This window comes from Hibiscus syriacus, unplaced genomic scaffold (assembly GCF_006381635.1).
Source record: "Hibiscus syriacus cultivar Baekdansim isolate YM2019G1 unplaced genomic scaffold, ASM638163v2 tig00002237_pilon, whole genome shotgun sequence".
Lineage (NCBI taxonomy): Eukaryota > Viridiplantae > Streptophyta > Magnoliopsida > Malvales > Malvaceae > Hibiscus > Hibiscus syriacus.
Window position 1 is genome coordinate 17,912,153 of NW_024061918.1, and position 72,089 is coordinate 17,984,241.

Sequence of the window (72,089 nt, forward strand, 5' to 3'; positions counted from 1 at the left end):
TTGTCTGAGATGCACGTAAAATTCCTCTGACCACATCATTAGGCCTATCTAATGTTTGTTTATGTACTTTCGCATATTCATGACTTTACGCACAGGCATGTTCATGTAATGAATGCATATAGTATTGCATAGTTATTTTCGTGGCACTGAGCTTGTGAGCTCAGTGTATGGAATGTGTTTCCATGCGCAGGTCAGTATAACATTTTTCGAGGAGCCTATCATGCAAATACATTAGACTAGACGATTGTAGAGTATGTCTTGAGTATATTTAGAGGACATGTATTTATGTAGACCTTGTACCTATTCAAGTCATAACTCTGTTTTGATTTAAAACTTCATGATTGTATTTTTTACATATTTGTGAGACTCTCGTATTTTTGTAAACTTTGATTATGATTCCCTTTATGTTATGATGAATGTTTTAGATGTTATAAATATTTTGAAAAGAAATTTTTGGGTTGTCCATTTTTGTGGCTTCGTGTGGCATCATAATCCATGGATCTTTGGGTTGGATTGGATTAGGGAGTTAAATTTAGTGGTATCAGAGGGTCTAGATTTAGTTGTTCCTAGGGCCTGCGGGTTAGAGTCAGTAAGCATCTGTATGAGTAAATGCCCTTAGAGTGTCAATGATACTTAAGTTTTTGGAATGACGATAGTGACGTCTCTTTTTCTTTCTAATTGTAGACTTAGATCAAGGTCGATGACACTGTTCCTAGTCACGAGGGTTAGGAGGAGAGTCGTGCCTCCTTGGTTGGAGATTTTTGTGATGATTTTTCCTTAGACTAAAAGCACGAGATACCTACGGACCTATGAGTCGACGAGGTGAAATTCTTCCGCGATCTAACTTCGACTCTTAGGCAGATTGTGTGCTATATTCCGAACTGATTCGATATGCCATCTCCTCCACCCGTACCTCTAGTCCAGCCTGTTGTAGCACCTCAGGAGTCCTCGATCGAGAGGCTCCGTAGGTATAAGACTACCTACTTTTTTGGATATAGGGTCAACGACCCCATATTTGCAAGCCAATGGCTTTGGTGCTACGTAATATGCTATAGCATTTATTACAAGTATATGTATCACTCAAGTAATAAAGTGGTAGCAATTAATGCTACGGATGTCTAACCTAGAGGGACCATAGCGTTTTCATTAGAGTTTTCAATAGTAATATATACCAAAGATTCGAGATGCTAAAAAGAAAAGAATGAAATCAATAACAAAAGATACCAATTTATGCTACAACATTTCAGAAAGTAATTGTCAACTATCGAATCAAAGGATTTAATATTATGACTTCCAAGTTTTATGCAAATAGTGCATACTTATTCTATGTGATCAACATTGATTAAAACCATTTGAATTAGTTTAATAATTTTCATTAACTAAAGGTTCAAACTATTAACAATATTAATCAATTGGTTGCACACTTTTCAGTATACCTATGCTACTCATCAACACCATTGCTCACAAATGTATATAGAAATTCAAATAAAACTATTTCTAGATTAAAATGAAAATATTATATATCTAATTGCAAATATTTTTACTCATAATCATGAAGTTCAAAGCTCATAAACTAAGTTCCCAAGTAAACAAAAAATAAGGAAATTCATAATAAACATCCAACAAAAGTTTAAACATTCAAATCACTCCTTCTCTCAATAGAAGGCATTAAATGGTGATTCGTTGATTGCTGAAGCTTTTAAGCAAGCTTCCCTTATGTCATAGTAATCATTGGAAGAGGACTTAGGCTTTCATGGCTTGTAAAGAATTAATGTGGAAATTGGTACTTTGGATCTCTCACTATCGTCACACTTTCTACACCCAAATACTCCCCTTTTATAGCTTGGATGAAAATCTCATCGCCCAATAGGAAATGTCCATATTTCAGGTGTTATCTAGCCACATGAAAGCTACTCGAGCAAACTGTCCCAATAAAGAAGATTCTCCCAACCGTATGGAGTTTAGATGATCGCTACAACATCCGATCAACATTTCCTGTAGTGTTATGGCATCAATACAATATTTTTCAGTAGTAAAAATCAATTTTAGCCCTTAGCAACCCACGATGCTCCTACCATGTAAAATATTTAAAATTAAGTAATTTTAATCATAAAATATTCCTAAACATTCTTAAGTTCAAGCTAAACCTGGGTGGAAAAGGCTACTAAAGATAACTCTTTTGGAGAGTTATCACTCAAAGATACACTCTGTACCTTACGTTAGTTGCACCTCACTCCAGAGGGCAATCCAGAGTGCGTCATGCCCATTGAAGTGTGACATAATCGAATGGTAGAAAGCCATGAAGATGGAGATGGAGCCAGAGAGACCAACCTGGGAGTGTTTCCTATCATAGTTTAGAGAAAAGTACATAGAAGAGGCCCATATCGATGATTTGCATGACCAGTTTCTGCAGTTGACCCAAGGTGACAAGACCGTACTAGAGTACAAGAAAGAGGTCCTCAGATTGAGTAGATATGCGCTAGAGCTCATTTCGATCGAGGCTCACCATTTTAAGAGGCTCAAGGAGGGCCTCCACTTGGATATCCCCACTCATTTGGTAGTTGACGCACATCTCGTCTTTGTAGAGCTGGCCCACCAAGCAAAAACAGTTGAGATAATTTTGTGCAAGAAGGATCAAGTAATGAGAGATTCAGTGGGTCAGAGCTGGAGGGCTCTAGAGACAACTAGGCTATCATAGTCGTCAGTGAAGTAGGTCATGGGCCCCTAAAGTTCACAGAGACCATTATCAGGGCTGTCTAGATAGGCAGCTCAGAGTTCAGACCGTGGAGGTAGGTCTGGCTCTCGTAGGAGACCCTTATCATTAGCTTTTGTATCGAGCGCCAGCATATTAAAGTGGGCACTAGTTCACCCACTGTGCTTGACTTGTGGGTGGAGATACCCTACAGAGTGTAATCGAGTAACATGAGGTTGCTTCAGCTGTGGGTCCTTGAACCATTTTATCAGAGACTGTCGTAGAGCTTAGAGTTTGGGCCCTACATCACTGCAGAGATCTGCTCCATCTGTTTAGCATGGTCGAGGGTCCTCGATGGGTGGTGGAGCCATTTTAGGGTAGTACAGTAGGGGTACCGTCAGATTAGAGATTGACTAGCCTCGCGCCAGTATGTCGTGCGAGTCGAGGAGGAGTGTGATGCTGCTGATGTGATTTCAGGTATATTTATAGTCTTCTCAACTCCTGTTACTACATTAGTTTTAGAGTATGCCCAAAGACCAATCATATGATGATTGTAATGATACATTTTATTTACTGATTTTATTGAATAAAGGTATTACCACTATTATTTTCAGTTATATGTTTGTGTTTAACATAAAATGAAAGATAATAAAATCCATATAATAACATTATCATTATTATTAATAGATTCCTAGTCAAGTATTATTATGGGCATGGACAATAATAATACGTTTAAGACTAACATGTTATTGATTGATGACAACGGGTTGTCATTGGCATAAAGATGTTAGAATTGATACATGATTATATTATTAGAGAACAATGTATTGGATTGACCCACCATGATCATATGTCTTGGATTATTATGTGGCAGTCATAATATTGCTCATGGTGATGACTATATGTATGATCCTTAGACTTGAGATCAATGTTATCCCAACATATATTGTTGTATGTTTTGATACAGTTAAACTTGCTTCGTAATTTGTTTCACTATAAAGACTGTTATTGAATATATCTCGATATATGTAGTGGGGTGTGTATGGTTAAGATAGGATTTGTCCATCCTACATAATACGAAATATATCACAGGCCACTTGATTGAGTGAGATTAGAAATGCATGGCCATGCTCGAATAAGTTGATATGAGATATCACAAATTATTCATTAATTATAGTCTACTATATATATCAAGAAACAATAGATGGGATATACAAGTGTGACTATTCCAAGACTGTTGCCTATTGTAGATATAAAGGACAAAAGGATGTAATACATAAAAGAGTTAATCACGAAGATGATATGTCGAATCATAATTTCTTGTAACTTAGGTGACAATGATATATTACTAGATGTCACTCTTTATATGTAATATTAGAATTGTTCTAATAATTACTACTAACATTGCAAGAACCTACAAGGTCACACCCTAGGATTGAAATGAACAAAGATGTGCATTTAGTTGTACGTTACTAAAATATATCTAGAGTTAATAAATGTATATTTGATATATATATGATTTTAATTATATCGAATATAGTAAGTAAACATTAAAAGAATGTAATTCTGATTACAACTCTTTTAATGGATATTTAATTCGGAATAATTAAATAAGAGTTTAAATAAACGTTAAAGAGTGTAATTTGGATTATAAGTCTTTAATGGATATTTAATTTGAATTAATTAAATAAGAATTTAATTAATTAAAAATAATAAAAAATCTCTAATATGTTAGGGTAACTCGGATATTTAAAGTTGTGTAAGGTCTAGCAGCCGTTTTCTCAAAACTGTTTTTGAGAAAAGTACATTTTTTCTCTCAATCGGGTGAATTGAGTAGAGGCCGAGACGGAATTTTGTGGAGGCTTACGGTTCAAACTGTTCGTGATCACCATTATCCGTTGTTGTTTTCCAAGGAACCCATTGTAAGTATTCATATCATTTTTTCCCGATTTTAGTTTTTTGTACTTGGATCGTTGGTAAGACCGTCAAGTTTTGTTTTCGTTATGCCATGTGGTGTGCTGATGGTCCCAAAAATTAGTAGATTTGGGTTCCACCCACTTCTAGGTTTGCTATGACCTTGCCCGAGAGAGAAATATTCCAGTCGAAAAATAGGGGTCAGAGTGTCTAGTCCCCTAGGGTTAGACGTCTTGGGGACAATGTTCACCTTCGTTACCCCATACAGCTTCAAGGTGAGGTATTCTTAGCCAATTTTATGGAGCTATAATTTTGAGAGTTCAATGTAATATTATGCATGGATTGACTTACAGAGCATGACGCAAGTTTGAGGTGCAAGGCGATACAATTTAAACTTGGAAACGATGATGGGACCAAGGTATTGATGACCAGTGAGAGATCGGGTTGCACTACCAAGGTTGTTTCCGTAGTTAGGGCATAAAGATTGTTGAATCAAGGGTGTGAAGCCTTCTAGGCTCATGTGGTGGATACACAAGCTTTTTTTCTGACGCTTGAGTATATCAGTACCGTGCGAGAGTTTTTTGATGTATTCCCAAAGGAGTTACCGAGGTTACCACCTGAATGTGAGGTTGAGTTTAGTATAGAGGTGTTAACAGGTTCAACTCCGGTGTCCATTACACCCTATTGCATGGCACTAATGGAGTTGAAGGAACGAATTCAAGAGTTTTTGGAAAGTGTGTTCCCTATGTGACATGTAATTGTTTTACCTATTTTAAAAAGTGATTTTATGAAATTGCAGATTTGTTGATGTTTTGATTTACTGTTAAGGAACTATGGCTACATGATATGTGTTCTCTGATTTCCTATTTTCAATGGAAAATATAATCGTTCCTAATTTATGGATCATGGGATCTACTGGTTACTACTTGAACTATTTTATTGGGACATTATCTGGGTAGGCTGGGGTATGGAGGTTCAGCTCTGATCAAGCTGGTAATTCCCTACGGACCTAAGGTTACCTTCGGTAGGCTTTAAGGCCCCAAGGAACTCCCATGGGTAAATCATGGGACTGCATATGGTGTATGGGTGGAGGACAATTATGTGATATAAATAAATTCATTGTCACTCTTACGATATTCTACTGGATCATGATTTTGATATTAAAGTCACTACTCAATCTGATTTTTACTGGATACTATATGGGTAGGATTCTTGAGTATGAAGTTTCAACTCCGACCAAGCTGGTAATTCCTTACTGATCTAAGGAGACCCTTGGGTAGGCCCATAGGCCCCAAGGTATTCCCTTAGGGTGACTCCTTTGTTGTGTGCTTATGGTAAGTCCTTATGGATGCAATTTTGAGGAAAACTGCATAAAGGTATTCGGTTGGAGGGTATTATCACAGTTTTAAATTATGTTTTAAACTATTAACATTTTTAAAGGATCTGTATACATTACTCTGTTTTGTTGGAACACACTAGACATCTTATTCCGATCTCCTGAACTTGGTCCTCTGAATGTTTCCTATGAACTGAAATCTTCATGTCTTTTACTCGAAGAAATATCACTGGAATCTCAGCTCTTCTCGAAAACATGTAGACGTCTGAATCAATAAGGAAATTTATTCTTTTTCATTTATCTGCATGTCTTTCAGTATCACTTGGTAGTTCTATATTAATGAGCTTTCAAAACTCACCCTTTTACTCTCCATTTCATGTATTTGTTCTCATTTCAATATACACAAACATAATTTTCTCTAAAGTTTTGAAGTTATATGTTTCTTCAAATTTCGAGAAGAGTAATATTGTCGATCTTCATTTTAGATTTTGGGTGAATGAATTCTGAAAAATTTGACTAGATAGGTACTGCCATGTTAGCATATTAAACATCAATAAAAAGAAGTCATCTCACTACATAACACCCATTAAGTATAATTTTATTTAATTTAGAAAGTTTAATTGATGATAAATATCGACTGGTTGCTCTTTTTTCTTGACCCTAAAATCTTAGCGCTACTTGCTCTCTTTTATATTCTTTGTTTCGCGATATCAATTTTGATGGTGTTGGCCAGCGATCAATATTCATTACTTTTTATTTTTTATTATATTATATTTTTTAATTTTAAGTTTTAATAATTCTATCTTTATGGCATATTTCTTTTTGTCTTTTAGCATATTTTTGATTTTTTATATATCGTTTGGTCATTCTTTTTGTTTAAATGTCTCATGGTTGAATTTGACGTCGTCTCGATTGATCACGATAGTACTTATTTATTATCCTAGTGATCTTCCCTGCTTTGAATCCTTGTATTAAAGTTGGATACGTTGTTTGCATTGATATATAGTTTTCTCGCAACGCTCGATTCTGATTTGCGACTGTAAGTGGTATTTCAATAATTTCACACATGTTGTGATTCGTTTGTCGATATAATCAGATCTATTTTTTGTATGAGTTTTAAAATTTTTTGTATGGTCTTTATATAATCTTAAGTTACTAGTTTTTTGTGCCAACCGAAAATATTATGAAGAAGGTGTCCAGCCGAAAAATGTTAAGAAAAAGTTAACATTTTAAGTTTTGCTCAACTAAAAATGTTGTGTTTTTATAACATTTTTTGTTGCTCCCATTCTCTTTCATTTCTTCACCTTAAATTAGGTTTTCAAACCTTAGACATTCCTTTTTCTTAACCCTAAAATCTTTGTGTGACTTGCTCTCTTTTATATTCTTGGTTTGGCTGACGCGATATTAGTTTTGGTGTTGTTCGCCAACAACCAATGTTTCTTATTTTTATATTATATTTTACTTTTTTTGATTTTTAAGTTTTTAATAACTATATCTTTATGGCACATTTTTTGTCTTTTAGTATGTTTTCAGTCTTTTAGTATGTTTTCAGTATTTGTTATCAATTGTTTGGTCGTTCTTTTCGTTTAATTTTCTCAATGTTTAATTTAACGTCGTCTCAAATGATCAAGATGATGCTTATTTATTATCCTAGTGATCTTCTATGCTTTGGATCCTCGGATTGGATTTGGATACGTTATTTGTGTTTAGAGATAGTTTTCTCATGATGCTCGACTCTGATTTGTGATAGTCGGTAGTCTTTCAATAGTTTCACCCCTGTTGTTGTTCATTTGCCAACATAGTCAAATATATTCCTATCTATCTTTTGTCTGAGTTTTTTAGATGAATCTTTAATATTTTCTTGTAAGATCTTTATATAATCTCAAATTGCTAGTTTTATGTATCAATGGTTATAGGAATATGTCCTAATTATGTGATTAGCTTACGCTTATGGTTGTAAACCTTCATTGCAATTTTGGGTATTTCCTCTATTTTAATAAAATTAGTCGTCTCTATTTACATAAAAAATTATAATAAATTTTAAAATAAAAATTAACGGATCTATGGTTAAGGGATTTGTGGTTATCTATTGAGGTCTCAGATTCAAGCAGTGCATATGCAGGGGTATGAGCATTCATTATCAAATGGTGGAGTCTTTAAAAAGATACTACCTTATCTTCATATTAGATTTATTAAAAAAAAGCTGAAGTAAATTTATAAAGTTACCCCATATAAAAAGCTCCTTGATCCCGTCAATTATTTTTAAAATATTAATTAATTTTAAAAAATATATAGATTTTTAAAAATAAATAAAAAAATTATTAGGCCACTCTCAATTTAAAGTGCCCTCTATAATGAAATCTTAGTTCTAACCCTGTCACACATCAATTAAAGTGGTGCTAATTGATGTATGTTTTCATTCAAAATTTTAAATATTACCCTGGTATTTTGTCAATTCCCTTTGATAAAAGAACAAATTAATTAAAAGTGGAAGATACTTTTGAAACCCGTCCTTTATGTTGTATTTATACTGTTTGTATCGTTCTCTTTACTAGGGGTGTTCAAAATTCGGTTTTAACCAAATTAATCGATCGCACTAAATTAGTTCGGTTAATTCGGTCGGTCACTGAATTAGTTCTGGTGGGGAATGATTAAGGATTTTTTTTGAAATTCGATTAACGGTTAATTCGGTTCGAAATTAGTTAATTAACCGAATTAACCTTTAAATATAATTATATTAAGAGGTCCAATCCATTTAAAACCCATTTAAAACTCAAATCAATATTAATTAATTAAAATAATCTCAATACTAAATGCAAAATGTTTGAATCAAATTAATTAGATATTATTTGTAATTAGATATTATTTAAATTAATTGTAAATTGTTTTTTAATTAAAAAATATTAAATTCTAAAATTCTAAAAAAAATTCGGTTAATTCGAAAATTAACCGAATTAACCGAAATTTATTAGGTTCTGTTAATACTTTCAAAAAAAGTTTGGTTCGATTAACGGTTAAAGAAAAAAGTTTGATTAATTCGATTAAGGGTATTTCAGTTCGGTCGACCACCGTTTCAACCAAATGAACACCGTACTCTTTACCATTTTTTACGACGACAGATTAATTAAAGATGTAGCTAAAACCCAACCCATTCTCATTAAAAAAAACAGCAGACAACAACTGTAACAAAAACAAACCTAATATTTTAATTGCAAGTTATGTTTTTTTAATCATATAATTACATATACATCATTCACTTCGATTTAAAGCATGAAACAAAGTAATTACTTCATAGAAAGTCTTGTTTTGTTTGGATATGATTAACCTTTTTTCCCCTTTGTAGTTAAGATTCTCTATTATTTTATTTTATACTTTAATTTGTTTATGGCTCACTACTAGAAAAAAACCCCTTTAATGGCGCTCATTGCGTGTCATCTATGGGTGCAGATGACACACAAATGCGAGTCATTGAAGCCACTGACATAAATCTCAGATGACACACAATTGTGTGCTATAAACCTATGACGCACATTTATGACACGTATTTATGACACACATTTATGACGCTCATTTATGACGCGCATTGAGCGTCATTGAAACATCCGTCATAAATGAAGATGACACACATTTGTGTGTCATAAATTTATGACACGCATGTATGACTTACATTGCGTGTCATTGAAGCACACGTCATTAAAAAAGATGACACACATTCGTATGTCGTGATTGTATTTCGTAAATTATATATATATATATATATATATATATATATATTGTAGATTGACAAATAATCAAATTAAATCACATTTAATGCCTCATAATACTAAATATATATATCAGATCATATATAAGCAATCCATTTGCATACAATATATTCACATTAAGTTATCAAAAATATTGTAATCATATGTTGATACAAAATATCACGGCAAAATAAAGTTCTATTGATATGCCCTCGCCATGCGGGCGTGTACACAAGAAATCATCATCAAGTTCTACTAAAGGGGAGTCTTGTGAAAAATCAAAAGTAGCATGGTATTCCAACATATCATCAGTTTCACCATTTGCTCCATACTTGTACATCTTATGTGGTGTGAAGCTGACAACAGACAAATTCACACATTGTCTACCTAGCAAAAAGAACACAACTTGGAAGATTCATTGCATTCTATTAAGTGTGTTAACTAGTTAAGATTCTGCAGAACTTTGATAAGTTAGAGAACTACTAAGTGCAATACAATTCTCCCAAGTTTCAATTCATACCTTCTGCATATCTGATCCAATGGAGTGCGGTAATGATCAAACAGTAGCCAGATACCATATCCAAGCTTTCAGTGCTTCTGCAACTTGTATTTCAGAAGATGCAAAAGAAGGCTGAAATGGTACAATTACGTCAGAAGGAATAATATTAGATTTCTCCTCTTAGAAGACAAGTAACTGGATATCCGCTGCCATTTCCACCTTGTAGCACTGAAAGTCATATTCCACCCGGAATAAGTATATTTCAATTTTGAGTCAGCTTCAACTGAGATCAGAGCAGAATCTCTCTGGTAAATTGTCACTTTAATTGAAAATAATTGTAACAGTTAAAACTAGTTGCAATACATAGAACAAACACATTCCTAATATGCACATTAAACTTCTGAAAACACCTTCCTTGGTCCATTATATTTATGCACAAACATGCACTCATGTTTCAACAAACCAAGTGACAGCTTACTTTTTGAAACTCTATCAGATTTTTCAGCAACTTTGTATTCTCAATTCCAATGGAGTTGAGGCTTCCCGATTCTAGTTGTGTTTCATCAACCATCAAGTGTGAGCCCGCAGGTAGCTGAAGAACTCCAGGAATCAATCTGCAACACAACGTGAAGTTATTTAGAAAAGAAAAAGCTGAAGGTTCCGAACTGTGTTGATATTAAAGCCACAAATGCTTCACAACTGGAAGCAGATGAAACCTTATTAGGGGGCATATGGACCAGTGCATCATCGTAAAAACTATTTGATAACTCATTATTGTCATCCGTCTCAACTGCAAGCTCTGAGTCAAAAGTGAGGACCCCAATAAACTCAAAAACATCATTCAGCTTCAAGTCTGACTATGGAGAATCATATATTTGCAATAAAAAAAATGGAAAATAATCAGCCTTGGTTGAAAAGATAAGAACAAAGGGATTAAGAATCATATATCCCAAGAAGCAATAATCTGATACAAATACACCATATATATGTAAGAATAATCAACTAAAAATAAGACACACAGATCTTGCAAAGAGAAAAAAGGGGGAAGCATGCGGCGTGAACTGATTATCGAGGGGGAAGAAGCGGGAAAGGAAAAAAATAATAGTGGAAATTAAAAGACGACTTTTACAGATGACACACAATATACCATATTGTATGAAAGGAAGCATCTTGTAAAAAAATAGATTCTTGGCCTCACTTTGTTCACTAACTAACTCAATATACCATAACATAAATGACACATCGAATACAACTTGAGAAAATATATAAATATAAGACAAGGCACATTCTGAAAAAATATTTAATAAAAGTCAGTCATACTGTTGTAGCATACAACTCTGCAAACTAGGAGTGAATACACCAAGTCCTCATAGAGATCAAGTGCATCCCATTATTTTAGAAAATTTTTTAAATTTAAATTAATATATTAAGAAAAAATAAAATAATTTTTTTACGTACATATTACTTTTAAAAAAAGAAAATTTTGGATACATATTATCAAATTTCTAGATCCAACCGCTGTTACCAACTTCACTGGCAGACAAGTAGGCAGTTCCTGTGAAGATATCACTGGATCATATGGATACATTGAGTGGATTAGTTATTTGTTAAATGATGAGCATAAGCCAGTTCAGTGTCACGTAATATATAAATGGTGTAATGTCAAAAAAAAATCATAATGATTAAATAGTCACTTTAATTCATTTTTTTGGAGCATTTTAACTCAGCATTTCATTTTAGGATAAGAAATTTAAAGTATGATTAAATACTCACTTTGATCCCTATTCTTTCTTGAAGAACATTTTGGCTTTTACTATTTCATTTTAGGAAAAAGACTCAAATTTTGGAGTATTGATTGTTTGTAGAATAACAATTTCCATCCACGGTGGGGCCTTTTCGTCCTAAAATAAAACGTTACGATTAAAATGCTCCAAAAAAAGAATAGATATCAAAGTAATTATTTTGCTAAATGTTCGATGTATCCTTTTACACTATGCCAATATAAATGTTACAAAGAATTAGGGTCACAATTAAGAGTATTAATAGCAATTTTATAGTATTGGTACTGTATGAATGTAAAATCGATAACCATAATATGAATTTGATACCAACTCCCTATATTGCTTAAACTACCCAACTAGTCGATAAACTTTATATTATTTATGATTGGACCACCAATATTGCTGAAATTACATGAGATTAATAATGATGGCCTCAATTGATGACTTGTTTGTATATTTGTCCATAAAATCATAATTACACTATTTGATTTTTTTGATAATGAATTAGAGTTAATAAAGTTATAGTTACGATTTCAATACGATATTGTAATATAATTGGTTTGATTCTCAACTAGACTGAATTGAGAGTGTTATTGGATTAGTGCATTTTGAAAATTTAGACCCCCATCAAAGGAAGAGAAACCCTTTGAGAGAGAGAGGAAAAAGATACAAAAGGAGAAGAACAAAAAAACTAATATATATATATATTTAAAGCCTCACGAAAATGGTGTCATTTTCGGAACACCCGATCAAGGACTTGCGATCGATCTGGATCCAGAAAAGGATATGTGTATTTTTTTATATTATTGGGTAAATTATTTTTACAGTCCTTTCACTTTTTATATGTAATCTAATTTATTCTTTTTTACAATTTCTTATTATTTTAACCATTTCAATTTTTAATCATGTTTTTTCATATTGGTTATCATTTTTGTCCTTTAACTTTTATTTTTTATAATCTAGTCCTAATTTTGCATGAATTAATTAATATATAATGCTTTAATTGATGTTTCACGAGCTTGCAAGGGTCGCGTCTTATAGTAGAAATGAATAATTATTAATTGACTTACATGTGTACAAACTTATTGTGTACAAAAAAGATATTTAGTTAAAGTTAATATATGTATTTGATACATATACTATTTTAACTAAAACTAAATTTTTATAATAATTGTAATTATAAAATATATGTATGTGTGCGCGCACGTGTGTTTGATACATATGCAATTTTACTAAAACTAAATTATTATAATTATTGTAATTATAAAATATGTGTGCGCGTGTGCGCTCGCTCGCTCGTGTGCGTGTATTTGATACATATCTTTTTTAACTAAAACTAAATTTTTATAATTAATAAATTATAAAATATATGTGTGCGTGTGTGTATGTGTATGTGTATGTGTATGTGTATGTGCGTGTGCATGTGCTTGTGGGTGTGTGTTAGAATCTAATTAGAATTGAAATAGGTTCTTTATATTTAAAGGAGAGATAATTATTGTATTTAGTTTAAAATAATATATATATATATATATATATATATATAATTTTATCTAATTTAAGTTGAATTAGGTTGTTTAAAGGATGTATAAAGGCATAAGGTCCAGTAGTTGAATTATGTATTGTGCATTAAAATCTTTAATAGTTAGAGAATAAAATTGTTCATTTCAATAGGGAGAATTGAATAGAGGTCGAGACACAGTCGTATTAATTTTGGAATCGATATTCTGTGAATAGAATCAAATTCACAACGCAACTATATGGCTTTAGATTAGATATTTTCAGGTTTAAATAGGTAATTTCTCATCTCATTCACGTTGATTCGTTAATCATACTTGGCTCTCTAAAAGATTACACTAAATTAATTTTTTCAGTACACCATGGGATATACGGACAGATCCAACAATTGAGTAACTAACATTGACGAAGTAAAAACTACTAGTTGGTATGTCTCCACATTAGGTGGAGCATCTATTTTGTGAAAGTTTGTGAACCAGACATGTGTTACTCGCTCCACTATAGAGTCAGAGCTTATTTCTCTTGACCTAGTTGAGCAAGAAACCGTGTAGCTCCAAATTTAATCAAATAAAATCTTTTATGTGTAAAATCGCCTCCTTTGGTGTCTATTACGTGATTCACAAGTATCAATTTGTGTAGCTCACAACCAATTATACTATGGTAAGAAAAGATACATTCATATAAGGCATGAGTCCATTAGACATTTAATAAGAAACAAAGTATTCTCTTTAAAGTATGTGAGGTAAAAAAAACCTTGCTGATCCACTTACCAAATGATTAATTAGAAAATTGATTTGAGATTCATGGAGGGAATGAACCTCAAGTATGTTATTTTAGGAATTCATGTGGATAACTTAGTTTTCGAAGTTCCATAAGTTAAACTAAGTTATGGAAAGATCTATGTGTACATTCATGCTTATCTTTGTGACGAATAATATACATGCACCAGGTTAAGTCTTTGCTACTAATAAATTAAAAGCTTGTATTTTGGGCGGTCCTAGTGAGAATGAGTTGATGAATTTAGCGACATAAAGGATAAATAACTACTCTTAATGAATTCATATCCGAAATTATTTGGTTGGTCTTATTGAAAAGGGCTTGATAATTCATTAATTTGAAAATAGAGTTCATACTCCATTGCTGGAGTGGTTATATCGAGAAGGACTTAATGAATTCATGGTTGATTTTTCATTCTCAATGAATTCATATCTCAAAGTTTGAAAGGTTCTTTGTAAAAGAACTTGATGCGTAACATCTTGCTTTATGGGTTAGGAGTTCGGGCCAACCCGAGGGAGGATCTAATAAACCTACTTGACTTGTTTGAAACCCATGTCCATTTATAGAATAGTTGGGCTTAGGATGAACCCATTTAAGTATACCTAGGGGTGTCTTTGAAACAAGGATAATTGAAGAATACCAAATTGGTTATTAAACCCTAAACTATTTTTGAAATCTAAATTCTCATTAAGACGATGATGAATACGAGCAAAGATATATTTTTTTTTCACTATTCCCTTTTCTTATTCTAGCTCTCTTTTCTTATCTTCTTTGGCCGTGATAAGAAGCTTAAAGGTGAAAGTTTTATTGTTCCCCAGCCCTATGTCAAATCTTTTAAGGTAAGAAAGGTAAACTACACATCTAGAGCTTCAATTCAAACCTACTTTTTCATGGTTTGGTTATGGTGGGCAAGGTGGGGGTTTTAGAGGGGTTTGGAAATTCTAGGGCTCTTAGGCATTCTAAATCCATTCCAAAGAGTTTAGAATCATGTTTGTACTCATTATAAACCCCTAAGGAAGTTAATAACCCATTGTTGTGTGTATTTTAGTGAGAGAAGTGCATGCAGGCTCCAAGGACATAGGTAAAGAGAAAAAAGTGATTTGATGAGCCTTGAGTTTTTTTCTTAGTCTCCAGGTGTAAGGTAACACATGACTTTTTTTTACTACTTGTAAGTCAACATATGTAGTTTTAGTGCATGTATGAGTTATGAAGCATTTGGGTGCATTTGGTGGTTTCAAGCAAGAAAATGGGAATTTGTTGTTATTCATTCATGAAAAAAATATGGGTCAATAAGACTGTGCATTGACTATTGATAATTGAACAAATTAACCGTGAAGAACCGATACCCACTTTCAAGGATTGATGATTTATTTGACCAACTTAAGGGAGCTAGAGTATTCTCTAAGATTGATTTAAGGCTATGTTACTACCAGCTAAAGGTTAAAGAGGCCGACATAGCAAAGATTGCATTTAAGACCTGATATGGACATTATAACTTCCTAGTGATGCCATTCGTCCTTACCAATTCCATGGCCACATTCATAAATTTGATGAATATGATATCCCAACATTACCTAGATCAATTCGTAGCCGTATTCATTAGATGACGTCTTGGTGTACTTGCTTTCAGAGGAGGAGCATGATCGTCACCTCTGTATGGTTCTTCAGACCTGGAGGGAGCGCCAATTGTATGCGAAGTTCAATAAGTGTGAGTTTTGGCTATCAGAGGTATCATTCTTGGGGTCATGTAGTGTCCACCGAGGATATCCAATTTGACCCTTAAAAAATCAGAGTCGTAGTTGAATAAGAGCCACCGAGGAATGTGTCCGAGGTGCGTAGTTTTCTAAGACTTCCTAGTTACTACCATCATTTTGTGAAAGGTTTTCCATGATTGTCGCCCCAATGAAAAAGCTACTGCAAAAGGGAGTACCTTATGTTTGGGATGAAAAATGCCAACAAAGTTTCGAAAGGTTAAAGAACATTTTGACTCATGCACTGATGTTGACTCAGTCAGAGTAAGGAAATGATTATATCGTGTTTAGCGATGCTTCGCTAAACAGTTTGGGTTACATACTAATATAGGAAGGTAAAGTGGCTGCATATGCATCCTGACAGTTGAAACTGGATGAATGCAATTACCCCACTCATGACTTAGAGCTAGCACCAATGATTTTTACCTTGAAGATTTGAAGGCACTACCTCCACTACAACAAAATTTTATATTAGTGGCATCTAGATTACTGTCACTAAAACTTCAATTTATATCACTAGATGTATTTTGTGACGTAAAAGTCAATGTCATGACGATCGTCACCCTAAGTGTGTCACTAAATGTCAAAAGTGACGATGTATGTGTTATCGTCATGTATTGTTAAATATATAGTGACGCTAATGGATAACGTCATAGTTTAATTTGCATTCAGTGACAATTACTTTTGTCAGCAAATGATGTATATTTTCGTCATTAATAAATCATATCGTCACCAATAACACAATAATTTCATTGTATACGTGATGAAAAGAAAATTATCACATTGTTAGTAACGTAGTATATCGTCACCTAATAGTAGCATGGATGACATTTATATATAACGTCACTATATAATTAATATTCAATGACAACTAATTATGTCACTAAATTATGTAAAATTTCGTTATTAATGATTTATATCGTCACAGATAATACATTAAAATCAACCTATATGTGACGAAAGAGATATTGTCACATTTTTAGTGACATAATATAAATGTTACCTAATAATATTATGAATGACGTTTATGCATAACATCATTTTATAATTTATATTCTATGACAGTTGGTTACGTCACTAAATTAAATAAGATTTCGTTATTGATAATTTATATTGTCACAAATAATGCATTAAAATCAACTTATATGTGACGAAAGATATATTGTAACAAAACACAAATAATTTATATTCTCTGACATTTTTAATGACAATATATATTAAAATAATTTTTTTTATACAAATCTAAATAAAAAATAAAATAGTTCACTTATTGCAAAATAATAAGATTTAAACAAATATTTCACTAAATACATAATATTTTCATTTCTATAAATATAAAAATGTTTAAATGTTTACAGAAAATAAAAATAATATGATAATAATATGACTTGTAGAATATTTCGTGGTAACAATCTCAATCCAAACCTTGAGTCGGTTGTGGTTCTGTTGATGTTGAGTTTGTGGTATCATTTGAAGCTACAAATTAAAATAACTAACATTAGTTACTACAATTAATAATATATAATAATTTTTATTTTATTAACTATATTGTTTACCTGAAAAGGTGAATCTTTGATGAGATCAAACGGTGAAATTGTTTACCACCTATCATTGATGTCTGGTCCAAGAACTTCACCACCCATGTCTTCTCTATCATTCATAGACGAGGTTGATGAATTTTCAAGTAGTTGTTTCTCAGTTAAATACATCTCAGCCATATCTTCAGCATCATCTAGCAAGTGCTCCAATTCATCCCTTACCTGAGAATAAGTATATACATAAGTTTAGAATTGAAAATGGAAGAAAGAAAAAGAAACAAAAAATGGAAGTTAAAACAAATGCATTGTTCAATTGATTGATGTCAACTCGGCTCAAATGTCACACATGACATTCTGCATGGTTATGTTTAAATACAAAACTGCACCGGAATAAAACAATAACCAAAACATAACGAGTAAAACAGCGTGATGGTAACAAAAAAGTTCACAGACAAACTAAGAGAGAGAGAGTTACTAACTTCATTTTCTAAGCAGCTACAAGCAGCTTCAAGGCATGCCTCCAATGCAACAAACTCAAATGGGAGAATCTTGGAGCCATTTGGGTTCTCAAGACTCTGTTTCTCTTCTGATTTACCTTCATCATCCAGGTTCTGAGGCTGTGAAAACCTTGATGACAAATTTTGAGAACTCGATCGAATTATGTAGTTGGAATCATCAACCGCACCTTCCTAAAGAAGAAAACTAAACGATTTGGCCAATGAATATGAAAAAGAATCAGTTGTAGAGCCTAGTAACAAAATGGAAATTGGTAGAGAACCAAGAATGAACCAGCAGGAGCTGATATTGACTATTTTCATGACTCAATTTTTTTCTGTAAGTACCGGAGACTAACACTTTGAAATATGTACAAGGACATGACCCTCCAAGAACACTCCATATACAAGGAGGAACTTTTTAAAATTTAAGCATTCAGTGTGGGCACATACCCGTACCCATCACACAATTGAATCCGAGTAACCTAGGATATTGAGCTATAGCAACATGACTGACTACTTGCAACTAGAAAGAAGGTAAATGAGCTCGCAAAGCAGCAGCTGGCAGCTACTGAGCTTATCACTGACATTCTGAGAGCTGCCAAGCTGATTATTAGTTACGAAAATAGAGTGTAACCACCAGCTGAGCTAGCAGGTATCTATAAGTTAAGTCAATAAATTGTGACAGGATAACAGTTAACTTATTATCACTAAATTCTAGAAGGCAATCATGTTGTTGAATTCCACTACGTTACTTATACTCGGAGGCGAGTGTTGATTTGAATGCAATTATGAAGGAAAGATATCAATTTCTGTATTTTCTCCCCTAAATTATCAACTCACACATGATTTTACCTAATTGAAATAAGAAAATTTTATCGATGCAAAAATAAAGCAGGAAAACAAATAAGAACCCTAAATCAAAATGCCATGATAGAACATCAACTAAACAAATATATATATAACTAAAGAAATCAAATTAATAAATAACGAACCTGGACTTTGGTTGCTTGAAAATGGCACAAAATTCGGCTCTGAATCTCATCAACAAAGGGGGTAACCGAAGGATCCTTAGAATTCAAAAGCAAAACCTCTTGCGCTGTGATGATTGCCTTAATATTTTCCAAGTTAATCACGATCGCCCTTTCGCGACCCAGAATCGTAGACGGGTACGACAGAAGCGGGTCCAATATCCGAAGATCTCGAGCGGGTAAACCCGTGCGTCTCATGATTGCATGTTTTTCGGCCTCTACCATCTAGTGTGGCACGTCGAGTCCAGAATAAGCCATGCCTGAACACCGGTTCCCTTCTTCCGATGACCAGTGTCACACCCCAATTGGTGGGGTTCGTTTTTAATTGAATATGGGTTTAGAGGACTCTAAAATTCACGTGAATTCTATCCATTATTTAGTGATGTGAATTTGTTTATTATTATTATTTTATAATATGAAAAATGGAGAACCACATGTTTGAAATATATTTTTGGGATGAATTGGTTTTAATAAGAGGATTTGGAAGAAACCTAACCGACTTCAAAAAAAAAAATTATTCATTCCCTATCTTGATCTAGAGCATGAACCAGTGAGTTCACCGGGAATAATAGAGCAAACAAATCGATCAAAAATAGTGTAAACGAGAGCAAAGTTCGACGAAGCTTTTGGGTTTTGGTCCCGATGATCTGGGCCACCGTTGGGAAATTCCAGCAATGAAATTGTTCTTAACAACGAGATGACCATCATACCTCGGAAGCAACACCATCCAACGGTGAAGGCAAAGAACGGAGAGGTTGAAGCTCATCGCATTCGATATTTTTATTGTAGATCTACAATCGTCCATCGTGAGTCTCGATCAATAGAGGCAAGATCCGTGACGAGGAGGGTGAGACGAGTTTGATGGTGTACTTTAGGTCCCGAACGACGATCGATGGCGCTAAGCAACGTGGTTGTCATCGGTATTTTGATTTTCAGTCAACCATTTTCGTCCTATTTTCAGAACACTGGACGAAGAGTGTTAAGGAAAAAAATGTTACTTGAATTATAATAAGAGAAAATCGCCTCAGTGACCAAAAATACCTTATAATATACGATTTTAACCAACTCTTTTTGGATTTGCCAAAATGACCAACAAAATCGCAACGCGAAATAAAAATCGCAACGCGATCCCCAGAATCGCAAAACAGTTTCCAAAATCGCAACGCGATTCTGGAAAATCGCAATGCGATAGTACAAATTCGCATTGCGATTTTCAAGAATCGCAACGCGAATATGAAAATCGCAACGCGAACACATAAATCGCAACGCGTATCCGTAAAAATCGCAACGCGTATCCGTAAATCGCAACGCGTATCCGTAAATCGCAACGAAAATACGTAAAATCGCAACGCGTATCCGTAAATCGCAATGATAATCCGTAAATCACAACGAGAATCTGTAAATCGCAACGATAATCTGTAAATCGCAACGATAATCCGTAAATCGCAACGAGAATCTGTAAATCGCAACACTGAAATTTTGGGTATATAACTACACAACAGCAGCAAATCATAAACTAAATCCCTAAATCGTAACTCATTCCATCTCCATCTATCACTCTCTGCGGCGACATCCGTTCCTATATCCAACGACATCCTTCCCAATCCGGCAACAGGTTTTAGTTTCGTAGCTCGTCTGTTTAGTAAATTAATTTACAACCATGAAATCATCTAATGTCATGGGAGAATGTTCATGGTGTTTTACAATATATGCCTTTACCCATGAATCTTCAACTAAAATTGTCATTAAAAAAGTTAACTTATGAAACTCTAATGCTACGTGTTTCAAAGAAATTGAATTTAGAGCCCCTAAGTGGATTTAGGCTATCTTATCAGAGAAATGGTAAAGTTTATTTGTTAACCGGCAATGAAGATGTTGAACGATTCATTGCTTACATTAGTGTTTCATAAGATGATGTTACATTGTATGTTGTTGAACCTAGAAGTAGTATTGTTGGGTCAGTAGCGGGTAGTAATCAACTAAGTTTTTCTCAAAACCCACAACCTTTCTCTAATCCAAATCCCAATCAACTTTCAGCACCAAATTCCGGTTTTCGTATTGACCAGTTAGACGATGATGAGCCAACAGAAAAAATTGTGAGTACTAGTCAGTATTCGAAATTTGGTCTTGGTCAATACCCGGACTTTGATATTGGTCAATACACGGACTTTGATATTGGTCAATACACGGATTTTGATGATGTTTCAGAAGAAGAAACAGACCCTGCGTGTAATGATTTTGATATTGGTCAATACCCGAATTTTGATGATGAAACAGCCGTTGCCGAAGAAGATATTGTTGATGATAATGAGGAGGAAGTTACGACTGTGAATGAACATGTTGAACATCCATTCTGTAATTCATATAATCCTGAAGAAGAAAAAGAAGAAGAAAAAGTCCCTGAAGAAAAGAAAATGCCACGGGAGTATAACTGGAATATGCCAGAATTACTTCAGATACCAGAAGAAGAGTTGGTAAAGAAAGCAGTTGATTGTTACACAAAAGTTATTCGTATCAAGAAAGATGATTGTTTTGATACAAAGGAAGACTTGAAGATAGCTTTGTATACGAAATGTGTGGAAGATGGCTATCAACTAAAAGTTAACAAATCAAGCAAAGATCGTTGCGAAACAAGGTGTATGATTGACAAAAACTGTACATGGCGTATGATTGCAAAGAGAATAAAAGATTGCGAAATGTTTCAAGTTAGGACTTTTATTGATAAACATACATGTTCAAGAACCCAAGTTTTTCCTCACCATAGACAGGCAAACAAAAAGGTGTTGGGTGGTTTTCTGGCTGAGTTACTGTTTTTGAATGGCAGGGTATATCGGGGACATGAAATTATGACTGACATGAATGCTCGGTTCAAGATTAGTATATCATATTCTCAAGCTTGGAGAGCCAAATGTTATGCCTTGGAATTGTTGAGGGGGTCGCCAGAAGCATCGTTTGCCCAACTGCCGGCTTATTGTCACAATTTAAAGCTGAAAAATCCTGGGTCGGTAACTCATATCAAAACAGATAGAGATGGACGCTTTGAGTTGCTGTTTATCGCCATTGGTGCTACGGTTAGTAAATCAATATAATTTTGTTGACTCATTTTTGTTAGTTACATGCATTTCACATTTAAATGATTATATTTCTTGTGTTTATTATTTTGTAGATTCGTTCGTTTATTACTTGCATGCGCCCAGTTATTATAGTTGACGGAGCACATTTGAAAGGTCGATACCTTGGAGTAAACTTATTAGCAGTAGCCATGGATGCTAACAATGGGGTATTGCCAATAGCTTACGGGGTTGGCAAATCTGAAACCTCTGATTCATGGACATGGTTTATGGGGCATCTTAGGGATTGCATAGGTCCTATTAGCAATCTGAAAATCATATCCGATAGGGCAAACTCAATTGACAACGATGTTAGAAGGTGTTTCCCAGATGCTTTTCATGGACTTTGTGGTGTTCATTTGTATAGAAATCTAAAATCAAGGTCTGCTGGTATAAAAAAGCACAAATGGACATACTGGAAGGCTGTAAAAGCTTATCGGGAAGTGGATTTTAATAAGCATATAAACTGTTTAAGACGTGTTTTGCCTCAGTGTGCTCAAACACTAGAAGATGTCGGGTTTGAAAGATGGTCAAGAGTACATCAACTTGGAGCAAGATATGGTTTCATGACGTCTAATAGTGCAGAATCAATCAACGCTCTAAGTCGTCATTCCCGGAAATTACCCATTACTATGTTAATGGAGTTTTTTCGAGCCTCTATTCAACAGTGGTACTACAAGAAAAGAAACCATGCAGGTATTATTTCTTTGAATTCGTAACTTATCATATATTTTACTAAGTATTGTTTATTTAAATTTACAAGAACATTGGAACATCGTGTTACACCATGGACTGAAAAAAAGATAACGAAACGTGTTGTGAAGTCAACGTCATGGAGAGTTGAACCATGTTCAAACACTTTGTTTCAAGTACTGGATAATAACTTAAATGGGCTGGTCGATCTAAATGCAAAGACGTGTAGTTGTATGAAATGGCAAACATCTGGTTATCTGTGTGGCCATGTTATAAAAGTTGCTCTTCATTTAAACCAAGATGATTCAAGCGCATACGCTATGGATTGCTACACTACAGAAGTTTATCGACAAACTTATGCTGAGATTGTCTACCCTATTCCACATCCTTCTGAGTGGGACATACCAGATGACTTACAAATAGTTTTGCCACCAGCCATGGACAGAAGGCTACCTGGCCGACCAAACAGTCACGATCGTATACCGTCTAAGGGTGAAGAGAAGAAGAGATCGACATGTAGTCGGTGCAAGGAAAGTGGTCATACAAGGTTGACATGTGGATCACCAGTGCCATCACAATCATCTTTTCCTCTACCAAAATATGGATCCTCATCAAAATCCAAAGCTCATATGGTTTCAAGCAAAAGGCAATCATCTTTAAAATCCCAATCACAACTGGCTTCACCTTTTGGGACTGTTAACTTAGGTGATTTTTAAATGCAAACGTTGTATTATGTGGATTTTATTTGTGAACTTTTAACATTTTCAGTTGAATTAATGACTCATGCAAACCATTTTGACTTAAACAACTCTTGTTATTCAGTTGTTATCACTTATTAGGCATGCATTTGACTATCGCAACACGGAAATTACAATCGCAATGAGAGAATCGCAATGCGAAATGAAAATCCCAACATGAAAATCGCAATGCGAAAATGAAAATCGCAATGCGAAATGAAAATCGCAACGAGAGAATCGCAATGCGAAATGAAAATCGCATTGCGATTCTCTCGTTGCGATTTTCATTTCGCATTGCGATTCTCTTGTTACGATTTTCATTTCGCATTGCGATAGTCATTTTTGCCTTCAACATAATGCAGATTGAAATCAACAAAATCAACCATTACATTTCAATCAATTAAACAAGCACAAATAAGAATTATGTTCGCATCAATTAAACAAATCAACTTTTACAAATCATCTTTTACAAATAAATTAAACAATCAAAAAATAAGCAATAGTTCTTATTTCCTCATCTACTATTGAATCAACTTTTACAAATCATCTTTTACAAATCAATTAAACAATCAATCTATCTCTTCCATGTGAGTACTTTATTCCAACCATGTGACAAGTGTGACAACCCCATCAACTCACAACTCAGCTCTGAACTCAATCAATATTGTCTTTTAGCTTGATGGTTCATAAAGCATGTTACTTGAATAGTATAAATCAGTTATGCAATTTCCATGTTCAATTTAACGCTGCATTTCAAATTCATTTCATATGTAATTGGAGTTTGAATTTAAATTTCAATTTGAGTTTGAATTTCAATATAAATTTCGGCTCCACTATAAATATTAGCCCAAGCCAATATGCATGTTATCATTGATTATTCCTAATTTCCATTGTTTTTTTTTCAACTTTAAACGCGAGGTAAATCTCGACTATCGTATTTTTTGGTCAACTTTAAAGCGTCAGAAATGTTTCGGGCGTATGATCTGGGTGGTATATGAGAAATGCAACAAATGGCAACTAAAAATGGTATCTGAGTACCACCCAAATCATAAGTCCGAAATGCTTCCGATGCTCATCAAAATCCAAAGCTCATATGGTGCCAAGCAAAAGGAAATCAAAATCCAAATCTCATATGGTGCCAAGCAAAAGGAAATCAAAATCTACAACTTGAGTTTGAACATTGATATGATCTGTTCAGTTGTTATCATGTTGGGATTTTCTCGTGTTTGATTTTTTGGATAGTTGTTTTCTTGCTTCTTCAAGTGTCCTTAGCTTGTATTTATAGCTTGGAATGTGTTTGATGTTGTATATACCTTGATGTTGTATGTTGCGATCAACGCGAAAGTCAAATGGAAATGAAAATCGCAATGCGGAAATGAAAATCGCAATGCGGAAATGAAAATCGCAATGCAGAAATGAAAATCGCAATGCGAAATGAAAATCGCAACGAGAGAATCGCAATGCGGAAATGAAAATCGCAATGCGAAATGAAAATCGCATTGCGATTCTCTCGTTGCAATTTTCATTTCCGCATTGCGATTTTCATTTCGCATTGCAATTCTCTCGTTGCGATTTTCAGTTCGCATTGCGATTCTCTCGTTGCGATTTTCATTTCGCATTGCGATAGTCATTTTTTCCTTCAACATAATGCAGATTGAAATCAACAAAATCAACCATTACATTTCAATCAATTAAACAAGCACAAATAAGAATTATGTTCGTATCAATTAAACAAATCAACTTTTACAAATCATCTTTTACAAATCAATTAAGCAATCAAAAAATAAGCAATAATTCTTATTTCCAATCATCTACTATTGAATCAACTTTTACAAATCAATTAAACAATCAATTAAACTATTGAATCAACTTTTGCAGCCATACATCATTTTCACGCAGTTCACTTCTGAGATTAACCTGCAGAAACCAAACATTTGCTCAAACAACACTTTCTACACATCTAAAACCTACAAACAACAAATTATTGAATTCTAGGTACTTAACCAAACATTTTCAAACCAAAAGCCTATAAACTTACCAATTGTTTATGGACATTTTTATAACGCGGATGCAGGTAGGCAGCGTCTCGTATATATCGATTTAGCCATATAATGCCGAAACCACAAGCCTACTGCAGCTCTATCTCTATCGGTGGGAGGTAGATACTTGGTGCTTCCCTTCGTCAAACGCTCCAACGCCAAGCATACGAGAGGACCACAATCTCCTCTGGCTCCTTCCGTTTGTTGTGGTGCGGTCTCATCTCTGATAACTGTAATATTGAGCTTCTTTGGCTTCTTGTTTCCAGAACGAGTCCAATAATTGATCGCATCCAAGAATTTAGCCAAATGAGAGCTCCATCCCTTAATAATATCTCTTAAATCAGCCAATGATATGTAATTTATCATGCTGTCATATACTATTGTCTTAAGGGATGGGAGCTGAAGCTCGACGAGAATCCAATGTTTACGTTCCAAAACAGGGATAAACACCTGCAATCATAAGTAATAATTCATTCATTTGCGCACTTATTTCATAAAACCTTTAAACTCAATCTAAAATAAATACTAACCTTATCGACCTCCCACCATGCAGGATAAAGTTTAGCTTGTCCATTGCCCAAATCAAATGATTCATCTCGTTGATTCTTCAAGTGAACGGCGTTAAAAGACGTCGGCATAATTGTATATCGTATATTTTTATTTTTCTTAAGTTTTCTTATTATTATAAGACGTGTCACCCACGCATCGATATGCTGTTTTACAAAAAAAGACATATATTAGTGACTTACATAAATTTTAAAAAAATTAATCAAATTGAAATATAAGAAAAATATAAGACTTACCCCCCATCGAAATAGCCATTGTCTTCGACCCCTAATAATACGCCCCACCAAGACCGATCAAGCAACAAATAGATATCATCGGTGAGCTTGCATATGTCAGTGAAACACCCCTGGCTCCGCTCATGTAGATAAAAATCAACTGCGGTCTTAGCCCAAAGGGTGTTATCCAGAATTGTGTCTGGTAGTTGTCTCCTCTCCACTTCCGATACCGGAATGGTACTGGCCGGTAACTTATACGAGAGCCAACTCTCATCCATCATGTCCGGCACATCAGAGGGTTTCTCAAGAAGTCTACATATGACGCCATGTGAATCGAGCTCTTGAATGGTGGGAGGGACCTCTTCAATGATGATAGTGGCCTCTTGAACGGTGGGAGGGGACTCTCGAGGAATGATAGGGGGGGCCTCTTCAACGATAGGAGTGGACTCTTGAGGGATGACAGGCGAGTCGGGCTTCTTCTTGCGGTGTCTTCGCACTATTGGGGTGTACGGAGACTTAATAGCACGTGCACGCTGTCTGATGCGTGAACTCCGTCGTGCAAGCATAACCCGACGTAAAGCATCCACTTTATCGGGCCGCTAAATAATTAAATACAAAAATCAGTAAATAAACAGACTTGATATTTAAACAGTGAAAACAAAGACAAATATGTTTCAAACTTGCATTGTATTCACCCAAGTCATTATTCTATCATAGTTCACAAAATGCATCAGATAACAAAGAAAAATATGTTTCAAACTAATACCCTGAAGTTAGTATTTGTCTTTGTTTTGTCTATTGGTTGAAGTAATGCAATCCATTCAAGTTTCAATTTGCAGAAGAAGAAATAGTTTACTTTCGCAACACGAAACTTAAAATCGCAACGCGAAATGAGAATCGCAACGAGAAACCAAAATCGCAACACGAAACCAAAATCGCAACGCGAAATGAAAATCGCAAAGACAGAATCGCAATGCGAAATGAAAATCGCAACGAGAGAATCACAATGCGATTTTGGTTTCGCGTTGCGATTCTGTCGTTGCGATTTTCATTTCGCGTTGCGATTCTCTCGTTGCGATTTTAAGTTTCGTGTTGCGAAAGTAAACTATTTCTTCTTCTGCAAATTGAAACTTGAATGGATTGCATTACTTCAACCAATAGACAAAACAAAGACAAATACTAACTTAAGGGTATTAGTTTAGCAGAATTGGTAGCAACCGAACAAATTTACTTTCAACCAAAAGACAAAACAAAGACAAATACTATTTCACAGTGTTAAAGAATACACAGTTTAGCAGAATTGACAGCAACCGAATAAATTTACTAAACAATCTAAGTGAAATGGCTAATCTAAGTGAAATTACGAGTAAATTTATCATCAAGTTAAATATGGAAAATCTTAAACTTACCTCGTTGCGTAGAGTATGAACCTCATTCTACAACGATACTATCATCTCACGTAGAGCGGCAACCTCACCACGTAAAGTTGACACCTCCACACGCCATGCACCATCGTTATCGCGTAGAGTACCGATCTCCTCACGCAAGGCATTGACCTCATCACGTAACTCCCTTGACTCATCCCGTGGAGGTAGAGAACAGGGAGATAGGAGTCGTGGCATCTTTGCCGGTCGCCTATCATGAGGTGATGGTGGAGAAGAGGCTCGATGATGTGACGGGATAGGTGATGGCTCTCGTTCTAGAGGTGTATAGTCGGGTCGATCAGGTGATGGCTCTGGGTGAGGTGATGGCTCTCGAAGTGGAGGAAGTGGATGCTGCTCATCATCCGTGCCATCAAAAAAACTCTGACTAGCTTGCCACCAATCAGTGGCAAGCTCTTCCTCCGTGGGTGTCAGTCTTTGTAATGGAATGTTGGCCTCCTAACAATATAAAAACTCAAACAAAGTTAAACGTCTACTATTAATAACTTGTTTATATTTATGAAAGTATTTGTGTTAACTTACATTATTTATTGTCGCATATGGTATTAAGTCTTCCCAATCCAACAGATTTTTCCTCTTCCAGGAAATAGCCCTGGGAATATCATTTGACGTTTTTATTGCATATGTACGCATGCTGGGGAAAGCCTCGAATATCCAAATCTACAAACAATATAATAACAAACATTAGTAATTGTTAAATAATTAATTATAATTTTAGAAACATTATATAGAAATTCTTACCTTAAAGGCCCAAACAAAGCCTGACAAAGTGTATTTCGACCCATCGCCACACAAACTTTTGCGGTCATCAAAGGCAGTAGACAACTTAGTCCAGGTAGCTTTCCATATATACGAACCCCACGGAAACAGATTCCATGCATTCAGGTCCTCTACCAATATTATTAGCTCCCGAGGAATAGGTTGTCTGGCCTCTCTGCCTAAAAAGCCGGCATACAAAAGTAGTAGAAGGCATACTCGGACAACATTGACATCATCCATCCAAGTGAAACCATCTTTCTTATTAAACAATTTCTTCAGGTCGTCGACGTGTAGGTTCGGCTTCTCCATTGACTCATCCGGAAAAACCCGGGATAACCATGATGGGCGGGCGATATGACGAGTGTACTGGCCTACATCATCGTGTCCGAATCGTAGACCAGTGATTAAGCAGAACTCCTTCCGCCCAAAACAAGTATACGCTGGTGGAAAATGAAACCATATCTATTCCTCACCACGTTGTATACTGTCGGGTAGATTTGATGTCATGGTCTGAAGCCACAAATGGGTCAAATTAGCATCTCCACCCGGATGCTGTACTCTCAGCCATGGCCCGAAGAAGGTTTCCTCAAACAATTGTCTTTGTGCAGGTGAAAGCTTCGAAGCAATTGTAGTGGCTAGGCTAACTTTATTCCTTAATGTCAATGAAGCCGAAAAAAATTTCTACAAAAACAATAAACATACCAAGTTAGATATACCAAAAACTACACTGTGAAGATATACCAAAAACAATAAACATAAAGAGTAGTAGTTTATTCTTGAAACTAAAATTTGCAACACTGTTTTGTCTTTTGGTTGAAATGAAAATCGCAACGAGAGAATGACTATTGCAACGCGAAATGAAAATCGCAACGAGAGAATCGCAACGCGAAATGAAAATCGCAACGACAGAATCGCAACGCGAAATGAAAATCGCAATGCGATTTTGGTTTCGCGTTGCGATTCTCTCGTTGCGATTTTCATTTCGCGTTGCGATTCTCTCGTTGCGATTTTCATTTCTCTCGTTGCGACTCTTCTGCAAATTGAAACTTGAATGGATTGCATTACTTCAACCAAAAGACAGAACAAAGACAAAGATAAATACTAACTTGAAAATCGCAACGAGAGAATAGCAACGCGAAATGAAAATCGCAACGAGAGAATCGCAACGCGAAATGAAATCTAAGTGAAATGGTTAATCTATTATTGAAATGACCAGTAAACTTATCATCAGTTTCAATATGAAAAACCTACAATAATGAAAAAATTTCAAAATAAAAATAATTAAAAAAACTAACCCTCGGAGGTTGATTTTCCATTTCTGAATATTGTGAGGGATTTCTGACCGTGAATGGTTGTGAGGGATTTCGCCGGAGATGGGGACGGAAATCTTCAGAGATGGGGACGGATTTCGCCGTAGAGAGTGAGAGATGGAGATGGGACTGAGTTGTGATTTTAGGTTTTAGGTTATGAGTTGCGATTACGGGATTTTCTCTTAATATTCGTTTTTGTAATTTGAAAATAAAATACGCGTAGCGATTATAATGGCGCATTAAAAATCGCGTTGCGATTTACGGATACGCGTTGCGATTTTTACGGATACGCGTTGCGATTTATGTGTTCGCGTTGCGATTTTCATATTCGCGTTGTGATTCTTGAAAATCGCAATGCGAATTTGTACTATCGCATTGCGATTTTCCAGAATCGCGTTGCGATTTTGGAAACTGATTTGCGATTCTGGGGATCGCGTTGCGATTTTTATTTCGCGTTGCGATTTTGTTGGTCATTTTGGCAAATCCAAAAAAAGTTGGTTAAAATCGTATATTATAAGGTATTTTTGGTCACTGAGGTGATTTTCTCTTATAATAATGGTAAGGATCACGTGGGTTTTGATAAAGGTGGATAATGAATGAAGGGTAAATTGCAGCTTTAGTCATCCATTTTGGTATGGTTTCGACTTTGTCCTCTAGTTTTAATAAAATTTCACACAAGCAATGATAGTTTAAATCAAATTGATTTAGTCCCTGATTTTAGTAATTAAAAATTTTATTGACTCCTAAAGTTTTTAGTTTTAACAATTAGGTCCCCAAATTATTAGTTAGATTCTAATAAGTTATTTTTATGGTGAGGAAAATTATTTGAAGTTATATTTTTACGATAGATTGTCCGTGTTCGTTAGAAAAAGATTGGAAGCTAGAAATCAAGTTGACGAGCTGGAATTATAGAGTAATATTTGGGTTTCGTTGACATCCTGAGTCCGATTCTGAAGTCTGTTTCGCCAAATTCGAACCCGGTAAGTTGGATTTCACTGATTAATCGCTCGATTCGATCCGTCTTTCGGAATTAAGCTCTGTTTTTTTATATAATTTTTGTTAATATGCATATGAGGAATTATTGGAAGATGATTTCAAGAGTGGGGGCATTCGAAGGGAAATTTTATAGTCGATCAGTATGGCATGAAAATCGAGGTAATACTTTACTACCTCTTTATGCTTTATAGATCTTGTGAATATTGGTAAATGCATGAATAAGATATTATTGGTCTCATATGTGTAGTTAATTAATTTCTACACTTGATTCGAATATGATAAAAATTCGGTAAGTGATTATAGTTCAGATGACTGTTATAAGAAATTGATGGATTGTTAGAATTAAAATTACAAGTTTTGTGTTTAGTGATAAAGGAATCTGCTTGGATCTGTATCATATAATTTATTTCATCAAAGGTAATTGGATGAGAAATTATGAGAATAATCTGGTAGGGTAAAATTACAGAAATACCCTTATGTGTTGAAAAGACAAGATTTAACCATAGAAGTTGGATAAAGGATTTTTAAAGACATATTGATCCGATAAAATTTCAGACGTGCATAAGAAATGCTAGTTTTGTTTAGAAAATTTGGATATTTGGTTTTTAAGCCCAAAGTGGTTTGTACAAAATACTAGAAGTTGTTAAGGGAATCATTTCAAGAGCAGAGAATGTTCAAGAAAATAATTAATCATATGAGCTCTATATTATTATTATTTTTGTTAAGAGTTAATACTGAAATTATCTGGTTAAGAAATTACAAAAAAAATGCCCTTGAGAGGTAAAATAATCCGAGTTGACCCTGAATGAGAAAGTACTTTGAGGATTCATACTTAACTCGATTAACTAGGAATTTAATTGCTAGGATCCTATTTTGTATGGGAAATTACTGATAATTCGTTACTAACATCTGAAAAGACATTCAACCTGAAAATCACCGAATTGAGTAAGTACATGACGAATATTTTATAGATGTTGCTCTTTTGTCAGAATTGTTTGAAAGGACTGAAGTAAATGATAAGTTTGGATTAAATGATAAGAATGGATGGAATGAAATGTTTGAAATGCCCTAGATCTATAAAATGACCAAAATACCCTTGTAATGAAAATGAATCAAGAATATCACCAAGTTTGGGAATGAATAGATATCCTCAAGCTTTCAAATGAATAGATATCCTCAAGCTTTGAAATGAATGGAAAAACGTTGAGCACCAAAATGACCAAAATGCCCTTATGGTCTATACAAAGTAAATGTATTGGATTAATTAAGAAATTCAAATAAACATGGATGTTGTACTGCTCTTTAAAGTTATGAAATGCAAATTAAGTCGGTCAAACAATGCTAGAGTTATATCAGTACTTGAATGGCATAGGTACCACTTGAATGCTAGTTCGTCTCCTCAAGTTTGGATTGATGATAATTATGGGAGTACTCAACTCAGCTCAACGATAGAGCGTATTTGATATTAAGAAGTGGATATTCGTGAGATAAATCAATCACGAATACCAAAATGATTTTAGTATATGACCAAAGTGAACTGAATAGAAGTACAACATGTATCCGAAACTCAGAGGTGTCTAAATTACTCTGGAAAACTCTGAAGTAATCGGGATAACATTAATTGCTAAATGAACCAAGCAACCTTAATGACGGAGAATTTAGTAAGTATTTGAATAAGTCTGGAAACTATGATGAGTTTACATAATGAAATATTCCTATGGGTTATGAACCACAAATCAAGTACGTCAACATTTCCTTATATAGTTGAAATATGGAAATGAAATAAAAATCAATAGAATATATGTTCATGTCCTTAAGATCTATTCGATGATGATTCTGAAGGTGATCAATGGATAAGAATTTGTTTGTATTAATGGTCAATACCCTGAAAGGGCATTGAATGGACTTGTCGACATACATTAATCAGGGAGTGGTGTAACTCGAGTTGTTTGATGATCTGATCGATTAATATAAAGGGTATATGTCCTGATTCTGCGTTTTCTCCCTTATTAGATCAAATCACTCCGGTTATATTTGATTCGCACAAGTAACACAGATGCATAGGATTCTGGATACTCCAGATTGGTTGAGTAATGGAACCACTCTCCATAAATTTGAATCTAAAATTCATTCTGTATAAAGGTTCCTGAACACTTTCATGATGCTCCTGAATTATAGTGGGATTCTAAAGTATCGATTTTAATGTCTGATTTGAACGACTAACAATTGACTCCTTTTCAATAGGACCTCGTTACTGGAATCTAATCAAAATACATCAGTTTCATGTTATCTATTTTGATAACTGCAAAATACTTCTGATAAATATTGGGATTTCTCTAGTGTGTTCCTTGTTTTTTTTATAAATTGTTTTGTTGTTTTAACATGAGGTACACTAAAATCTATGGTTACTATTTTATGGATGCATCGACTTAATGGTGATGGCTTATGGATTTGTATCACGGTATAAATTGTATCTTGGAGATACATATTTGTAAAGTACAGCTCGGATCAAGCTGTAATATTTTTATGGACCTAATGTGACTCTTAGGTAGGCTCTACGGCCCTAAGATCATTCTCGGGTAGGCCCTGCGGCCCTAAGATGTGTTCTTAGGTAGGCCCCGTGGCCCCGAACTTTCTTGGGTAGGCTCTCAGGCCCTAAGATGTTCCCTTAGGTTAACTCTTTATACGATGGTTTTAGACTACGAGTTTAAAAAGCTCCACTACAGTATGATTTATGAGATTTACTGAACTATCATTTGATTAGTGTACCTATTTTGATTTTATCATACTGTTGGAACACACTAGACATCCTATTCGATCACCTGAAAATGTGATACTATGAATGCTTCCTATGACCTAAGATCTTCACGGATTCTATTCTATTAACTACCAGTGGAACCTCAGATTATTCTGAAAATTTGTATACGTCTGATTCAATAAGGAAATTATGGCTTCCCATTCATCTGCATGTCCTTTAGCATCATTTGGTAGTTTTGTATTACTAAGCTTTCCGAAGCTCGCTCTATTACTCACCATTGCAGGTTAAAAAAATTGTACCAGTGCAGCTATCGATATCAATAAGGGAGTTCTTCCGGCGTTGCTTTCAGAGGATGGTACATGTTATTAGGGGGCATGTAATTGTATTTTGTTTTATATCTGAGTCTGAAAATCTGTTTTATTTCTAAAAGCTGATAATGCAATTATGAGTTACATGTTTTTAAAAAAAAGTTTTAAATTTTTCGTTATTTTTACAGTGGGTCGCTCCGGTAGCCCTAATGTAACACTCTAGATCAGATCGAGTTATCCACTTCGGTCTGAGGGGGTTACAACCAGCGACGGTGGTGGCAGCTTTAGCTTGATTAGTGAACGGAGCTGGTCAGGAAGAAAGGTCCAGATCGTCATCGGGTTTGGGCGGTGGCGACGTAGGTCGACTTGTCATTTTGGGCTTTATCTTTTGAGGAGCATTGGATACTGAGATTTAGCTGCAACAAAGGATCCGTTTAGTTATTTATAGCTTGCGTAATCTATCTTACGCGGTGCTGTTAAAAAAATGTCTTAGTACCCACCTTTTACCGGCACAACTTTTTAACTTCTTTCACCGTAAACAAAATGATAAAAAAATAGGGGACGAAATAAAGGCCCTTTTGTCAGAAAATTAATGATCATTAGATGTTAAACTAAAATATGATAAAATCATATTAAAGATGTATATTAAGTACGATGTTGTTCTCTAGTTCTTGCTTGATAGGATAAGTTTTAAACATCGGCTCGAAGACATAATGGAAATGGATAGTTGATCCGTATAATATAACTCAAACAATTCTTGGATCAAATTTTATTGTATCACAATCAACAGATTAATATTCAACATAGACGACCATTAATATTTTTTAATAAAAAATAACAAGTTTAGAACATATGAATAGTCATATGTCTATTTTATAATTTTTAATAATTAGAGAACTCAATAAAATAATATCATAAAGTTGAAATACCATTTTATAACTTTTAATTATTGAGATTTAACAAAGCAACACTCACCATTTGTGTGATTTACCCAAAAATAATAATTTTCCTTTATTTAATTTCTTAAATTTGATTATTTTCCTAAATAAACTCTTAAATTTGAGTACTTTTATGTAAATAATATTTATTTAATAATTATTTAAGTAAATATCATTTAAAATATAATTTAAAAATGATTTTTTTAATAAAGATAGGCCAAGTTGGTCTTATTTTTAATAAAGATAGGTCAAGTTTAAGCATATCTTGTGAAGGTGAAATTTTACATCAGAAACATTTATTTACTAAATGAAGAATTATCAATGTGAAAAGGAAACAAGACATGCACAGGTTTTTGAATGAGCTTTCCAATTAGATTGCACAATATCGAATAATAAAAGCAGCAGCGTTTAGCAAAATTTAAAAGAAAAAACTAACAATTATTTTTTATTTATGGTTTTGATATTATTTAAAGATTACTTATTAAAATAGTAAAAAATTTATCTTTAGAAATTTTAAAAGTATAAAATAATTGAAGTAAATACTATTTTTAACAATTTCATAATAAATAATTTCTCCAATGCAAAGTTTGATTCAATTAAAAATGTGTTTGGAGGAACAATAATAATCCTAAAAAAAAATTCAAAACATATACATGTTTTATAATATTAGTTTTCTTTATATATAAAAGAGTAATATTTTATATTTTAAAATTATTGATGTTATATGTATCTAAATATACTAAAATTTTATGGGTATTTCTATGATCAAGTATAAATATCTATTTTGTCTAAACACTTTGATGTAACATCATGGAAATCATAGAAGTATAATAATATATAAAAAATCATATGGTCATTTATTTTTTACGATTTATTATTTTATGTTTTACTCTAAAAAATCTTTGAATGTGAGAGAATCTAATATAGAATAATGCCAATAAAATAAAATAAACACAAAAAAATCTATAAATTGCATTATTTAATAAGGTTGTTAGATTATCTTATTTTTTAACATTAAGTGACATTTTCATGACGTATTTTAAAATCGTCATATAAAAAAAAAGATAAAAACAAATGACAAATAATTGATTTTGTCGTGCTAAAATAATTTTTTGTGACAATAATAAAATGTCACTTTTAGTGTCTTATAAAATATGACAAATTAAATTGTCACGAATAAAACTTATTAGTGACAAATGTGTAACGCCACTAATTCAAATTGAATCGTCATTATAATAAATCGTCACTAATGCCTGTTTTTCATTGGAGACGATTTTACAACGTCATTATTTTATCTAAATGTCATTAAAAGGTTTCCAACAAAAAAAATTGGTGGGAAGATTTTGGCACCAAACATATAGTGACAAAAATCAATGACCATTTTTAAAATTGTCATAAAATATATACTATTAATCAATATATATGACGAAAATAAAAAATGTCACATTATAGTATGTTTTGAGACTATATACGTAACGTCATATAGAAATTTTGTCATAAATTGACAAATTTGTTGTAATGCTCTACGGAGAAAGTGCAACATCTTCAACGAAAGTATTTACTCACGTAAAAGGAGAAAAACTTAAGGTATCATGGTTGAGTGGAGTTTCTTAAGGATTATGACTGTGTGATCGACTATCACCCGGATGAGGCAAATATAGTGGTCGACGCCCTAAGTTGGAATACAGTGTTCGATCTTAGGGCCTTGCTTTCACGCTTAAGTTTAACCAATGATGGTGGGTTGTTACCTGAGTTGTAAATTAAACCTGAGTTAGTTAAAGAGGTGAAGGAACTTCTGAGGATCAACACCCGCTTGTTGGCTAAAGTTGAACAAACTCATTGAGGTGAGGCGTCGGGTTTGAACTGAGGAATGATGATGTCTTGTACTTTTAGAGATAATTATGTTTTCTGTTAATGAATGAGTTACGAGCCAAGATCCTTGGAGAGGCACATTATAATGCATTTTTGTCCATATAGGAGGAAACAAGATGTATCAAGATCTTCGACAATTGCATTAGTGGCCATGAATAAAAAGATAAATAACTGAGTTCGTATCTAGATGTTTGGCTTGTCAACAAGTTAAGACAGGACATCAGGTTCCATCAGGATTGCTTCAGCCCATCCAAATACCGCAGTGGAAGTGGGATAGAGTGACCATAGATTTTGTAACATGATTACATATGACGTGAATAAAACACGACGTAATATGGGTCATGGTTGACCAATTAACCTAGTATCCTCACCTTCTACCAGTCCCCATGGATTTCAACCTCCAAAGGTTGGTTAGATTATACATTCAAGAGATAGAGAGATTGCATGGAGTGCCGACATCAATTATCTCTGACCGATATCCGTGGTTTACGTTGAGGTTTTGGAGAGCTCTTCACGAGGCTTTGGGTACTCGGTTGAACTTCAATATCACTTTTCACCCATAGACGGACGACCAGTCTAAGCGTGTGATCCATATATTAGAATATAGGCTTAGGTGCTAAGTGATAGACCTCGAGGGTAATTGGGAGGATCACCTACCATTAGTTGAATTTGCTTATAACAACAGCTACCAGACGAGTATTGAGATGGCTCCCTATAAAGCCTTGTATGGGATGAAGTGTAGGACACCCTTGTGTTAGATTGAGCTTACCGAAAGGAAGATAGTTAGTCCTAATTTTATTAGAGAAACTAAAGATAAAGACTGATTGATCCAAAGTCAACTATAGGAAGGTTTTGACCGATAAAGTTCATACGTAAACTTGAAGTACAAGGATATAGGATTTGAGGTAGGCAATAAAGTTTTTCTATAGGTGTCTCCTTGGAATAGAGTGCTTTAGTTTGGATGCAAAGGAAAGTTGACTCCGCGCTTCATTATGTCATATGAGACCCTCAAAAGAGTCAGATCTTTAGCCTACCGACTAGCCTTACCACAAGAGATGTAACACATCTATAATGTGTTCCATTTATCGATGCTTATGAGGTATCATTTCACCCATTCCCATGTCATTTTGATAGAACAAATCATAGTAAGCCAAGATATGACCTATGAAGAAGATTCGATAAGAGTTTTGGATCGAGAGGTCAAGGAATTGTGGAACAAGTGAATTTCGTTAGTGAAGGTCTTGTTGAGGAACCATGTAACCAAGGAAGCAACTTCAAAGACTGAGGAAGACATGCAATATCAGTATCCACATCTGTTCTATTTAAGTAAATTTCAAGGAAGAAAATATTTCTTAGGAGGGGAGAGTTGTAACGCCCCACTTTCTGGGTTAAGAGTTCGGGCAATTCCAATGGAGGATTTAATAAACTTACTTGACTTATGTGAAATCCATGTCCATTTGTAGAATAGGTGTCTTAGGATGAGCCCATTTAAGTCTACCAAGGGGGTCTTTGAAATAAGGATAATTAAAGAAGGATCAAATTGGCTATTTACCCCTAAACTATTTTTGAAAGTTGAATTCTTACTAAGAATATGATGTATACAAGAAAAGTTCTCTTTTTTCACTGTTTCCTTGTCCCTTTATTTTCTTATCTTATTTGGTTATGATAAGAAGCATAAAGGTGAAAATTTTCTTGTTCCCCAGCCCTAGTTTAAATCTTTTAAGGTAATAAGGTAAATTACACATCTAGAGCTTCAATTCAAACCCACTTTTTCATGGTAGGTTATGGTGGCCAAAGTTTGGGTTTTAAAGGGGGTTGGAATTTCTAGGGTTCTTAGAAATTCCAAATCTGTAAAGAGTTTAGAATCATATATATACTCTTTATAAACCCCTAAGGAAGTTAGTAATCCATTCTTGTGTGTATTTTAAGGAGAGAAGTGGGTGCAGGCTCTAAGGGCAAAGGTGAAGAGCAAGAAGTGATTGGGTGAGCCTTGAGTTGTTTCCTTAGTCACCAAATGCATGGTAACACATCTATAACCATTCCTTATTGCTTTTAGATCAACATTTGTAGTTTTGTTGCTTGTATGATTTATAAAGCATTTGGGGGGTTCAAGCATGAAAATGGGAATTTTTTGTTATTCATGCATAAAGTGATGACCTTTTATGATCCTTATATGCCAAATAAGCTTTAAACACCAAATATGGACATTGGGGACAACTTAGGAGGAATTTGAGAAGTTCTAAATGAGAGGAACAAACTTTTCTAGTCTAAAGGTATCGATACTATAAGAATAGTATCGATATTGTCTGTCGTGGAAGGTAAAAAACCCATAGAGTTTGTGAGGGAAGTATCGATATCCCAACAACGAGTATCGATACTATTCGTATGGTATGAATACTCGGGAACTAGTATCGAGAGTCAGAGAACCAAATAAGTAATACCCCAAAAATTTGGATAATGACCAAAATGAAAATTTTGAAAGTCTGATGGTCAAAGTAGAAAATTGGGAAATGTTTTAGGGAAATAAGTGAGAAATTTCCTAAAAAGAATTTTATTCTATAAATAGATGGTTTACTCTTGAGAGTGGAGTTTTATGGAAATCATATTTTTGGAATTTGAATTTTAGTAAAGAAAAACTAGAAAGGGTTAAAGTCCAATAAGGAATCGGTAATTCTGATCGAATTGGAATTTTACAAAAATTTGAAGGATGTTATAAATTGGTTGGAAATATTATTTTAATATTTTATATCAGATAAATTTGGTTTGGAATTGTGCAATTTTTTTAGATTTAATCGAAACAGTGAAATTTAGTGACTAAAATGCAATTTTTGAAAATTCAAGGGGAATATGATATGGATCAGGTGGATTGGTTTTACGGTTAATAGGAAGATTCTTTTAGGGCAAAAATGGAATTTCTTATTGAATAGAATAAAAAATTCCATTATAATATTATATTAAGCATGTGCTAGATCTAATTAACATTAGAATAACAATATTGGGGGAACATGTCAGCTTCTTCTTCATCAAAGGGTCGGCACCTTCCAGCTTGCAAGGTAGGTATTTTTGTTTTGAATTTTGAAGCAATCTTGTTAAGAATTAGACTTTGGTGTAGTTAGGAAAATATTCTACGTTCAATTCTCTACATTTTGACATGAATATTACTAGGGTTCATGTTCAAGTTCATCTTGAGTTGATAAAGGGGATGTTGATTCTTGTTTTTTATGGGTTTTGAAGAGTTTAGTGATTTTTAAGAATTTGTTGTAAGAAATGATGAAGAACCTAAGGATGAAGTTAAAGAAAACAGTTTAGATTTTTAATTTGGCAGTGGGTTCGCAAAATTCACTATAAATTATATAAAAATAATTTGGAATTATTTTTATATATTTGTGTTCATATATTGATCTAGTTTTGTTTAAAACCAATGGGGATAAATTTCAAGGTGCATACAAAAATATATGAATTTTTAACCGAGGAAAGGACAGAAAATTGGGACAGCAGATTCTGCAAAACAGATTCTGTTGATCAACTTTGAAAATTCACCATAAATTGTACAGAATGAATTAGAAGGATTTATTTATATAGATAGATTTGTATTTGCGTCTAGTTTTCAATGGAAGAAACGGAATTGAATTCCAGTGTGTATATCAATACATAATATTGATTCTTTAAAGGTAGTGCTAGTTGTCTGAATATGGAAAATTGATGGGTTGTTGTGTAAGTGTTGTATAATTGATATACTATGCTGGAAAATATTGTTTTGGAATTGAAATGAGTGTTAGATGTGAAAAAATATTTTGGAAGTTTGAAAAGGTTTGTGATTTAAGTACAACATTTGTATAGTTGGGGTACTTAAATGTAATTATGCTTTTGTAAAAGCATTTGAATGGTAATAATTTCAATACTGGAATTCTTGTATTGAAATTCTAAGTGATAAAATGGTGAAGGACCATTTTGTGTAAATTGGAAAAGTTGGTTCCAATGTTAAAAGGAATTAATGTGTTAAAGTATTTGGTGTGAATAGTTTGAAGTATGATTATGGAATTTATTTTGGAAATATATTTATGTTAGTACAATACTAACATATATATAGGCATGAATCTATATTTTGTACAAATCGTGATTTATACGGTGTTCAAAGCGATTCGAGTATAAAAGAAAAGGGTTATTGTGGACAATAGTGAGGCATATATTTTGAAAGATAGAAAGTGTCAAGGTGAGTGCAATACATGCATGACATTATACATGGATGTTTTATACATCATCAAGAAGACTTGTGATAAGTCGACCTTGTTTATATGAGCATGATATTATGTCATATTTTTATAAATTGACATGACATTGATATGTCACAGTATGAAATTATAATGCATTGATTATGGAAAGTGTGATATTTTACCATGAATGTTATTTTGGGTATGAACTGCCCAATGTTAAATATGAATAATATACTTTGCCATGGATGAATTGAATAAAATAGACTATATGCCCAAGTAAGTCATTGAGGGACAGGGTATAGTTGGCATGCCATAGAGTATAGCAGCTGTAGGTTTAAAATACACTTCGGTGTATATGGTGGGCACGACCTTACGTGTAATACACTTCGGTGTATATGGTGGGCATGACCTTATATGTAGCACTACGGTGCAAATATTACTCGAATACCCATGGTCCTCAGGGTTGTATATTGGGCTATTGCCTATGGTATATGGTTATGGAATAATGGCAAGTGTATTGGTAAAATAAGCTTACGAGCTTATGGATAAATGGTAAGTATATTGGTAAAATAAGCTTACAAACTTATGGATAAATGGTAAGTATATTGGTAAAATAAGCTTACGAGCTTATGGTATTAAATGGTAAGTATATTGGTAAAATAAACTTACGAGCTTATGGAATTAAATGGAAAGTATATTGGTAAAATAAGCTTACGAGCTTATGGGATAAATGAAAATTATATTGATAAGAAATTTTATGTTATTTTATCATGGAAAAAAATATTGAATATGCTGGTAACATGATTTTATGGCATTTTGAAATTGACATTGAAATTAATGCATGAATTGTATTGCACTGTATATTGTTTTAATTGCCTCACTAAGTTTATACTTAGAGTGTGATGATTTTCACGCGTAGGTAAAAAGTCAGTAGTAGAATAAAGAATTTGGAATGACATCAAGCATCGAGGAGTATATTTCAATATCAGTAAGACATCATATGGTGTAATGTTGATTTTATTAGTGGCATGTAATTTGATAATGTTCAATTTGTAATTTGGAAACAAATTGATAAATTGATAGTGATGAAAGGTTAATTTTTATTGGTTTTTATATGTAATTTTCTGAAGTATTGTAGCAGTATGTTAAAGGGGAACCGATTCCCTGCTACAGGGGTATCGATACCCCCATTGTTCACTGTTCACGGGTACTGTTCACTATTTACTATTTATAAAAAAAATCTTTTGTTTTAAATTTGTTATAATGAAACACAATTCGTATGATATGATATTTTTATAATATCATTTACCATTTTAAGAAAATAAAATTTAAATCACTTTTGAAATTGGAAATGATTTTCGAAAATTCGGGTGACATCTATAATCTGTATAGGTATAATTATACGGGTTATGGGTGTTACAAAATAAGATTCGAGTATACAATTTTGGTATCGGTATTCAAGGGAGTATTATTACCGAGGGTCGAGTATCGATAGTCCCCATAGGGTTATAGATACTGGGGTATTTTTTTCAAAACATCGAATGCAATTTTGGTATCGGTACTCATGGAAGTTTCAATACTAAGGAATGTGAGCATCGATACTCTCAGGCGAGTATTGATATTGAGATTAATTTCCAAAAATTGAAGGCAAATTTGGTATCAATACCGAGGGTAGTATCAATACCACTGGAAGAGGAAGTACCAATACCCAAGGGGGAGTATCGGTACCCACATGAAGAATTCACCTTATCTATTTAAGGGTGTATTTATTAATAATATCTTAATGATTTCATATCCCTAATTTAGGTAGTTTATGTCGAGACGTTCCTTTTAAAATCTTGGTCGATTTAAAATCGGGATTTTGTAAAAACGTTCACCTAAAATAATTTGGGAGTCGAGTTTAAAAACAATAAAATCGATTCATGGAGTCACAACCAATATTTGATTAGGGTGTGATTGGACACCCAAAAACGTATTTGTCATTTTAATAAAATATTAATTTTAATTAAAAACAATTTTAAGGTTTGTGTTACCAAAAATATGGGTTCGATAGTCGATTACGTGTGGGAAGGATTAACACCCCTACAATACTCTAAATCAGTACCTAGTTAATTAATTAGTTGTCTTTCCAATGAAACTTATAAATTCAAATGTAATTTAAATTAGGACCCCTTTTAAGCATATACAAGTTAACATCTATTTCTAGTATATACAAAGAAATAAATATAATTAATTATGTTACCAACCTCTAGAGAGAATAAGGATGTTCAATTGTTTAAAGAAACATCGGAAGTGACCTTCTTATACCTTAAGACAATCACTTACCACAATTTCAAAATAAACGGGTATTACCCTTAGTGAAATTATTTTATTCGAGTTGAGTAATGCTTACGAGGATCATGCTCGTCAAGTAAAAAAAGTCATACGTCTAAACTAATATGTGAAAGGAAATTCCTAAGAACATAGTGATTACATATATACGCACATATAAACGTATTATAAATAATTAGAAAACATTTTTATACTATTTACACGTCAATATACTAATACAAGGAAAACAATAGACGCAAATTATATAATTTATCACATTAATGCAATATAAATAAATAAATTATTTACAAACAATACACACACATATATATATACATACATAAATATAAATAGGAAAACATGATAAATTCCAAATGAAAATATACATATATTTAGACATATTTAATACACTACAACTTATAAAAAATATATCAAAGCACATAAATTAAAACAAAACCATGCATATATATATAAAATGACCAAATTTAAAGCAAATGGAAATTACAGGGGCCTATAAGACATCTATCATTTACATTTTAATTGGAAAAAATTAAATTAACAGTGACAAAATGACTATACAGCAAACCAAATCTAAAGTAAAAAAAAATGCATTTTCTGATATATAATAAACGAAGTACTAAAATATAACAAATCTAAAATTAACAACTTAAATCAAATATTTAACCCAAACATATAAATAAAACACACACTGACTAAAATATAAATACAAAAAACTTTAGAGCTTGAAATCAAAAAATTAAAAGTTGCATTTAGTGACTAAAATGAAAATGTTACAAACATTGGATGGCTCATTGAGTAGTTTACCCACATGCAAGGATTCAGAAAGCCTAACCCCAAAACCACGTAATTTCAATAAGCATATATAAGCCTAAAATCAAGGCTTAAAATCAACTAAGCCTTTCATTTCAACTCTTCTCAAAACCAAACTTGAGAGAAAATCTCTAAAAGCCCCTCTATATGGTCTCTCACTGATGAAGATAAATCGGTCGGACGTCGATCATTGGCGTATGTAACCACCATCAGTCACCGACGACGGTTGCCGAAAAAATAAAAAAATAAACCCGAATACAACCTCAAAAGCCTAGATATAGGACTTTACATTCGCACAACTCAGATTCCTGCAACGTTTGGGATTTCCGGCGAACTACAAGCTTTCCAACAATCAACAAAGCACAATAAACCCTCTCCTTTATTTTTTTTTCGTTCCATCCATGTATTTTTTTCCGATATTTTCTCTATTTTTTTAGTTTCCCTATCTTCTTTTTACTCCTTCCCTAATCTGGTTCAAACTAAACTCCTCCCCCCAATGATAAAAAAATGGACCCTTTTGATATAGTTTTGGGGGTTTGGTGAAGTTTGTTGACAAAAAGGTATTGTTGAATAACAGGTTGGTTGCATAAAATCCGGGATTAGATTTATTTTAATAGGTTTTGGTACTTATTTGATTTCCTATTCTTTGGTTAATTTTTTACTGTTGGACTTTGATTCAGTGGGAGTTGCTGACGACAGTGGCGCGGGAGTCATCGACGCAGTCCAACAATGGTGGAGGCGAGGCACGAAGGCTTTGACAACGGCAACATCTAGAGCTAATGAAAACCCTAAGGTTTTAAAACAAACCCCAAAATCACTTGGGCCAGGGTTTCCCAATGTTGGGCCTACTGGTTCCTTTGTAATTGGGCCTAATTTGGGCTTGTATAATTTTATTGGCCTACAATAAAAGAAAAAGAAATAATAATAATAATAAATTAAAAAACCAAACAAAACGATTTTCTACAGCTGCCCCTCTTTGTCCATTATTGTGTTAACAAGAATAGAGCAAAGTTAAAAAGACTACGCAGTTATGTCTAGTTCTATCTTGACATTGTCTCAAGTGAGACTGAAAACGATATTCATCTCAAGGAAGATGAAAATTTGTTTTGAGTGAAGCAATCTTCAAAGTTCAATTTTCAATGGAAACTGTCTTAAGCGAGACGAAATTTGGTTTAAGAAAAACAATCTCAAGTGAGATGAAATTTTGTTTAAAGAAAAAACAATCTCAAAGTTTGAGTTTCATGAGAAATTGTCTCAAGCGAGACAAAATTATTTTTAAGAACAATAATCTCAAGTGATATGCAATTTTATTTTAAGAAAAACAATCTCAAGTGAGATGAAATCTTAAGTGAAATGATTTTGATGTTTGATTTCGAGGGAAGCTATCTCGAGAGAGATAATGTTGATCCACATACTTAAGTGATGGAATCGAGCATAATGAAATCATGTTTTAAGGAAAACAATCTCAGGCTAGATAAAATTTTGTTTCAAGTGAAACTGTCTCAAGTGAGATAAAAAATTTATGGGAAAATATTTCAACTGAGATGAAATTTTAGTTTCAAGAGAATCTATCTCGAGTGAGACAAAAAGTTTTCAAGGGAAAATATCTCAAGGGAGATAAATATTTTGTTATGAGAGAAATTGTCTCGAGCAAGACGGAAAATGTTTGAGGGAGATAAAATTTTTGTTTCAAGAAAAATTGTCTCGAGTGTGACTAATTTTGTTTTAAGGAAAACTAACTTAAGTGAGATAAAATTTTATTTCAAGATAAATTTTATATTTTAAGAGAAACAATCTTAAGTAAGACAAAGATTTTTGAAAATTTTTAAAGATATCCCCAAGAGAGGAAAAAATCTTAAGCAAGCTGAGATTTTGCTAAGGCTAAAAATGTTTGAGTTTTGACTATTGACTGAAAACCTCACACAATCAGCCTTCTAACGGAGCATTTAAGTTGGATTTGCTATGGAGATAAATTAATCTATGTTTAGGATGATCTAGTATACTAAGACTATGTTGCCTGAAAGGATTTACTAAAGTGTTCCAAGACTATCTCTAGCACATAACCTGACAAAATATTGCTACGAGAGTACTACTTAGCGTGAACTGCAACCCTTGGTTTGTTAAACTGTTGCTACGACAATACCCCTTAGTGTAAATAGTAGAGCTAGCCTATCTACTTAAGCATTTATCACTCTTAGTCGCATGAAATCCTCTCCTTATTTCTAAGGCGGATTAGAACCTCACCATCCCAGATTAGTTCCCTTGTTCTCGTAGATCTAACCTAACTCTCTTGATATTAGGTATCAACTCCTAGAAAAACAACTATATTTTGAAAGCTCTTACAAAGACTAGGAATATTTTGCTAAGGCACCAGGCAATCTTTTAAAAGCGCTTACAGTGTCAAGGCAAAAGATTAAAAAACAAACAAAACAAAAATTAACAAAAACATACTTAATCATTCATTAACCATAAATTAAGATATCATCCAAGCATTTGCAATAGAAAATAAATTATGGTGTGGGTAACATTATCCCAAAAAGTATTCATTAAGTACAAGCATATAAAATATAAGAAATGAAGAGCAAGAGGAAGAAAAACTCCCCTAACAGAGTTCTGGATGGCACCAAGGAAAGACGAAAGGGGGAACGATGGAAAAGAGCTATTGTAGCCATCTTTCTTCAAGCCTTTCTTTTAGGGTATATGTCTCTTCATTTATGGAGGATATAATGTGCTATTTATATTGGAAACTTCTAGGGTTTAGTGCCCTTGAAATTTCCAAAGCTACCATTGAATTCACACACATTGTGTGAATAAAATGGCAGTTGACAGTGGTCCCAAATCCATAGCAGGGGTAGGGGTTCAAGTGAGGTGCCTTGGACAGCTGGCCACATGACGTCAGTAATTTTGTCTCGTACTATGTTAGACTTGCGAGAAAAAACTTACTGCGACAAAAATTATTCCTCATAGTCATTTTCTTCAGTTCCTTTAGCCTTGGCACAAAACTTTTCTTGGCAAATAAATTCTTTCTCGGTCATTTCCTATCACCTGCATCATCACAACCAACATATAACCATTCTCATCAGCATCATCAATTTAATCAAATAAACTTTGCCGCATCAAAAACTTATCCAACACAAGTAGCAAAGTCCTAAATGCATCTATATGCAAATTAAATGTTATGTCAATGACTTTTAGACAATCATAACTTAAGTAAAAAGACCTAAAATATAGTCTTTTATGGAGTTATCATACCACCAAACTTAGGTTATTGCTTGTCCTCAAGCAATTGATAATGAGAAGTAGAAAAATGAGTGTCAAGGCAAGGTAGAATTTAGGGCAGTTAGGTGATTTAAAATTTCAGCCCTCGGCAACAAGTTTGGCCTCAACATGCCAAACTAACCGATAAGGCAAATACCATTTCCTAGGTCATGATCCTTTGTTAGTGTGTGTGCATAATTGTATCTAGTTTATGCTTAATAAATTTAGAAAACTCCTAAGTTCTTTTGGTTTGTTAAGGCATAAAATTATTCATTAAGCACAGCGTAACTCATGTTCATTTAATTTTAGAAAATTTAAATAATTTAATTTTTTTAACACCGCTACCAGGGGAGTCAACCCATGACACCTACCATCCCACAGTCTATATAAAAGGGTGGATACCTTCCACCCCCTAGCTAGTCAAGTAGAGTTATCCTGTGACTACTTTCATTTACTCATGTGCTAAGGCTGTCATTTATTCAAGTAAGGTTTCCAGGTAATGCATGAAAACTAAGTGTGAAATATAACACCTTCTCCAAACTTGAGGGATGCATTGTCCTCAATGCATGAAAACTAAGCTAATCTAAATGTTGTGCAAATGTAAAGGGGGTGAGGTACATCATTGTGGTGGGCCAGCCTTGCTGGATGCTCGGTTGGACATCGCTTGAGAGGGTGTGGGGTGTTAGATCTGGTCTCTTCATAGTTGAGCGGTGATGGGGAAGAAGTAGTAGTACGACCAGCTGAGTGTTTGAGGCAACGCATGGTCCTGGAAAGAGTAACTCATCGTGGCATCTCCTTAGTAGGGGAACTCTCACCTGGTACTTCCAAGGGCTAGCTTTCTTCGGTCTCGGTAGTAGGTTCAGTGTTAAGGTCAGGGGTCTACTCAGTGGTTTGCTCGATGGTGGGTTGTTCAATAATTGGCTCAAAAACAACATAATCCGGGTCATTCTCTTCTTCAAATAACTCTTGCAGAATCACCTCAGTATTCTATGAGGATTTAGGACTGAGGTGCTCATCATTCTAGCCTTGTTTTTCTTCAGGAACCCCGGAGAAAAGTGCATGGCAAGTAGGGTGGTATCGATTGGAGTGTCAGGCTGAACATTCTGTGCCAAGGAAAAGAATGTGTGCCTACCTATTGGTGTTAGTTTCGGCAAGATGTCGTTAGGGAAAGGTGGGAGATCTTCATTGGAGATTGGTAATAGCTCCTTGATGAATGCATTAAGCTTGTCACCCCTCACCTTGACATAAGTAAAGAAGGTCTCCATGTGGCCCTCCCAACGCTCCAACCTCTCTCTTGTCTCTTGGGTGGCAGTCACCACAGCAACCATCTGTGTCCCGACAATGAATTTTGCATCGCGCTCCAATCTTTTACCCGAGGCATCATCATCAAAGGTCATAAACTCTGGTACCTTATTCTTTGTAATGCCTTCCTTGGACTGAATGAATTCCTCCAGGGACACCTCAGGTACTTTGTTTTTCCTACATAATCCAGTGATAAATTTTGGAAAAATTAAGTTACCTTTAGCCTTCTTGGCACACTCATGGATTACTTGAAGATGATCTCTCCTACGTCAATTGATCGTCCATAGATTTTTGGAGTGAAGTAGCATAAGTCACCTCAACAACACAGTGGAATTGATGTGGGCATCAACTTGCCTTGAGGAAATGGTTCTAGAGCTTAGTGATCGGCTTGAGGAACAACGATCAACTCGCTTACGGATTGGAGCATTTCCTTAAAATTTTGCCCAGACAAAACACAGATCTTTGAGCACCCCGTCATACATTTCATAATCTACCTCAACAACAAATTTCTTGTGATGGTGGTTCTTAACATTGTCAAGCTTGAAGTAACGGTTGATGGAGGAGGGGTAAACCAAATAAACTTGCCTCAGACGTACACTGAGTGCTGAGAGGGGTCTCCTAAATGGGCGTAAAACTACTTGACTAACACCAGTTCCACAACTTTCGTGTGCATGCAAATTTATCCCAACTGTTCTTCTTAATAATATCTATTACCTCAGGCCCAAATGGCTCTTCATCTTAGCAGAAAACAAAAATCCATCTTCAAGATAAACCTATCGTCCCTGCAACACATGAAATTTTCTCTTGAATTCTAACTTTGAAAACACAGGAAGTTTGTGGCCTCGACAGATGAGGTGGATGGTCCAAAGTTTGGTTTTGAGTGAACCATGTTGTTGCAGCGACAATTTTTTAATGGAGAAAGCAAAAAAAATATGAACTAGATGTGGCGACTATGGAGGATTTTAAAGGAAAAATAAAAATCAAAGGAAGAAAACAAAGATAAAGATGATAAAGAAGAAGGAGAGTCGGTGAGAGAGAAAAATAAAGTGGGTGATTTTTAAGAAAAATGTAGGTAAGTGGGGTGGTTTTTTATGATTAATAAATAAAAAGTAAAAAGTGGGGTTGGGGTAATAAACGAGAAGATAATTGATTGAATGGTTTTAAATTAAAAAAGGATAAAGTATTAAGGAAAAGTAAAAAGGAAAATTTTTCCTTATTAAAGTTGTCATCCAAACCCAATTACTAGGGTTTTGCTTCCTCCAATTTGTGAGACTTAATACTAAAATGCCACGTGTCAATACTTAGTTGAAGAGACAAAATTAGGAAATAAAATAAATATAAAGTAAATATTGCAAATTAAAAGAAAGGAAAAATATTTTCAGAGTGTAGGGGCAAACTCTTAGGCGTCATAGAGTAATAATGTCGACTTGTTACGCAGGATGGGTGCTCCATTATAGGCCTTCAACCTTTGTCCATTCACTTTAAAAGTTGTCCCATTATGCAATAAGAAAGGTCATGACCTTCTTGACTTCAGCTTTTCTGGAAACAACTTGAGCCTTGAGTTGTAGTGCAGTATATGATGGCTAGGAAAAAATTATTGTGGAAATTTTTTTCCTATCATGCCAGCTTTTTGTCTTTTCCTTGTAGAGACATACATTCTCATACATTTGGTCTCAAAAATTCTTCCATCTTATTTAACTCCATCAACCTCATTTCCCTAGCAATTTGTGCATCCATGTTAAGTTTATTGATGACCCAAAATGCCTTGTGTTTTAGTTCCACAGGCAAATGACATGCCTTGCCATAGACTAACTTCAATGGAGACATCCCTAGTAGTGTTTTAAACGCTGTGCAATAAGACCACAATGCCTCATCTAGCTTTGGAGACCAATATTTTCTTCTATGGTTGACCACCTTCTCGAGTATTTGCTTGATCTCATGATTGGAGACCTCAACCTGCCCATTGGTCTGGGGTGGTATGCCATGGCAATTTTGTGGTGCTCCCCATATCTTTGCAGTGCCTTGGCAATTAATTTGTTGTCAAAGTGGTTTCCCTCATCACTAATAATTTCTCTTGGTGCTCTAAAACTTTTGAATATATTTTTGTACAATAACTTTAGCACGGTATTGGAGTCATTTATAGGTGTTTTCATGGCCTCAACCCATTTAGATACGTAGTCCACAACAAAAAATATGTATAGATCACCGAAGAATGATGGGAAGGGTCCTATAAATCAATCCCCCATACATTGAAGAGTTCCACTTCCAAAATATTTTGCCATGGCATCTCATTTCTCTTTGATATATTCCCAGTGCATTGGAAATGATTAGAGAAGTATTGTACATCCTTGAATAAGGTGGGCCAATATAAGCCAGATTGGATGACCTTTACAACAGTCCTCATTCAACCAAAGTACCCTCTACACGTAGATATATAGCAATGAAATAGAATATCCTTGTGTTATTCTTCGAGGTCGTATCTCCGGATTATTTGATCTCCACATTCTTTGAATAAGAACGGTTCATCCTAATGATCATGGTGCACGTCATGTCTGAAATTTTTTCGGCCCTGGCAAGATAAATCTTGAGGTATAATACCACAACAAGAAAATTAACTATGTCAACATACCAAGACACTGCCATGGCAAATAATATTTTCTCGTAAGGGAATTCCTACTGGATTTCTTTCATGTCATGGCAATTTTTTTGTTCTCTAGCCTAGACAAGTGCTCTGCTACTTGGTTCTTGGTACCTTTCATATCCTTTACCTCTAAATCAAATTCTTGCAACAAGAGTATCCATCTAATAAGCCTAAGCTTAGTATCCTTTTTATTCACTAGGTTTTTAATGGCTGAGTGATCATTGTGTACAATAACCTTAGTGCCTATAAGATATTCCCTAAACTTATCAAAAGTGAATACCACAACAAGTAATTATTTTTCAGTGGTGGTGTAGTTAAGTTGTGCATCATGTAGGATATGGCTAGCATAATAAATTACATGGAATATTTTCCCTTTTCTTTGTCCCAACACCGCCCCTACTGCATAGTCATTTGCATCGCACATGAGCTCGAAAGGGGCTTCATATTCAGGTGGAATAACAATTGGTGTCGAGGCAAGTTTTTTTTATATCTGTGAACTTGCTGAGGCATTCATCTTTGAACACAAACGGTTGATTTTTCTGAAGCAAAACATATAAAGGCTTTGAAAATTCTTTCATGAAACACCTATAGAACCCTGCATGCCCTAGGAAACTCCTTATGCCCTTCACAGTGGTGGGTGGCGGCATGTTCTCAATCACTTTCACCTTGGCCTTATCAACCTCAATGTCATGACGAGAAATTTTGTTACCCAACACAATTCCTTCTGTTACCATAAAGTGATATTTCTCCCAGTTTAGCACAAGGTTAGCCTCCTCGCATCGCTTCAGCACTATAGGTAAGTTGTCGAATCATCAGTCAAAATTATCACCCAAGATGAAAAAAATCATCCATGAATATTTCGAAGAAATCCTCCACCATGTATGAAAAAATGACTATCATACACCTCTGAAGGGAATTGCATAATCCAAATGACTTCCTCTTAAAGGTATAGGTACCATATAGGAACGTGAAAGTGGTTTCCTCCTCATCTTCTGGTGCTATGGCGATCTGATTATACCCATAATATTTGTCAAGGAAACAATAAAATGACTTGCATGCCAAATGATCAAGCATTTTATCGATGAATTGTTCCTTTTTTTAGCTTCCGTCAGTCCATACAAATCCTCTACCCCGTGACAGTTCTTTTGTCAAAAGCTCGTCGTTCTCATTCTTTATCAGTATTACGCCTCCTTTTTGGGCATGCATTGAACGGGATGAATCAAGAGCTATTGGATATAGAATAGATCACCCCAGCATCAAGCCATTTGATGATTTCCTTAATCACCACTTTCTTTATTATTGGGTTAAGTCTCCTTTGTTGTTCCACAGAATTTCCATGCCAATCATATAACTGGATCTCGTGCATACATATGGTAGGGTTTATTCCTTTCAAGTCTTCCATAGTCCACCCAAGAGTTTTTTTATGTTGTGACAAAACATTAAACATATTACACTCTTCCTCAGGGGTTAGACTAGCATAAATTATAACTGGAAAAGTATCATCACTACCTAGATGAGCATATTTCAAATGTGATGGCAAAGGTTTAAATTTTAGTGTAGGCGCATGTTGTAGCGAAGGTTTTGGAGGAATGAATTCATTGAAGTTAAGGGGTTTGAATCTCATACCTGGTCTAGCTTGTAGTAAGCTAGATTGTTCCACCTCCAATGAATAGTCTGCATTTAATTCATCTTCAGTAAGTCTTTTATTTGTATCAATAGGGAAAAATATGCCTTGGCAAATTTTTTGTTTGCCTTATTCTGAAAAAATTGCCTTGGCCAAAATTGCTGTGTTCCTCTGGCTGTAAAATATCGCCATGGTAAAAATTTTCACACTCATCCATTTGGAAAATATTGTCTTGGCCTTGAATATCATACTCTTCTGGATGTAAAAATTTACTCTTGCCAAAAATTTCTACCCCAACTTCCTCTATTGAATCCATGTCTTCAATGCAATGACATTCTTCAGAATCATCGATATATTTAAGGTGTTGAAGACATTGATTGTGATGCTTTGATCAGCCACCCTCATCGTGAAATCTCCCTTCTCACAATCTATTATGATGTACCCTATGTCTAAGAATGTACGCCCATGAATAACAAGCGCATTGCCATTGGCCTCAGTCTAGAATTAAGAAGTTTATTGGAAAGACAAACTTGTTCACTTTTATGATTACATCTTTAATTCTTCCCTCAAGACGAACATGTGATTGGTTAGCTAGTTGCAAAATCACGGTGGTTGGTAGCATTACCCATTCTAAGCTTAAAAAATATGGACTTGGGCATCAGATTTACGCTTGATACCAAGTCACATATGGCTCTCCCAACATAGTTGTCATCGATGTAACATGGCATAACAAAGCTACCATTATCTCTTTGTTTCGGAGGAATTTTACTCAGTGCAGAACAATATTCTTTCGTTGTGGCAGCAGTTTCTAGTTTTTCCACCTTTCTCTTCTTCGTGACAATATCCTTAAAAAATTTGGTGTAGGAAGGCATCCGCTCAATGGCCTCGAGCAGTGGAACGTTAATATATAACTTATCAAGGATATCGACAAACATTTTAAACTGAATCTCATCATTATGCTTCTTCAACCGTTGAGGGAAGGGTAGAGGGGGTCTGACTTCATCTGCTGCAGGTGGGGGTGAAACTTTTGTCGTGGTAATAAAATTTGCTCCATCAGTAGGATGACTTGTTGAACCCTCATACTTGTCATTCTTAGGCAAATCTTCTTGTTCAGCAATTTCAGCTTGACCTTCAGACTCTTCATGTGTAATGTCGTGGTGAGAAATTTCTTGTTTCTTCTCCAAAACTTATCCTCCAGCTTAATTTGGGCATCACTCAGTGTAAACTCACTCCATTGCTCCTATCCAAGAGGCTTAGTGACCTTAGTATCACTATGGAGGCTTCCTTGTGGGGGAGAATGTATTGTCATGGCAATTTGGCCCACTTGGTTATCCAACGCTCTAAAAAATGAGCTATGACTTTGCAATAAAGCTACTTGCTTTGCAACAAATTGCCTTGGTTCTTGATTGTTGAAGAGTGTTCATGCAATAAGGCCTTTGTTGAGGCCATGAATTCTTGCAGTGAAGCTTAGAGGGAGTTAGAATTTGAGGAAGATGATGAACCATTGTGTAACACCCAATTCCCGTATACGTTTCTGTATACGAGTCACAGATGTCACATAACTTTTAAAACTTTCCGCTTTTGAAAAACCAATAAACAGTTTGTTTCTAATCATAAAACATTTTAATTTAGTAATAATAAAACGTTCATTAACTTATAGTATGTAAAAAAATCTTAAAGTTCGAACATATTTAATTTTACATCATTATAAGTCAAATACTTTTCAGAGTATTATCATAAGTCTATTACATGCCAGCTAACAACATTAAAAGTAGACATAGTTGTCGTACAATTACTGATGAGGCGACCCTTGATTGGCGGTGTCAAATGCACTCCTTATTCCACTCATACTAATACATACGCATAAAATTAACGCACGCTATGTAATCACTTAGTGAGCCATAATAACAATGAGTTGAACTTTTAAAACATAAGTATATCATCACTTTCCAAATATGAATCGGATATTGCAACTCATTATAAAATCTATGGTTTTGTACACCTAGTGCTGATACGGTAATTCACAAACTCATTATGAATTACGTGGGGTTACACATATAGTGCTAATACGAAAATTCACAAACTCATTATGAATTTCGTGGGGTTGCACACATAGTGCCAATACGGAAATTCATAAACTCATTATCAATTTCGTGGGGTTGCACGCATAGTGTCAATACGGAAATTCACAAACTCATTATGAATTTGTGGGGTTGCACACATAGTGTCAATATGGAAATTCATAAACTCATTATGAATTTCATGGAGTTGCACACAAATTGGCAATACGGAAATCCATAAACTCATTATGAATTTCGTGGGGTTGCAAACATAGTGCCAATATGGAAATTCATAAACTCATTATGAAATTCGTGGGGATGCACACATATACATTAAAAAAATGCATCTATGATTATCATAACATATAAGTACATAATAATTGCACTCACCTAGTAAGCATCACTATTATGCCTTACTGATGTCGACTATTCAGCAACTTTATCCTTGCCTTTCTGTTTGCTTGACTCAAGAGCTTGATTACGATCTACACAAGCATCAATAATCACACATACAATACAATGTTAGTATACTTTCTAACATTTATAAAAAATAATAATATTCAAAAGTACTATTATTCTCGAATTCTATTAAAGATCACCCTAACTTAAAATTCCAGGCTGATTAGTAACGGTACCCCTTCTATGATATCGATACTTCTATACTATGGTACCGATACTCCCTTCAGTACCGATATCATTTTTGCATTCTGGAATGCAATTCTTAATAATAGTATCGATACCTTCATCTTGGTATTGAGACTCCACTTCAGCCGATACTACTTGCATAAGTATCGATATTGTTCATCGTGTTCATCCTCTTTCATCAAATTTAACCCTATAATATCGATACTGTTCTTCCAGTACCGATACCTTTACCCAAATTTTACATATTTGACTTTGATTTTTACCATATTTTCATCTAAATCTATTACTTTTATCCCTAACCATACCATTAAACTCATCATTACTGAATCCAACTAACTTACATCCATGAATCTTCTTATAATATCTAAAATTTCCAAAGAACACTCAAAACTAATAATCACACCAATTTTTCCAACTTGTTTTTAATAACTTATAAGGCTCCAAATCTCTTAATCACTTCTTTGACAAGTAAAAATTGCCTTTAAACTTCCATAATTGACCATATTTCATCAAATCATTTAAAAACCCATTTTATTAAATCTAAAATAAAACCTTCATCTTTTATTTTTAATCCTCCTTGAACTTTCCTTAAGCATCTATATCACTTAAGGTTTCAAACCAACCCAAAAATGAAAGAAAAACCAACATTGAAGAATCCTTACCTTAGCTATAGAGGGCATGGGATGACGGGAATAAGAAGGAGAGTAGAAAACTAGTTTTCCCAGACTTATCCCCTTTTTCCCTCCTTTAGTCCTTAATAAAATGAATATTAAATTGAATTCCTTCTAAAAGACCAGAATGCCATTCCATTTCTTCCATTCTTACTAATAGGTCTTAAACACAAATTCTTAAATAAATCTTCATACTTTTCAATTTATTCAAATTAACTCACTAGATTTTTAATCCTTTCACTATGGTCACCGACCTTATCTTTGGGGTATTACAATTTTTCCCTTAAGAAAATTCGTACTCAAATTTTAAAATGTACCTGATGCGAAGAGGTATAGAAACTACTTCCTCATGCCTTCCACTCTTTCCCAAGTAGCTTCCTCGACTTTTTGATTTACCAAAGCACTTTAACTAGGGGAATCTTCTTGTTGCGCAGTTATTTGCTTTCTCCTGCCAAAATTTCCACTTGTTCTTCCTCGTAAGTCAAATATGTTCAGATCTCTATTTCCTCTGGTGTGATGATATGCGATGGATCTGATCAGTACTTCTTGAGCATCGACAGGTGAAAAACATTATGGGTCTTGTCTATATCGGGAGGCAAAGCTAATTGATAAGCTACTGGTCCGACCCTTTTTAGAATCTCATAAGGTCCAATAAATCTTGGACTCAGCTTTCCTTTGCGCCTAAACCACAATACATTCTTCAAAGGTAATACATTAAAAAATATCTTATCTCCCACTTGAAACTCAATTTCTTTTCTCTTTAGATCAACATAAGACTTTTGTGGATCGAAAGCTATTTTAAGATTATCTTGGATAACTTTCACTTTATCTTCTATTTCTTTAATTAAATCAGGGCTAACTAGATCTCGATCTCATAGCTCAAACTAATTTAATGGTGTTCAACACTTCCTCCCATACAAGGTTTCATATGGAGCCATCTTAATACTTAATTGGTAACTGTTATTATAAGCAAATTTCAATAAAGGCAAATATCTTTCCCATGATCCTTTGAATTCTATCAATCAAAAATTATTTACAAAATAAAATATAAATATAAATAAATAAAAGATTAAATTTAAAAAAATTATTTATGAAGAGACACAAATTCAATGCTGTGGCATCAAAATTTGGTTTTCCTTGGGGCACTCTTCAACATCGCTCAGATGCAAAACTGCCTTGTTGTGCGGTGGTGGAACTTCAGTCTAGGCTTTGAGACGCTGGCCATTAACTTTGAAGATCGTCCTGTCTGTATTTTTAATGTCAACAGCTCCATGGGATAGACATAATGCACCTCAAATGGCCCTGACCATCGAGATTTGAGCTTTCCAGGAAAAAGTTTAAGTCTGGAGTTATAGAGCAAAACTTATTGGCCCACATGAAAATATCGTGGCATCAGTTTCTGGTCATGCCACTTTTTGGTTTTCTCCTTGTATATCCGAGCATTATCATATGCTTGTGCTCTAAATCCTTCTATTTCATTAAGTTCCAATAGTCTCTGCTCCCCAGCTAGTCGAGTATTAAAATTTAATCGCTTGATGGCCCAATAAGCTTTATGTTCAAGTTCAACTGGGAGGTGACAAGCTTTCCCATATACTAGCTTGAATGTGTACATCCCCAAAGGAGTCTTGAACGTTGTTCTATATGCCCAAAGTGCTTCATCCAACTTTGGCGACCAATCCTTACACCTTGGGTTCACCACTTTCTCTAAAATTTGCTTGATCTCTCGATTGGATATTTCTGCTAGGCTATTTGTCTGCGGATGATATGCCATGGCAATCATATGTCGAACTCCATATCTCTTCAATGCCTTGGCAATTAAATTGTTATCAAAGTGGGTTCCCTCATTACTTATTATATCACGAGGTACTTCAAACCGAGTGAAAATATACTTGTGCAAAAACTTGAGTACAGTTTTAGAATCATTCATTGATGTTGCTATTACTTCCACCCATTTTGATACATAATCCACAACAAGCAAGATGTATAGATTTGCAACAGAAGGTGGGAATGGTCCCATGAAATCGATGCCCCAAACATCAAACAACTCTATCTCCAGAATATTTTTTGCAGTGGCATCTCATGACGCCTGGATATGTTTCCAGACTGTTGGCATAGATCACAAGATTTGTAAAATGCTTGAGCATCTATAAACAGAGTTGGCCAGTAAAAGCCTGATTGTAGGACCTTAGCAGTAGTCCTTACTCCACCAAAATGACCTCCACATGGGGCTGAATGACAATGGTACAAAATGTTGCACTGTTCCTCTTCGGGTACACATCATCTAATGAGCTGATCGACACAATGCTTGAATAAATATGGGTCATCCAAAAAATAGTGACTTGCATCATGCTTGAACTTCTTTTTAGCCTGACTGTCTAAATCAAAAGGCAAAATTCCACTAACAAGAAAATTAACAAGGTCAGCGTACCACGGGATTGCTGCGACATTAAAAATTTTCTCATCAGGAAATTCCTCTTTAATATTTACAGTGTCATGGCATTCAAAATTGTTCTCTAGCCTAGATAAGTGATCATCAACTTGATTTTCAGTCCCTTTTCTATCTACCACCTCTAAGTCGAATTCTTACAAAAGTAAGATCCACCTAATAAGTCTAGGCTTGGCATCCTTTTTGTTCACTAAGTATTTTATAGCCGAATCATCAGTGTGAACAATAACTTTAGTACCTATTAGGTAATGTCTAAATTGATCAAAAGTAAATACCACGACAAGTAATTCTTTCTCAGTGGTGGTGTAGTTCAATTGTGCTTCATTCAAAGTGCGGCTAGAGTAATAAATAACATGAAAAATTTTACCTCGGCGTTGCCCCAAAACAGCTCCTACGGCATAATCAATTGCATCACACATCAACTTAAATGGTGATGTCCAATCAGGAGGAACTACAATGGGTGCCAAGATCAGTCTTTACTTCAGCTCAGTGAATGCACCGAGGCATAACTCGTCAAACACAAAGGGTTGGTTTTGTTGAAGCAATGTGCACAAGGGCTTAGAAATCTTGGAGAAGTCTTTGTTAAACCTTCTATAGAATCCAACATGTCCAAGAAAACTTCTTATACCCTTGAATGAAGCTGGTGGTAGCAACTTTTCAATCACTTCAATCTTCGCCTTGTCCACCTCAATACACTTGTGAGAAATTTTGTGGCCTAATACAATGTCTTCAGTCACCATGAAGTGACATTTTTCCCAATTTAAGACCAACTCAGCCTCCTCGCATCTTTTGAGAACTTTTGCTAATTTGTCGAGGCATCGTTCAAAATTGTTCCCACAAACAGAAAAGTCATCCATGAAAATCTCCAGAAAATCCTGAACCATGTCTGAAAATATGGCTTGCATACAGCGCTGAAATGTTGCCGGGGCATTACATAGTCCAAAAGGTATCCTCTTAAAGGCAAAAGTGCCATAGGGACAAGTAAATGTAGTATTTTCTTGGTCCTCTGGTGCGATGGAAATTTGATTATACCTCGAATACCTATACAAAAAGTAATAGAATGCTTTGTCGGCCAATCGATCGAACATTTGGTTGATCAAAGGTAGAGGAAAATGATCATTCTTTATAGCTTTGTTGAGTTTTCGGTAGTCCATGCATATCCTCTATCCGGTAATAGTGCGAGTGGGTAATAGCTTATTATCCTCATTAGTAACAACCATCGTGCCTCCTTTCTTCGGAATACATTGGACAAGGCTTACCCATGAGCTATTTGAGATAGGGTAAATCACTCCAGCATCAAGCCATTTCAGAATTTTCTTCATCACCACTTTCTTTATAACATGGTTAAGTCTTCATTGTGGTTCGATTGAATTATCGTGGCAATCTTCAAGCATAATCTTGTGCATGCAGATCGTAGGACTAATTCCTTTCAAGTCGCCCATTGTCCAACCAATTGCTTTCTTATGCTGCATAAAAACACTTAACAAGCTTTGCTCTTGATTAGCAGTAAGGTTAGCGAAAATAATCACCGATAAAGTCTCATCGCTACCTAAGTAAATATATTTAAGATACCCTGGTAAAGTCTTAAGCTCTAGATAAGGTGCATGCAATAATGAAGTCTTAGGAGGAATAAATTTATCAAAATTCAGAGGTTCAAAATTCATTCCTAATCTAGCTTGTAGTAAGCTAGATTGCTCCTACAAAATTGGAAAGTTGTCGGACTCCACTAAGCTTTCATCATCCACCCAATATTCTTTTTCTGATAGCTGAATGAAATTGTTCTGACAAAGATGTTCAACCTCTTCTTGAATTATTGAGTTCAATTCAGAAATGCCTTGGCATTCTTCAGTGTCATCGACATATTTGAGCATTTGAAACACATTGGCAGTCACACACTGATCAACCACTCTCATGGTGAGTTCATATTTTTCGCAGTCTATCAATATACGTCCAGTGGCTAGGAAAGGTCTTCCCAGAATAATGGGTGCCTTGGCATATACTTCGTAGTCCAGAATTAAGAAGTCGACTGGAAACACAAACTCATTCACCCTTACTATGACATCCTCGACTCTCCCTTCAGGTTTAACATGGGATCTGTCGGCAAGTTGTAAAATAACCGAGGTGGGTCGTACATCTCCTGTGCCAAGCTTCAAGAAAATTTATTTCGGAATTAAGTTGACACTTGAATCAAGATCACATAGTGCCTTTCCAACGAAATTAGCTCCTATAGAATAAGGAATTATGAAGCTTCCCAGATCATTTTGCTTTTGGTGGAAACTTAATCAAAGAAGAACAAAATTTTGTTGCCGTGGCAGTAGTTTCTACTTTCCTCTTCTTGGTACAGATTTCCTTCAGAAATTTGGCATAAATCGGCATCTGTTCAATAGATTTCAAGAGAGGTACATTGATATGGTGCTGATCAAGAATGTCCACGAACTTCTTGAACTGAACTTCGTCATTATGTTTCTTCAATCTTTGCGGGAAGGGTGGTGGAGGTTTATCTTCCTTAACTGCAGGAATAGAATTTGCTTTTGCCTTGACATCAGAATCTAGTGCCTTAGAAGAATCCTCCTACTTGTCCTTCTCAGAAATGAGATCATCATGTAATTCAGCTTCACCTTTGTCAGTAATGGGAGTAGAGTCATCATGTTGTGCCTCACTAGCTTTGACTTGTTGATTGATTTGTGTTCCACTCCTAAGAGTTAGTACATTGCAATGGTCTTTTCCATGCCCTTTAGTGACTTCAATATCACTTAGCAAATGTCCTTGCTGATGCTCTTGCAATGCCGTATCAATCTGACCAACTTGACCTTCCAAAGCTCTCAAAGATGAGCTATGGCTTTAAAGTAAGGCACCTTGACTATGAAGTAAAGCTCCTTGATTCTTAATTGAAGTAGAATGGTCTTGCAGCATTGTCTTCATAGTAGATATAAACTCTTGAATTGTATCTTCCAAGGAACTCATGCTTGCTGAAGTTGAAACTCCTTTATTGGTATTATGCCATGGCATAGCATTTTGGTAACTTTAAGGCTCATTGTGATTCTGCTACCGAGTATGTTGACTAGCATTGTGGGCTCCTTGATTTCCCCATGAGAAATTGGGATGCTGACGCCATCCAACATTATAAGTGTTAGAGTAAGGATTGTTGTTGCCTCGATTTTAATTGCCTACAAAGTTGATGGACTCATGGTTGGTCTGGCATTCACTCTCATGATGATTGCCTTGGCATAACAGACATGCCAAGCTAGTTGCTTTCACTTACTTTACCTCAGTAGAACGTTTTAAGTTTTTCAGCATATTGGTGATAGTTGAGAGTTAGCAGACACCGAATCTTTGGTATCTAATTCAAATGCTCCAGGTGCTCTCCTCCCACTCCTAAGTCTTGAGGAAGGAAATTGATAATCATTGTTGGCAATTCTGTCCAAGATAGCAAACTCCTCAGTTGGTGATTTATCCAGCAATGTTCCATTTGCTGAGGCATCCAGTAACATCCTCGTGGGTGCATTGACTCCATTATAGAACATAACTACTTGAGTCCAATCGTGAAAACCATGATTTGAACACTTTCAAAGCAAACTCTTGTAACGATCCCAATACTCATACATGGATTCGTCGTCGCCCTGGAGAAAGGATGCTATGTGATTCCTTAGATGAGTATTTATGTTTGGTGGGTTATACCTCAATAATAAATTCTTACAAATATCAGCCCACGATTCCATCAAACCTGACGATACACCACTTAACCAAGCCCTTGCTCGGCCACACAATGAATACGAAAATAGCTTTAATTTCAGGAAATCCTCATGCACTCCTTCTTGGTGGAAAGAATCACAAACTTCCAAACAATTTTGAATATGCTGCCTGGCATCTTCATTTGGCATACCCCCAAACTGCCCAATAGAATTCAACATATTGAACATGACCGGTTTAAGCTCGAAATGTGCAGCTTAAATTTCGAGTGCCACAATTCCAGGATTCAGATCATCCAGCATCGGATTTAAGTGATCACGAATAACACGAGGACTACCAACAGGTTCAGCATTGTCAAATGCCGCGACATTCTGATTTTCATCATCTTGACCAATGCCTTGATTTCCAATATGATATATATTTCCTCGAGCGCGTTGAGCACATCTCCTTTGTCTAAAGAGTCTTTCAATATCAGGTTATATCGGCTCCAAAGGCTCTTCAGAATTTCTTCTAGGCATACACTAAACAAACCTGAAGAATAAAATAAAAATATCAAGTAAACTATACACAAATAAAAATGCAAAACAAAATAAAATGATGTGGCAAAACTAAATAACTTCAGGCTGCCAATCCCCGGCAATGGCACCAAAAACTTGTTGTGTGTTGTGAGTACTATAAATTATACGCAAATAATGTGCAAATATACACAATCGTTCAAGTAATACAGTGTTGAGTGAGTATCGTCTCCACAGGGATTGGGTGAAATTACAAAAGTCTAACCAAAGCAATGCACTATTCTATCTAAGTATAGTTAGCCGTAGTATATACAAATGTCAAGGAAAATTTAAAATGTATGAAGGTGGAGATGGAGTGATGATCTGATGGTGCAGCAGATGGAAATACAGTCGCAAGGTAATATGTTTAGTGTTGAAAATGGTGTAATGTCGAGGCAATGAAAAAAATGGTAAAAACAATAAATAAACAACAAATAAAATGATGAGTCGAAAATCCTCACACGACAAGCTTCCATTGGAATGAATGGTAGGGATTGATTTAAGGATGCTAATCTTATCTCTCAGGAAGATCTAAGCTATCTAATCTTTACTTACTCGATAGGGTCTTCCTAATGTGCTCCCTCTAGTCAAAAGAACCTAACAGAATGAAATGTCAAGGAATCTGCTCTCACTCAACGATGTTGACAGACCACTCTATTGATAAAAAAACACCCTTTTTAGTCGTTGAAATCCTCCTAGTCTCTCTCGAGTACTAAGGGATTAGGATACAATATTCCTAGGCCGGTTCAAAGCCCCTTGAAAATAATATAGCCCATTGTTTATGAGGATCTTGTCTTGTGTTTCTCTCAAATACTACAAGTATTTTTAGTTTAGGCTTCTCTCGAACACCTAACCTTCATCGAAGAAATGGACACGCTCATGCCTCTTACAAGCTTAGATGATGAAGCATTCATAAGCAAAGCAAGCAAATACCAAGATAAACATAAATATACCATTAAAATAAAGTTTAAACAACCATAAAACCAACTACTACCAAATAAGTTAGTTCATAGTGGGGTTAGAAATATCCATAAAATAAATCATGCAAATAATAATTCCAATAATCTGAGAATAATATAAAAATAACAGAAAAAGGGAAGTCAGAAGAAGCCTTCAACGTGCGCCACCGGAGGTCTCCTCGGCCACCACGAACCATCTTAGCTCGCTAGCTCCTCTCAGACGCCTAGCTCGCCACTCCTTGGAGCTTTATCAATGGAGGAACACCCAAGGAAGAAGAAGAGAAAAAGAAATTAAAAATATGATTTTTTTTCTACTCTATACATGTGTGTATGCGTCCCCCTCTCATTCTTTCCAATGAGATATCATATATAATAAAAAATATCTAAGGGTAATGATTAGGTTGTTGGGTGAAAAATACCCCTCATACCCCTAGAATCACACTATAAGCATGAACCTTATCCTCGAGGTGGTTGTGGTCATTTGGAAGGCAGTTACAGTAATCATTTCACGTGCAGAGCCAATTGTCCTCGTACAGCTGTATCTTTTTGACATTTTCTACGCCAAAAATGCGAAGGCATTCCAATCTACTTCAGTAACGTGTGGTGCCGCAGCATTGCTTCCCAAAGAATCCTTTTGTCTGCTATTCCCTGCACACTACAAACAACTGCACCTTTCTTTTATACAACACCATTAAGAAATAAAGCAACAATACCACCACAAATACAACTATATGCAACTACATGATCCTAAAATGACTAAAATGGGCTTTTAAACAAACAATAACTTAAGTGAAAAAGGCCTTAAAAGTATCATTTTTAGGAAGTTAACACACCCCCAAACTTATGCTATTGCTTGTCCTCAAACAATGTATAGCAGTTACATAAGCAGAATGTCATGGCAATTTTCAACAGTAGGATAGCATAACAAAATTGAATTTCAACCCTCAGAACAATAGGCTTCAACATGCTAGACATATTAAGAATTCAAGTACTTTTCCCTAGGTCAAAATCCTTTGTGGTCATGGGTGTGCGTGATTGTATTCAATCTATACTTAGTAAATTTAGAAAATTTCTACTAAAGTCCCCTAGTTTTTTCAAGGCATTTTCTTATTCATTAAGCACATTTTTTCTCCCCTTTTACTGATTTTTTAACCACTGTTATGAAGGGAGTCAGCTCATCACACCTACTATCCCACACTCTAGATGAAAGGGAGCATACATTCCATCCCCGAGCTAGTTTAGTAGAGTCATCCCGTGACTTCTTTCATTCACTCATATGCACAATGTTGCCATTTATTAAAGAGAATTCCAGGCAATGCAACGACAAAGAGGAGTGTCCCTCTACAGCTATGCCTAACCATTTATTCACAATTTCATATATAAGAGAGTTGTTTTTGATTTTTCTTTTAAGCACAATACTATATTTCAATGCCAAAACTAACTAGAGTTCCTTCATAAAATTTTTCCAAATTTTCTAAGTATAGAGAACATACAAATCGTGTAAAATTTTTTCATAAAGCATCAAGCCCTAGAGTGAGTTCTATCATTCTCAACAGTATTTTACATTCCAATTCTAGCCTAACAAAATCATCATCATCGGATATCCTCAAAACATTCTATCTAACTGTCCTACCATTTACTGATGACATGGCATAATACTACACTAATGCTATCATGCATATGACCTACCAAGAAGACTACCTCCCCCAAACTTAAGGGAAGCATTGTCCTCAATGCTTAAAGAGCACTAAACTAAATAAAAACTAAATGTCATACAATGAAATGCAAACTAAATGAAAATGAATGCAAGTGAGGTACCTCAAGATTTGCGTGGTGGTGTTGCCTTAGAGCTACTAGCAGCTCCTCGCCTGGTGCGCTTACGTAGGGGTGCTTGGATGGACTCTGAAGAATTAGACTAATAATGCATAATATATTTACGTCCAACCGTGGTTCTGCTGTGATAACCACTACGTGGTGCAGGAACGAGACTTGGTGTTTCTTCAACAGGGACAGTAGGTGGATATTCAGGGGTCTCAGAACGATGTGGATCATGTGTCTCAGAACGGTGCTAATCAGGAGTCGGGTCATCAACTGAGGATTGGCTGCATCTTTCTCGGGCTTAGGAGATGCCTCAGCATTGAATGCCAGCAAAATTTCGTCTGGGAAGCCAGGGAAATTCTATTGACCACGGGGAATAATTTCTTGAAACATCAATTCCACCACAACATCTCTATGCTTCACATATCCAAAGAAATTACTAATGTCACCATGTAAAGCATGCAGGTGAGTCTGAGTCTGCATCACAGCTTCCTCGAGAGCAAGTAACCTTGCCTCATCATTTAATTGTGTAATACCTGCAGATTGCTCATGAGCAGGGTCCTTAGACTTAGGATTTTCAATTCCCAATAGTAGCGGTAGTCTAGCTCTAGTAATGCCCAATAATCCAGGTAAAATATCATCAAAAGCATTTTCATTGACCTTTTTCTTTCGACACAAAGTAGTAATTAAGTTAGGAAACGCTAAAGCACTTGCCTTTTTACCCAAACAGTAATGCAATTGATGAACAATAATTTGACCAACATCAATAGGATGGGATACCATTATCGAATGTAAAAGCAATAAATGAGAAAGTGATACTGTCGTATTGTGAGAAGTAGGCATGAGTTTGTGTTTGAGAAAGTGGTTCCATAACTTGGCGCGCGGCTGAAGACGCTCTCGGTTGACCGAGTATCTACTGGTTTGACGGCCATTCCACTTAGTGTTTTCAAAGAATAAGTCCTCAAGAATTTTGTCGTAGGTGGTGTCATCGGCCTCATTTTCGAACGTGGCATGTCGATCCTCCACATCCTACAAATGATAATATCGATTAATCGCAGAGGATGTAAACCGAATCTGTTTTCATCGCACGAAAATGGAGTATTGGTTTGGCTTGGAAATATATGCGTAGAACTCCTTAACCAACGAGGCATTCACCGAACCCGGATGCCTTGCAAACTTCTCCCATTTGAGTGGTGTGACAATGTGCATCACGTCTGGACCAAAGGCACCATCGGTCTCCTTAGTAAAAATAAACCCAACTCAAAGAAAAGTTTATGGTTTTTGAAGTTTTGGAATTGTGCCTTAGCTTCCTCGTTATCAAACTGTTAGAAAGTGGAACCTTCGGGTGCAGTTGGTCTTGTGCGCATCATTTTCAACGGTTGTGAAGTAAGAAAAATGGAAAAGGAATTAGCTTTTGAAAGCTTTGGGGAGTTTCGGCTATGGAGAAAAATAGTGAAGAAGATGAAGAAATAAAAGAGAAAAAGTAAAAGTTAAAATAAAATAGAAAAAAGTTAAGGACAAAAGAGAAAGTAAAAAGTTAAAAATTTGAGAGGGAAATAGGGTGATGGGACGGTTAAGAAATGAATGGATGGGGGGTAATGCGTGTATGTATGGGGAAGGAAATAAAACTGCCAAAAGTAATGATAGTGATGGGACACATCTCTGGAAAGAGAAAAATATATGTCAAAAATAAATTAAATTAAAATGAAATAAATCAAAAGAATATCTCCCCATTTAATGTGCTGTCCTTTCCTTCCTTTGGTAACAGCTCCCTGTACGGTTTGCAGCACTGTGGTCCCTACAAATCAAGTCAAAAAGTATTTACAAAATAAAATATAAATATAAATAAGGAAAAGATTAAATTTAAAAGAAAAATTATTTATGAACAGACACAAATTCAATGCTGTGGCATCGAAATTTGGTTTTTCTTGGGGCATTCTACAACATCGCGTAGATGCAAAACTACCTTGTTGTGCGGTGGTGGAACTCCAGTATAGGCTTTGAGATACTGACCATTGACTTTGAAGATCGTCCCGTCTGTATTTTTAATGTCAACAGCTACATGGGGATAGACATAATGCACCTCAAATGGCCCTGACCATTGAGATTTGAGCTTTCCAGGAAAAAGTTTAAGTCTGGAGTTATAGAGGAAAACTTGTTGGCCTACATGAAAATGTCGTGGCATCAGTTTCTGGTCATGCCACTTCTTGGTTTTCTCCTTTTATATTCGAGTATTCTCATATGCTTGTGCTCTAAACTCTTCTATTTCGTTAAGTTCCAATAGTCTCTGCTCCCCAGCTAGTCGAGCATCAAAATTTAATCGCTTGATGGTCCAATAAGCTTTATGTTCAAGTTCAACTGAGAGGTGACAAGCTTTCCCATATACTATCCTGAATAGTGACATCCCCAAAGGAGTCTTTAACATTGTTCTATACGCCCAAAGTGCTTCATCCAACTTTGTCGACTAATCCTTACGCCTTGGGTTCACCATTTTCTCTAAAATCTGCTTGATCTCTCGATTGGATATTTCTCCTTGGCCATTTCTCTGCAGATGATATGCCATGGCAATCTTATGTTGAACTCCATATCTCTTCAATGCCTTGGCAATTAACTTGTTATCAAAGTGGGTTCCCTCATCACTTATTATAGCACGAGGTACTCCAAACCGAGTGAAAATATACTTGTGCAAAAACTTGAGTATAGTTTTAGAGTTATTCCTTGATGTTGTTATTGCTTCCACCAATTTTGGTACATAATCCAAAGCAAGCAACATGCATAGATTTCCTACAGAAAGTGGGAATGGTCCCATGAAATCGATGGCCCAAACATCAAACAACTCTATCTCCAGAATATTTTGCAGTGGCATCTTATGACACCTGGATATGTTTCCAGTCTGTTGGCATCGATCACAAGCTTTGTAAAATGCTTGATCATCTCTAAACAGAGATGGCCAGTAAAAGCATGATTTCAGGACCTTAGCAGTAGTCCTTGCTCCACCAAAATGGCCTCTACATGGGGCCGAATGAAAATGGTACAAAATGTCGCGCTGTTCCTCTTCGGGTACACATCGTCTAATGAGCTGATCGGCACAATGCTTGAATAAATATGGCTCATCCCAAAAATAGTGCCTTGCATCGTGCTTGAACTTTTTTTTAGCCTGACTATCTAAATCAAAAGGCAAAATTCTAATAACAAGAAAATTAACAAGGTCAGGTTACAACAGGATTGCCGCGGCATATAAAATTTTCTGATCAGGAAATTCCTCTTTAATATCTACAGTGTCATGGCATTCATAATTGTTCTCTAGCCTAGATAAGTGATCAGCAACTTGATTTTCTATCTACCACCTCTAATTCGAATTCTTTCAAAAATAAGATCCACCTAATAAGTTTAGGCTTGGCATCCTTTTTGTTCACTAAGTATTTTATAGCCGAATGATCAGTGTGAACAATAACTTTAGTGCCTATTAGGTAAGGTCTAAATTTATCAAAACCAAATACTACGGAAAGTAATTCTTTCTTAGTGGTGATGTAGTTCAATTGTGCTTCATTCAAAGTGCGGCTAGAGTAATAAATAACATGAAAAATTTTACCTCGGCGTTGCCCCAAAATAGCTCCTACGGCATAATCACTTGCATCACACATCAGCTCAAATGGTGATGTCCAATCAGGAGGAACTACAATGGGTGCCGAGATCAGTCTTTACTTTAGCTTAGTGAATGCGTCGAGACATAAGTCGTCAAACATAAAGGGTTGGTTTTGTTGAAGCAATGTGCATAAGGGCTTAGAAATCTTGGAGAAGTCTTTGATAAACCTTCTATAGAATCCACCATGTCCAAGAAAACTTCTTATACCCTTGACCAAAGTTGGTGGTGGAAACTTTTCAATCACTTCAATCTTCGCCTTGTCCACCTCAATACCCTTGTGAGAAATTTTGTGGCCTAATACAATGCCTTCAGTCACCATGAAGTGACATTTTTACCAATTTAAGACCAACTCAGCCTCCTCGCATCTTTTGAGAACTTTTGCTAAATTGTCGAGGCATCGTTCAAAATCATCCCCACAAATAGAAAAGTCGTCCAAGAAAATCTCCAGAAAATCCTCAACCATGTCTGAAAATATGGCTTGCATACAGCGCTGAAATGTTACCGGAGCATTACAGAGTCCAAAAGGCATCCTCCAAAAGGCAAAAGTGCCATAGGGCCAAGTAAATATAGTCTTTTCTTGGTCCTCTGGTGCGATGACAATTTGATTGTACCCCAAATACCCATCTAAAAAGCAATAGAATGCTTTACCGGTCAATCAATCCAACATTTGGTCAATGAAAGGTAGAGGAAAATGATCCTTCTTTGTAGTTTTGTTGAGTTTTCGATAGTCCATGCATATCATCCATCCGGTAATAGTGCGAGTGGGTAATAACTCATTATCCTCATTAGTAACCACCGTCGTGCCTCATTTCTTCGGAACACATTGGACATGGCTTACCCATCAGCTATTTGAGATAGGGTAAATCACTCTAGCATCAGGCCATTTCAGAATTTCTTTCATCACCATTTTCTTCATAATAGGGTTGAGTCTTCGTTTGTGATTCGATTGAATTGCTGTGGCAATCTTCAAGCAGAATCATGTGCATGCAGATTGTAGGACTAATTCCTTTCAAGTCGGCCATTATCCAACCAATTGCTTTCTTATGCTGCATCAAAACACTTAACAAACTTTGCTCTTGATTTGCAGTAAGGTTAGCGGAAATAATCACCGGTAAAGTGTCATCGCTACCTAAGTAAATATATTTAAGATGCCCTGGCAAAGTCTTAAGCTCTAGAGTAGGTGCATGCAATAATGATGTGGCAAAACTAAATAACTTTAGGCTATCAATCCCTGACAACGGCGCCAAAAACTTGTTGCGTATTGTGAGTACTATAAATTATATACAAATAATGTGCAAGTATACACAATCGCTCAAGCAATACAGTGATGAGTGAGTATCGTTTCCACAAGGATTAGGTGAAATTACAAAAGTCTAACCAAAGCAGTGTACTATTCTATCTAAGTATAGTTAGCTTTAGTACATACAAATGTCATGGCAAATTTAAAATGTATGAAGGTGGAGATGGAGTGATGATCTGATGGTGCAGGAGATGGAAATGCAGTGGCAAGGTAAGATGTTTAGTGTTAAAAAGGGTGTAATGTCGAGGCAATGAAAAAAATGGTAAAAACAGTAAATAAACAAAAAATAAAATGATGATTCGAAAATCCTCACACGACAAGCTTCCACTGGAATGAATGGAAGGGATTGATTTAAGGATGCTAAACTTATCTCTCAGGCAGATCTAAGCTATCTAATCTTTACTTACTCGACAGGGTCTTCCTAAAGTGCTCCCTCTAGTCAAAGGAACCTAACAGAATAAAATGCCAAGGCATCTGCTCTCACTCAACGATGTTGACATACCACTCTATTGATAAAAACACCCTTTTTAGTCGTTGAAATCCTCCTAGTCTCTCTCGAGTACTAAGAGATTAGGATACAATATTCCTAGGCTGGTTCAAAGCCCCTTGAAAATATTATAGCCCTTTGCTTATGAGGATCTTATCTTGTGTTTCTCTCGAATACTACAAGTATTTTTAGTTTAGGTTTCTCTCGAACACCTAACCTTCATCTATGAAATGGACACTCTCATGCCTCTTACAAGCTTAGATGATGAAGCATTCATAAGCAAAGCAAGCAAATACCAAGATAAACATAAATATACCATTAAAATAAAGTTTAAACAACCATAAAACCAACCACCACCAAATAAGTTAGTTAATAGTGGTGTTCAAAATATCCACAAAATAAATCATGCAAATATTCGTTCCAACAATCTGAGAATAATGTAAAAATAATAGCAAAAGGGAAGTGAGAAGAAGCCTTCGACGTGCACCACCGAAGATCTCCTTCACCACCACGAACCACCTTAGCTCGCTAGCTCATCTCGGATGCCTAGCTCGCCACTCCTTGGAGCTTTATCAATGGAGGAACACCCAAGGAAGAAGAAGGAAAAAAGGAAATAAAAATATGATTTTTTTCTGCTCTATATGTGTGTGTATGCGTCCCCCTCTCCTTATCTCCAATGAGGTGTCATATATAATAAAAAATATCTAGGGGTAATGATTAGGTTGTTGGGTGCAAAATACCCCTCATACCCCTAGAATCACACTATAAGCATAAACATTATCCTCCAGGTGGCAGTGGTTCTTTGGCAGGCGGTTACA

General features: G+C 35.1%; 1 protein-coding gene and 1 long non-coding RNA gene across 2 annotated transcripts; both read right to left on the bottom strand.

The window, feature by feature from the left end:
* Positions 1–17,914: 17,914 nt before the first annotated feature.
* LOC120141160 (magnesium transporter MRS2-3-like) lies at positions 17,915–19,374 on the bottom strand. Its single transcript, XM_039156094.1, has 2 exons — positions 19,036–19,374; positions 17,915–18,235 (listed from the first exon to the last, which is right to left on the bottom strand). The coding sequence occupies exons 1-2, from the start codon at positions 19,294–19,296 to the stop codon at positions 17,915–17,917; spliced, it is 582 nt and encodes a 193-aa protein (XP_039012025.1). The 5' UTR covers positions 19,297–19,374.
* Positions 19,375–34,268: 14,894 nt separating this feature from the next.
* Positions 34,269–57,205, bottom strand: LOC120141497. Its single transcript, XR_005517770.1, has 3 exons — positions 57,196–57,205; positions 47,174–47,177; positions 34,269–34,390 (listed from the first exon to the last, which is right to left on the bottom strand). It is a non-coding gene; the product is annotated as an uncharacterized LOC120141497 (long non-coding RNA).
* Positions 57,206–72,089: the final 14,884 nt, after the last annotated feature.

What these genes read in the sequence shown, in the direction of transcription:
- LOC120141160 (XM_039156094.1), bottom strand. Translation starts at nt 19,296, where the DNA reads ATGGTAGAGGCCGAAAAACATGCAATCATGAGACGCACGGGTTTACCC. An exon ending in TTCAAGCAACCAAAGTCCAG is followed by an intron (nt 18,236 to 19,035) that starts GTTCGTTATTTA and finishes TTTCTTCTTTAG; the next exon opens with GAAGGTGCGGTTGATGATTC.